The sequence below is a fragment of the Thermobia domestica genome, chromosome 10, assembly GCF_964235325.1.
Source record: "Thermobia domestica chromosome 10, izTheDome1.hap1.1, whole genome shotgun sequence".
NCBI lineage: Eukaryota > Metazoa > Arthropoda > Insecta > Zygentoma > Lepismatidae > Thermobia > Thermobia domestica.
In genome coordinates this window covers 88053136-88125224 of record NC_137463.1, presented here as the reverse complement: position 1 = coordinate 88125224, position 72089 = coordinate 88053136, and the positions used below count along the sequence as shown (strand labels likewise).

General features: G+C 35.7%; 1 protein-coding gene across 1 annotated transcript; it reads left to right on the top strand.

Annotated features, from left to right (window-relative positions):
• Window positions 1-16252: 16252 nt before the first annotated feature.
• ND-49 (NADH dehydrogenase (ubiquinone) 49 kDa subunit) lies at window positions 16253-64864 on the top strand. The gene is made up of 10 exons (XM_081728202.1): window positions 16253-16400; window positions 20517-20742; window positions 21958-22159; window positions 25241-25428; window positions 34683-34846; window positions 36176-36295; window positions 48196-48325; window positions 58534-58630; window positions 61931-62071; window positions 64701-64864. Exons 1-10 carry the CDS (start codon window positions 16303-16305, stop codon window positions 64736-64738), a joined length of 1404 nt encoding a protein of 467 aa, XP_081584328.1. The 5' UTR covers window positions 16253-16302; the 3' UTR covers window positions 64739-64864.
• The last annotated feature ends 7225 nt before the right edge of the window (window positions 64865-72089 follow it).

Sequence of the window (72089 nt, the reverse complement as noted above, 5' to 3'; positions counted from 1 at the left end):
TGTGCCCAAACAGATAATTTCACGAACATTCAGATCCTAACTGTTATACCATTTTTATTCCACCAAGGAAAGTCACCGAAGTAAATTAATTAGGAAATCAGTACCACCAAGGGTCTTTCCTCCGTTATATACAATGGTGAAGAAGTAAGTGGCTTAGTATGAACGTGGTGATTTCTCAACAAATTATGTTTTACATCCAGGATGATTAAAAGCAACGACTCTTCCCGAAATCATGGATGCAATATGTGACATTGTTCTTGAAAATTACAGCATTTCAGTCAGTGGTGGATATAGCCCGGGGCCGGAGGGCCTAGGCCACCCCAATTTTTGAGTGACAAAAATAATTTAAGCTATTGTTTATATACTTTTTAAAGTGTATAGTAAACTCACGATATACATATTATAGTCTGAGGTCTGGCTGCACCCCGCTTTCTCAGTTTTTACCTTCTCAGCAAAACTTGTGTCAGAGATTCTGGGCATTTCTTTGGAACTCGTCGGTAGCATAATTCAGAATGGCTTGGGTATGCTCAAGTTCTCGACATAATGGGTTCCCAAAATATTTGTCAGGAGAATAAAAGAGTGACGGCATTAAGAGAAATCTTCTTTCAATTTGACCGTAATGCTGATCAATTTCGCTCACGAATAGTAACCATAGATGAAATATGGTTGTACCACTATGATCCTGAATCGAAACAACAGTCAATGGAGTAGTAGCGCTCATTTCTCCAATGCCCCAAGAAGTTCAAGACACAGAAGTAGGTTGAGAAACTGTTTGCAACATTCTTCTGGGGTAAGTATGGAGTCGTACTCATAGACTACCTCCGCAACGGTCAAATAATTAATCCAGAATCTCTACATTACTTACAAAACTGAAAGAAAAATTCAAATTTCAACGCACTGGAAAATGAAAAGAAAGGAATTCTGTTTTTTTTTTTCTTTTTTTCAGGAGAATACATCTGTCCATCAAGCCCCTGCGAACACAACTGACATTGCATAATCTAGGATTTCAATGTCTAGATCATCATTATTATTCCGCAGATTTAGCTCCGTCTAACTATTACGTGTACTTATTTCCCAAACTTAAATAACACTTGAAAGAACGCAATTTTAGATCTGATAGGGATAGTGCTACGAACAGTGGTGTGAGGAAATCTTCAGATTTTTTAACTTTTCTGCAAAAACTAGAGCAGTGTACAAGGTAGTATATTGACTTTCGGGGAAAGTGTAGAAGAAGTAAAACTTCACCATTCCACGTGCATTCCTTCTGGGTTAGGCTACGAATTTTTCAGCAGCTCCTACTCAATATGGTAGACGTCACGTCAGTACTTTGAAACAAAATAAGTAAGGGAGCAATAGAGTAAGCCAATTACTAACTAAAGATCAGCACCCTGACAATACGTTTTATTGGGAATCAATTTAATTCCATAAATTTATTATTATCATTTGCAGGAAGGGAAAACACAACTCATTTTATCCCCTTCAAAAAATTAAGCCCTGGTAGTTGCAAACTAAGCTGTTATAAGCACATCCTCTGAATATTGAAAGCTGTGAATAATGTTTCAGAAAAGATAAGTATAGAACCTTTAAATAAAACAAAATATGAAACTGAAAACTTCAAACCTGGATAAATACAAACAAGTTACGTAACTGGTTTTACCTTTCTTTTATTTCCAATCGAAGTTGATCCAATGAGAAGAAAACAAGTCGACCAAATCTACTATTGCTCGCTAGGCACAATAATTAAAAATCATAAGAAGTATAACTAAAATTTACCTCAAAAGGCGCTAAATTAGAAAACAGAAATACTCAGCCGCTCAAAGAAGAAAGCTTGAGGACTTATCTACTACATAGTAAATGCATGGAAAGTACAGTAGACTACAATTTGACAATGAGATTGGTTATGATACTGATATAAAATACTACATGTAGAATGTTTAAAGATTGTAGGAATCTTGGGGGGGGGGGCAGTCTAGGTAGCAGTCAGGGGGGCAGAAGTAGCTACTAGGGGGTGCTCGCCCCCTTGCCCCCCTCTGGCGTCGTCACTGTTTCTCTCCCCCCTTTTCTGACGAATAAAATCTAAGCAGATATCAGTTCTGGTTTTGGTGAGAGGATCCGTCTTGCAGCCATAAATCCATTTATCCTAAATTTATGTTTACGGAAAGAAACAACTGCTTTATTTGACTAAAAAATTTTCCTTCTTAGACAAGCCAATAGGCCCTTTTTCTGCCTTCATAAAACAAGTTACCGTAAGAAAACAATTTGGTGGGCAGGGGGAACAATATATATAATGCATTGAAAATAGGAAGAAGAAAGTCAGAGTGTCAGAGACAGACAGAAACAGAGAGAGAGAGAGAGAGAAGATATGGTATCCTCTGACCGAAGCCTCGAATTTCTGCACTGAAGGAAAAATCAAAGCGAGCCGTATATTTTTGAACTAGGATATTTTTACCGAGGGTGCAATAACAGAAGACCGGAAACCGCGGCCGCGAATATGCAATGTTACCTAAGTTCATTGTTTCGACAAAATTTTCCGAAAAGACAGCTTCCAAATATGTCCTCAATAAAGAAATAAAAAAAAAATGCATTGTACGTGTGTTTGCTATCCTGCTTTTATGATTTGTCAAGATGTTGTCTCATCATCAGGAGGAGGGTGGATACACAAGACAAAACGTGTCGTTTTTTCCCCTATTTTCCTCCCCCTCCTCAAGAACTTTATGATCAAAGATCTTGGCTCACGACCCCAAAGAGAAAATAAAGAAAACAGTGTAGATAATGGAAGAATCTATTTTATTACATTTTGGGAAAGAAATGACAAAGAAAAACTAACACAATCTTTATTTCTTGAATCTTTTGTCATGAGGAAATCTCCTAAAATAACTAGATTTTGACTAACCTTGTTAACTTAAACCTATCATGAAATCAGTAATTGTGACAACCTGACCAAACCATTTCAAGAAACAAGAACAGCTAACTAAGCAACTATCAGTGTTGCCAAAAAGTCACAACACTTACTCCGTTAACTAGATACTTTGAAACTACCAAAATAGCAGTAAAACATAAAAAAAAATCAATACAAATTTCATAATACAAAGGAAAATTGTATTTTTTTTTTTTATTTCCACTAGTCGACATAATTTATAGTAAATGTTCAAATAAATGCTAGCCCAAAAGTTTAGAAATAAACTATTAGTTACTGACTTGCCTTCGTCTGCGATTGTCTCTACGATTTCAGATGATGATGTGTGGAAGGGGTGTTTCGATTAGAACCATGCACTTCTAAGGTATCAATTTTGTAGAACATTAACATCTTTGGGGAGTTCATAATTATGACAGCATTGTTCCTTACTGCAAAGTACAGCACGAACGCACAATATTGATTTACCTTTTCTGGACCCATTCTGTTCGAGGGTTGGGGACGAGCAAGTTCAAAAAAATTTTCTTTAAATTTGGCTTCATTCGAAATAAAAATATTTTATATCCACTCGAGAACTCGGCTCAAAAAATCTCCAATTCGACTCGATATTTGCTCAAGTTTCGAGTAGTGTCGGGTCCAAACAAGTTTAATTCTATAGTATTAGTAGTTTTTATATTAACTAGTGATGCTCACGAGATGCGACAAGAGGAAAAATTAGTCTATCTTGAGACGTCGTTAATGTACTGTCTCGAAACAAATGTGAACTGTTTCTTGAATATCACCAGTCCTGGTCACGAGGCGAGACAGATTTGATTTTGTCTCGCCCAGTCTCTATCTCTCGCCTCAAAAACAAGATTAAACAAAACAAAATACTTAAATTTAGCTGTTTGTTTAGGCAAATAGTAAACATATTCACTTTCGGTATGACCAGGCCTGAATTCAATTCATTTTTGGTGTTTATTTAGCGTGGTAATGGTACAGGAGGAGTTATATAAAGAATAAATACGCGAAATCAGTGGACAATTTACTGAAGATATTTTCATCGAAACAATTGTTGTTGTTCTCCTTTTGCGAAAGCTTCATCCTCAACCATATAATTGTCTACACGTTCAGCCGAATCTTTATCGAATTCATCGTCTGAACCGTCTGAATTCTTGACAGCTTGTCAGAATTTTTCTCGAAACTGTTTTCGTATTGAAAACATGGATGATAAGTTCCAAAGGCTTTTGGCAACAACAGATCCTTTCATTTCTTCTTTGGGCAAATCATTTCATAAGAAAATGAAGAATTTGTCATCTGAAGCTGTAAACCTTTTAATTATTTCCAACACGGAAGCTGACAAAAATTTAGACGACTCAAACGAAGGTGATGAAGGGAATAACTTCCATGGAGATTCGGCTGAACATGTAGACAATACCTATAGAGCTATTCCATGTGGAAACGACAAATTATGCCAAAATCTTCGTGCGGTCGCATTCGAGATTTGAGTGTTTGTCTGAACACTTATCAATATGTGATAGGAAGGAAAATGGAATGGTTTGTAATGCACGCCATTCATGTTGAAGATACGACCATAGTTGAATCTTAAGTGTGTTCATTTTCTTGGAGCTCTATCGAAAATGAATAAATAAATAAATAAATAAATTCAAAATTGCACTATAGGTATGTGGACAGTCCTTTTTTTTTTTTTTTACCACGTAGTAGTGACGACGCAAATACACATTTTGGGTTACGAAATATTTGGATCTTTTTAGTCCAAGTCGATGAATTAAACCAAAATTATATTTTCGGAAGAAATATTGAAAAATTTGTTGTGTCAAAGGGAACGCAATTTTGAGAGAATAATAAGTATAATCTGTACTTTCTATAGAAAAAAAAATCATCTTTTGTGTTTCTAATTCCTATTAGTGCTAATGGTATATAGTGCATAGAGAACGGATGCTGAGCTATGCTCCCTCTAACTTCTTATCGGAAATGACTAAAACACTCAAATTTGTGTTTCTGAGCCTGACTAAATTATCTGTTTTCATGTTGTCACTTTATATTGTTGTTGTTGCTCCAAAATTCAAAAAAAGAAGAAAGAAAGAAAGAAAGAAAGAGAGAAGGAAAGAAAGAAAAGAAACCAATACATATCAATCTGTAAAACAGATGTGACCATTACAGCCTTTTGAAGCTCCAACGCTACATCAAGATTGTTGTGTTGTCTGCATTCCAGGGTCTGAAACCGCTACAAACAAAATCAAATTTTGCAAACAATTACAAACAATCGTGAACTGAGTCTACTAAAAGGAGTGAAAACAGAAAAACACGACTCTCGTTTGTGATTGCATTCCTTTCTACACCCGGACTTTGTTTACAAGAATGTTTTTGTGGAATTTTACAGCTGCTAAGAAACGTGAAGCCACGTAAACACATGCCGGGACAGAAGTAAGTTGAAATACAAATTGAAATTTTCACCACTTGTGGAGGAAGCATATTTCTTGCTGGAATCAAAATATTGTTAGTATTCCACTGTGCGTTTTTGTTCCACACGGTTTAGAACTTTATATATATTTCTGGTTATTATCATTCACATAACCAACCGTCTTGCTCGATTTTTCGCTTTCAGGTGGAATGACTCTATACGGTTGAGGACTAAGCTTTCGAAAAATAAGGGGGAGAAGAACAATTGTTTAACTGAAAAATTAAAATGACTTCATTAAGTTATATTTTAATTAATAAATGACTGGTAGATTGACTCTGTCCTAGCTACTGAAGTAGACAAAGTATCTTTCCCTCTCGAATCTCAAACTTTTTCAGACGCAGTCCGCTATATGGATCCGCAATTTTGAATTTTTAAATTTTAATGTCAAATTAGTAAGTTTATAATCAACAAAGTCAAATGCACCAATGTACCAAGTCCAGTTCGCCAATTTTACTTTTTCCAAATTTGGTCCTCCATTTCTTTTAACTTGATGTCAAATTGATAATTATCAAAATCAAAAGCCTCATTATAGCACTTTTTGTCCATTTTTACTGATTTTGAATTATGACCACGTTTCAAGCATTTGATCCATAGTTTATCGATCTCTGTGCGTCGCCCTTTTGGACCGTCCCTCTCCTTGCTGTCGCTTTCCTTGTGCGTCGCCTTTTGACCCGTCGATCTCTTGGCTAACGCTCTCCTGGTCGTCGCTCTTTTGCCATCACTCTCTTTGCTGGGGTTCTACTGTCTTGCTCGATTTTACTGTCGGTACACCCATGTTTATTACAAAACTCGATCCTGACATTATTAACTATCTTCTTTTCAATATGTATGATGGTACTTGCAAAAGAATACCATATCAATATCACAAATGTAAACTATGCGAGACCGCGAGAAGTCTCGCGAGACTTCTCGCGCGAGACTTACTGAAGTCTCGTCTCGCGTTCTCGTCTCGCAAAAGATATCAGGTCTCGTCTCGCGTTCTCGTCTCGCAAAATATTATAAGTCTCGTCTCGCGTTCTCGTCTCGTTTGCGAGACGAGACGAGACGAGACTTCTCGCGTTCTCGCGTCTCGCGCCCATGCCTAATCGAATCAACTTGTGCTAGACGGCCAGGTGTCTCCTAAATACGGAAAGCACACTCCTGCTTCCGACAGTGATAAACTCAATACACAGCAGTTAACTAAACAATCATGTAGCTAGTGGCGTTCCTATAGCTTACATCCGCATTGATAAGTGCAAACAGACAATCGTCGAAATTACATTCTTAAGACGGACATCAGCAAATCCACATACGGGCGCTATGCAATTACGATTCCAATGAATCAGCAACCGAAAAGATAATTCTGTACAAAGCAGAATTATGGTCAGCCTGCTACGAAGGCGGGCACACACAACACAGGGTACTTACCCTTCTGACAGGTATAAACAAGCAGAGACTACTATACCTTCCCTAAATGCACTTGCACTATTAACGGAACGCATTTCCAACTGGACACAAAAGAAATACACACTAACTGCTATTCAAAACGCATACGATGCACAGAAACTGAGACAGAATAACTGATCACTGTTGTGGAGAACTTCCATTAAGCTATAACGTCTAGAAGATAGGACATGAAGAGAATTCTTCGTCTTGCACACAACCCGATCTGGGCAGGCGAGAGCTGGGGGGCATCGTCGCCAAAAATAAACACACCAATCCTGATGCTGACAATCCATGACGTTCACTGGACAGTTTAACAGACAATGAAGATAAAGCATTTACTATGATTATCAATGGAGATTTGAATGATAAATAGCACTATTATAACGTCGTACTGAGAACATATTAATTGAACGCTTCGTAAGAGACACAAATAGTGTATTGATGAAAGTTAAACGTGTAGATATTAACTCTTATGGATAGACACTTCAAACTGTAAGCCTATGTACAAAGTTCCATTCCAACTTCTTGGGAGAATGCTGAATTCTCGACTTCTTAAATAGTCACTCGGGAGTACTGGATCACAAAAGTCACCAGGTTACGTACAATCACATGGCTAAACAGCACAAGCAAAATTAGCAGGAACGAGTGATAAACCTGTATCCGTATTTGCCACTCGAATAAATGACAATGATGACAATGTTCTGGATTCCATTTCCGGAATGTCATATTTTCACTGGCAAATTTACCATAAACTCCTGATGCTTCCATATTACATAAAGGCACGGATATTTCTAGATGGGACAGATGAGGAAAGTACTTACTTCTAATACGCTTCACGGACATTGCGAATGAGTTGGGGGGCCCCGCTGCTAAGAATTTAGTTGAACATTAGATACATCATTTCTGACTGCAAGTAAAAATATGGTTCACTAAAAAAAACATGATGAGCAGTCCACTCTGAGAATGTTATTCACTAGATATTTGAATATGCAGAAGTAACTGAACAGATCCAACTCAAAACATACACCTACACAAAGATGATTCACGTGGCAGCCTGGGCTAAAAGGTATATCCCAACTACATTCGGAATTTCATACTATGCTAAATAGTGGCACACTTGCCAAAACCTGTGAAACAGTTCCTTGAAGCATAAAATGAAGCACACACACTATTAAATGTGACGATGGCGGCTGTAAATTAGAGATTTGACATGGTTTATCAACGCGCACCAAATTAATCATGCCATGATGTCTTCATGTTCGACTTTCAGTACCCAGAATCCCTTGCGCGAACCCGCGAACATGATGCTTCGGCAGGGTTGCCAAATACAAAAGGATTACAAGAGGTAAGTAATAACTTGTACTAATAATACAATTGTAGAATCATTTACAATGGGGCGTTACAACATATTCTTAATTACTTCCATACATTTCCAGTATCTACAAACATGATTATATACACAAAAAATTGGGAATTAATTAAAAAATTACTACAATTCATCCAAGACAACAATTTAAATTTATATAAAAAAAAGTACATTTTCAAGAACTTTAGATAATAAACCACCTTAAAAATAGAAAAAAAGAATAGCTGGGAAATTACTATTTACACTAAAACAAATTTATTGTAACAATTTAGTGCTAATAACAACTTTATTTAATACAATTTTTCAAATCTACAGAAATTAACCCATTGAATCCTGGCAATTCTAAAGGACAAAGATTCATGTGAAACACAAATTCGAATGTTATCACTTTACAGTAATATTTATTACATAAACAGGAAGAAGGCAACTGAACCTGAACGGTCGTGCCCATGAAGAAGGTGTCCAATTGGAGGCCGAAATGAAATGAAATAAAATGAAGCTTATTAAAAACTATCTACGTTCTTCCATATATGTTGAGTGTCCGGAAAGGGCTCGTCAAAAACAAATCATGTCAATAATGGCTACACAACATATTTCATTCAATGAAGCAAATATGCAAGTTGGTAAATTAAATTCAGATTCAAGGAAATGGAATGCAAGTAACATAACTATCAAAGCATCGGAAAATGTCATCATCCACTCTCAGAACAGAGCTTCAGCTCAAACAATACAAAATAAAGATACAAATGCTGTAAACATCCCAAACTACAGAAAAAAACCTAAACTGACTGAACAAGAAACTCCTCCCTGGAAAAGGAGGAAAAGTACGGAAGAAACTAGTGGTAAATTTACTGTTAATAATGGGAAATACTTTGAACGCAAGGGTTACGATTTTTCATCAGCTAGTACGAGCGGACAATTGGAATCAGTGGCAACTGCTTATAGAAACAGACATACAATGATGGATCAAAATCCTCAACAATTGTGTGAATTGAAATGTATTACTAACGATAATAATCCACGTTGCCAAGAAAAATTCCCTTTGTACGTAACTCAAAATCAATGCAATTCTACGTCCTTTGAGCAATGTTTGAATACAGCAGTGGTTCCAATTCAAAAATCAAGTAAATATAATTCTCAAAAATCTACGGAAAATTCGGAAAAGAAAACCGATATAGATCCGGTAAACTCAAAAACATTATTTGCAATTAAACAGTTACTAGGTAACATACTAATGTCCTTAAATTGTAATGTAACAACTGAACATATGGAACAATTATCGCAGCAATTTTATCTGCTATTCAATTCAATACTTTCAAACTAATTCCCGTGCCGGTAAAAAAAAAAAAGTTTATTTTTTTTTAAATTTAATTATGGAGCATAAACAAAGTTTGAAAATTCTACAGTGGAACTGTCAGAGTATTTACAATAAAAAATATGCAATTCTACATTTAATAAAATATTTTTCTCCGGACATCTTACTTTTACAGGAAACTTGGGCAAAACCAAAATTTTCTTTGAAATTATATAATTACAATATCATTGAACACTTAAGGGATGATGGATATGGTGGTTTAGCTACATGTATCAAGAAAAATATTCCTTTTCGTACTTTCAATATAGCTTTAAGTAATATATATAGTGATATACAAATAACTGGTTTTGAGATAAATAATACTAAATTTGTTAATATTTATATACCGCCTGATATTACTCCGCAACCACAATTCTGGAAAGAACTGTTAATAAATAACAAGATTGATTATTTGATGGGAGATTGTAACACCCAATCCTCAGTATGGGGAGCATCCAAAGGGAATACTGCTGGTAAAATACTTAACCAAACCTTAACTGAATATCCTTATCTTTGTCTAAATGATGGTACTGCAACTCGTATTACTATGGAAGGTAATAGTGTTCCTGACATAACTATCTGTAGAATTCAATATTACATTTTAACACACTGGTCTGTCTATTTTGATCCATTAGGAAGTGACCATCGCCCTATTCTGACGATCACTCACCCCTTTCTAGAAAAAGCATCTTCTAATCAGAATTCAAATAACAATGATTTCACATCCAAAATAAATAAAATTAGTAAAGAAATTAATTGGAATAAGTATCAACATTTTATTTCAGAAAACTTAAATAAATCTAATAATTACAATTACTCGATATCTAAGTTAAACCAAATATTAACGCAAGCTGTAGCGAGATCAAAAAATGAAGAATTGATACAGAGTCACAAACTGAAAAATTCCTTTAAGTCTATACCACAAGCCAAACCTAGTTGGTGGAACCGTGAAGCACAACAAGCAATTAATAAAAGAAAAGCGGCTTTTTTGCAATTTATTAGTACAAAAACTCCTCAAGACTTTAGACTTTATCTCAATAGTAAGGCAGTAACAAAAATCATCTTAAATAAAATTAAAAGAAAGCACTGGAAAGAATTTTGTGACAATCTATCATTTCAAACGCCTAGAATGAAAATTTGGAAATTTTTACATTCTCAACTCATTAAAAACTCTATAAAATCTGTAACAAGTACTTGGAATTCAACAAAAAACGATTGGATACATCAATTTCATGCTATGTTAACTCCTGATTTTGTTAATTCAAATAATTTAATAATAGCTAACTTACAAAATAAGCAAGAACTTAATAATGATGAGCTTTTTAAATTAGAAGAATTGGAAGTGGTGTTTAAAACTACCAAGAAGAACACCTCTCCAGGTATAGATGGATTTCAATACGTCCATTACATAAACCTACCGTTAGAAGCAAAAAGAATATTCCTAAATTCTTTAAATTCAGTTTGGAAAACAGGTAACATACCTGAAATATGGAAAAAATCGATCATCGTGCCAATTCTTAAACCTAATAAACCAAGTCATATTGCTACAAACTATAGACCAATAGCTCTACTCTCTTGCAGCCTTAAAATTTTCGAACAACTAATGTTAAATCGTTTACAATGGTACATAGAGTATAATCACTTGATACCAGACAATATCACAGGATTTCGTAAAAGTAGCTCAACTTTTGACTCTATCGGCCCTCTGATTATTGATATATGGAGAGCTTTCCAACAAAAGAAATATCTTATTTTGATTAGCGTGGATTTTCAAAAAGCTTATGACTCTATAAATCTAAATTTATTAATTTCCAAATTATATAAACTACATATTCCGCAACAGTTCATATTACTTATTTACAATTTATTATATGATAGACATGTACATATTAAGTTGAACAATTCTTATTCAAAATCTAGACGTACCTCTACTGGTCTGTTACAAGGTAGTAAACTAAGCCAAACTCTTTTTAATCTCTTCATGTTTGATCTTATTAATGTGTTGAATAAAACTACAAATACCTTCTTGTATGCTGATGACCTGGTTACATACGAAATAGTGGAAAATCTAAAAATTGGAGTGGAAAAAATACAACACAATATGCAAAATATACACCAATGGAGTTTTAAAAATGGATTGGATATAAATTGGGAAAAATCATCTTTTACAATTTTCACAAAGAAACGTATAAAAATTTTACCACAAATAAGAATTAATGGCAAACAACTAAAATTTATCAAACATTGGAAATATTTAGGACTTAATCTTGATACTACCTTATCCTGGAAGTCGCATCTTCAATATTTAACCAAAGAAGCAACTAAATATCATAATATATTGAAAAGTTTGAGTGCCAAAAAATGGGGTATACAACCTCATGTGTTGAATATGATTAATCAACAAACATTAACAGCTAGAATTTTATATGGTTCCATGTTTTATAACACTAATTATACAATGTTTTACACAAAAATTCAACAAATTCATTATGATGTGATTAAGACAATATTATCTCAACCAGCTTTTTGTCCAAGGAATGCTATCTTAGAAGCTACAATGAATATACCGATAGAAATAAAAATATTCCAACAGACGGCAAATTTTTTACTTTCTCGGATGGCAAAAACTTCTTCAATTATAATTAAAAAACTAGGAAACATGGAAATTATAAATCAAAGTAAAAAACTTCCTTATCAAAAATCATTGCCATGGATCTATACTGTTTTTAAGAACATAAAAGAATTGCAAAATAGTATAGCAAAAGCTCCAAGTATACCAGCATACTTATTCAGCTACAATATAAACTTAATAAAAATTCCAGCTGTAATTCCACAATATATACAATATCATAAATTTGAAAATTTACATAATATATATAAAAATATTTGGCAATTTTATATAGATTCTCTTCCTAAAGAATATATACTTATATTTACTGATGCATCAAAACAAAAAAATAATCAAGTCGGCGCAGCCTTATTGATTCCGCAACTATGTATACAGAAACTATACAAACTACCTTGTAACATGTCTGTATTTGAAGGCGAAGCCTTCGCCATAAGACAAGCATTTTTACTTATCAAAAAACTCAATCTTAAACATGCATGTATATGTACGGATGCTTTGAGTGTTATTACTGCACTGAATAATACAAGATGGAATATTCAAACTTCTTGGAATATTTTATTAATTAAAAAATTATTTCAATCATTACAATCCAATGAATTCAATACTATCTTAATGTACACCAAAGCTCATGTAAACATAGAATTTAATGAATCAGTAGACCAATTAAGTAAAGCTGCAGCTAATTCAGGCATCAAAACTAACATACAAATTCCTTACTATAATTTCAAAAATATTATCAAAAACAAAATAGAAACATTAACTACCCAATGGAAAAAGAAAAATAGAGAAGGTCCTGGCAAGTACTACTGGAGATTAGCGGATAATTTGGAATTTAACAATTGGAAAGTATTAAGTATGTGGTCCAGATCGAAAATTGTGCTATTTTACCGAATAATATTCAACACAGCTTTAACTCCAAAAAAACTGTTCTGTATAAGGAAAAAAGATACAAATATTTGTTGGTGCGGAAAAGAAATTGGCAATCTAAATCATTTAATATTCTACTGTGAACTATTACAGAACAAAAGAAAAGAGTTTATAATACATGTATTGAATAGCTTCTACACGTTCCCAATCACAGTTGAAATGATAATCACCTCAAGAAATTGGATACTTATTAAAAGACTCTTACAGTTTATACAGGACAATAACTTAAATCTATAAATATAAATAAATAAATAAAATGAAATGACGTATAAGGTGTTACATAGATATATCTAAATCACTTCAAATACTTGGAAAGTCTGGGAAATAACTATTGCCACTATAATCAATTTGTAACAGCATGATCATGAGAAATTGAAGAACTAACTTGAACGTTTTAACAAAAAAAAAAAAAAAAAAAAAAACCGTTTAAACTCCCAGTTTTTTCCTCTAACATTCAAATGTGATACAATTCCATTAATTCAATCTTATTTTGGACATTTATAGGGAACAGGCCATTTGAATCTATGTTTGGGCCAAACTACACGGCATTTTACAGATGCCGAATGGAATGGAATGGAATGTTCTTCCATATCTCAAACACGTTTGAGTGGTCTAGTGATGATATAAATGGAACATTAATTGGCTGAAACATTGGACTACGCAAATGTGATAAAGGAATTTGCTCGTATAAAAGCAAGAAAAGTTTTTTTTCAATTAAAGTATGTTAAATTTGTGTATTTCTATTGTGTTTTAGTACATTATAAGTCTTAAGCTAATTACTTACTTTTGCCGTAATATTTGATTCACTATATTATCTTTTTGCTCCATACTCTATTGGAAACACCTTTTGATATAAAATAACCTTAAAAATTAAAATTCTTAGTCCGACTTAAGCATATATTTAAAAAAAAACTGTATGCCCTGCTGTATATCACGTACAGCGAAAACGAGCATACTGAATATTGTGTCATGTAGGGAGTCGTTTAAATATTAAAGCATTCGAGAGAGGTAATTCAATTTTTTGTTTACTTTTCCTTTTCATACATGTTTTTAAATATGGTATCTTACTTTTTCGTAATACCTGAACGTCTTCTGTCTTAATAAGGTTTGTGGATTAAAGGGGGCGACATTTGAAAGTACCGCCCAGGGGGGCAAAAGTGCTAGCGCTGGCCCTGATCTGAGCTAGTGTATATATAAAGAACGGAGGGAAAATGCAATTCCCTGTGTATAGATTAGCGGGAATTGTGACGGATCTAGGCTCACTTTTTCGGACTTAGTTGCTGAACGAGTTTCTAGCTTTTTGTAAACAGGTGTGTACAAACGAATTTTTAAATGGCACAATCCAGCACAAACTATTAAGAATCGCAAAAGCATAGTTTAAAATTAATTTTGGAATATTTTGAGTGGTGGCGATTTTCACTTGATTATCAAGTCAGTGTCGCCTCTCTTTTTCTGTTATTACTTATTCCGGTTCATAGCACAAAGAAATGGTATAATGCAGAACAAACGTAGCACAAGCGCTTTGAAACAGTTTTGGAACTTTTGAGAGATATATGACGTAATAGCAATTTTCAACTGTCATCCAGCATCACCATCTAATTTTTGATAGCATTCTGATTATTGGTTGAAAGATATGGAATCTTAAGAGCACAATTGTGAACAATCGTTTTGAAACAATTTTGAAACTTTTAAGATATATTTTACGTGATTATGATTTCCATTTAACGTCAAGCCAACAACGCCACCTATTTTCAGATTATCATTCTGACTGTTGGTAAGAAAAAAAAGTAATGATATAATCCAGCACAAACGTACGCACAACTGATTAAACGTAATTTGAAATTAGTTTGGAAATATTTTGAGTGGTGGCGATTTTCACTTGATTATCAAGTCTGTTTCGCCACTTTATTTCGCTTGTTATTAATTCCAGTTGATAGCATAAATGAAAATTTAAAGGGCACAATCCAGCACAAACGTAGTGCAAACAACTGAAACTATATTCGATAATAATTGTTAGAGTGGCTATATTGTCTTGATATGTATAAAGAGGAAGAGTTTTCAGTACACACGGGACGTGCGCACAAATAACACAAACGAAAATTTGAATGACACAATCCAGAGGAAACGGAGCACAATTGATTGATATTATTTTCGATTTGTTACACTGGCTATTTTGTTTTGACATATATCAGATAATCCATGGATAACAAAAAGACATTGCTTCTACATAGGGTTGCAAGACGTTCCGGTCTTCTATGAAAAAATTACTGTCTCGTAAAAGGCTTTTGGGACGTCTGTTTGTCCCGGGTTTCGTTCTAGATTGATAAAACATCAACCCGCAGGGACTAGTATGTCTCACCTAAAAAGGGAAGGTAATATTTCTGATTCTAATGATGACGCAAGAAAGGAAGAATTTCTCTTCAATCATAAATGGGAGAATGTGTCGTAATTTGGGCAATGTTTAAGGCCTGTTAGCAGTAGCATCATTTCAGATTTAGCTTGGAGGGGGCAAGACTCCTTGATATAAGTAAAATTTCGCGTTTTTCACTGACTTACTACTATTCTATTGATAAAATCTATACAAATCTCAAACTCAGGGGGGGGGGCAAATGCCCCTTCCTGTCACTCTAAATGACGCCCCTGCCTGTTACACACACACACAAATCGGAATTCGGAATAAAGGACACAGGCAGCTTTCTTTGTTACCTTTTCACATTCTTAATACATCCTTTGTCGGGTTTCATTTGTGTCAGTGGCGTAGCACACTTTTGCGGGCCCCCCCGCAAAGTATAGAGAAGGGGCCCCACTTGTAAAGCCGACACAAGTAAGGTGGAAGTTCTACTTCTTTAAAACTTTATTCATCGCAAGACTTCGGGGCCCCTATACATCGGGGCCCCCCTGCACTGCGGGGGTTGCGGGGGCAGCTGCTACGCCACTGTGTTAACTATATATAGAATGAACTGGAAAATTGTGAGTACTAACCTGGAAAAGACAGGTAATTAATTGGTTCAGATCAAATGAGTAGGAACCATGATCTTATATAGCCTGAGATTGGTGTCCCGGTTTTTCGCTTACAAAATCTGGCAACCCTATCTCTGCAAAATCGGTATCGTAAAGTTTGCGTTGCGATGATGCAAATCGCATATTGTTCTGATTCATGTCTTGCATCGATATGCAAGCAATCTTGCTTCGATTTTGATTCGATAAATCGTCTGTGATAAAGATGGCGGCTCTGGTGGGAGCCGTGTTGCGTAGTTCTACGCCTGTAATTTTTGGCAGCAAATTGTTTTTACAAGTTGGTGGATCTTTGTACGTTGCTAAGTAAGTGTATAATTATCTTGTACTGATTGCTTTGAAATATATGTAATATGTAACGGTAGATAAACAGGAAGTTAGTTATTTTTGTCCCCTCAGCTGTTCTTGATTCCTTAAGTATACCAGGAGAATTGCTGCATGCTTGGTTGTTTATATGTTTAGGATTAAGTGCCGGATAAAAAAAAAAAAAAAAAAAAAGGCATTTATTCCGAAGTTGGGCGTCCGCTTTCGCCGCGATTTTTCGCTGTTATCTCCTTTCCACACTTTCTGCAATTTGTTATTAGGTTCATTAATCCTTGTTCTTCACAAACTTTTAAAAGATTTTGCTCGTTATCAACGTATTGCTTCACAAATGTTAAAACTGTTAGTTTATTGCTCTTGTACATTCGCCATTTTGATAACATATATGCTCGTTTCTTTCCCACAATGCAACTGTTCGGTTACCTTGCGCCAAGTAGTTCCCTCCGCTCGCCGTATAGTCCCATGTTTATAACCGCTTATATATAACAAATAAGCAGATTTTTCAGAAAAATATCCACACAAGAAAACATTAAAATGGGTCATGATGGCTCAGTAGTAGAGCGCTTACCTCTAGTTCGTGGGTTCCTGATTCGATCCCGGGCTAAGTAAGTTTGTGGTGGACAACACCGTGCTTGTGGGTTTTCTCGGTACTCCCGTTTATTCCGACTTTCTCATTCCACCAATTCCATCGTCATTCACTTGCTTTAATCATTGTCTCCCTTAACCTAACAGGCATAATTGTGGGACGTTAAAGATTTCATTTCAAGAAAACGTTAAATATAATAATTATTATAATAAGAAAAGTAATTACAGCTACAATTTAGAGATGTCGAAAAACAACAAACAAATCACAACTCTTTCAAAGAATTTCACTGGGAAATTTATTCTGAAGTTGGTCGTCCGCTTGATTTTCGACCAAAACCTACGAAAATTGTTACAATTTCGCTAATTTCTGTTATGTATAGACTCACTTTAGGGGGCTTTAGTGTACAAATACGATAACAAGTATTGTGCCAAAGACACTAAACAACTTATACTAGGTGGTCATTAAAAAGCAAGAATTCTATCTAAAAGAAATAGAACAGCGGCTGCATCCGTAAGGGGCAGTCGCGTCAGCGAAGGTGGGTATACACATAAACGAGTATATCGCAATATACTGTATATGGCGTAATATTACGTATTGAATTATGTGTATGTAAGTTACTAAAGACGTTTTAGATATTATCCCGATATGTTTTCATTGCGTGTATATTTGTGTTCCAAAGTAACATAACACATTACGGGTTAACTGCAGAAGATGGCGGCCCCAAAATACAAAATTTACGGAGAAATGAACAAAATCAGACAAAATGTCAACATGAGAGTAACAAAAAAGGTAATAAAGGTCATCAGTGTAGGTTGGATAATAAGGGAGAAAACCAAAGTTGAATTCCGGACTATATGAGTTTGCGGATTGATGCGATGTAAAGTGAACAGACAGTAGAGCATAATATGACAGTGTTTTGAACTCACTAGCGTAGGATGTGTATGATGCTGTAATTGATTGATTTCCATTTATTCGGGTTTAATGAGGACGTCAGCAACGGGGTTATTTGTCCCCATGACGATATAAACACATGCTGAAAATAAAAGTTAAAAAATCAACATATCAAAATACTGCTGAAAAAGAGAAGTAAAAAATGAAATGAAAATTGAGCCGTGGAAGTTCGATTTTGTTAAGACACACATGGTCGAACTCGAAGTGATAGCATTACAACAAGGTGTGTGATAGATTTGTCATTAGAAACATCAGCTCTTATCGGGCATTCAACCTAATTTTCACAGTTGTTTTTTTTTTTTTTTTTTTTTTTTTTTTAATAATTGAACGTGGTCCTTATTTCCTTAGTTGGTAGGTACATATAGAATTTTACAGTTACAAGCTTGATTAGGAAGTCAAACAGAAAGTAGTAATAACAGGATTGTATAAAGAACCTTACAGAGTAATAAATATAGAACATGGTTGTTACTTCTTGAGGAAGAGTAAAATTAGGGTAGGTTAGTTTCACATTATTTATGGCACAATTCATTAATCAAATTGTATTATCACATAAGATAGTTTATTTTTTCTGCTTTATATCATCATAAGTATTTTGACGTTACTGATAATTCACTCAGTGCATTTTGAGAAACAGCAATTCAATATGGGGCTAATGTTTAGCAGAAGGGGTCCAGCATTTGTTTCTGAAAAATGTTACAATTTCGGTCATTTCCGTTCACATTAGGTTAGTTTAGGTGAGTTTAGATTACCTTAAGTTAGGTTAGATTAGTTTGTTACATTATGTTAGTGTAGGGGTCCAGCATAATTTTCCAAAAAATGATAGGATTTCGCTTATTTCTACTAATATTAGGTTAGTTTAGGTTAGATTTGGATGTTATGTTATCTCCCGTAAATGTTGTCTTTTTGGATCCCTTCTGCTAAATATAACCCCAATATGGTTCTCAGATAACCGTCTTGTCTTCATTCAGGTGTTATTGTCTATCTGTTATGTTTCTTCCCAATTAGAGCCTAGTTTTCCTTTCCCTTACTTCTTAACGTTCTATCATGATCCCATAAGAGAGATACTTTTTATTTCCATATATCCGATGTTTTATATGTGGTTCTAATAGATGCTAAAAATAAGGCACAATCTATGTGTAACTACTTACAAATTTCGGGTGAACTTTACAATAAACGCTTCAGCTGCGCATCGATAAGTAGGGCCGATTTAAAAGGTACAGTAGAGTAGAGTAGGGTGGAGTAGAGCAGAGCAAAGTAAGATAGCCATAAGTAAGGTAGGGGTACGAACGGGTTAACTTAAGGTTAACGAAGTTTTGATCCATTGTCATAAAATTAATAGAGTGTAATTTCTCGTTTGTGAGTGAGTATACTAATGGAGCTGGCATGTGAAGTTAACCTCAAATTTCTTTTCAAACAAAGCGTCTTTGGGTTTCTTCGGGAGACCGGGGTCAAATTACAGGGTGGCCCAAAAGTAGGTATACAGTCCCGTACTAAACAGCTCATTGCTTTTTATATCATTTATTATTGTTATGCATTAGGTAGGCTTAGTTTCTTTATTATTTGTTCTTAATGTTTTTATACGTATATCTTATGCTCGGAACAGCCGAAGCAAATAAACCTATAAGCTAGAATGTTATACTTGATCAATGTATAATGTGGATGTCCCTGTATAATAGCTTTCGTACTCGCATAAATGAATGTTTTTAAATATCAGCGTAGAAAAAAAAAACTCAAATCTACTGCATGAGGAGCAGAACTGCACTGCATAAACGACTCTGCATTGTTACTAGTTGAATCTAAAGAAAGACAGCCTTTTCCTTTATTCTAATTTTCAGAATTATGCTCCTCCTGCGTTAAAGGAAACAATCGTTCTAAAATTATTGACAAGTTATGTACTTTGTAGATATGTATTTCTGCTGGCAACTGTGGAAAACCTTGGGAACTAGCAAACATGTAGCTGCAGAAATATCCGATAAGAATTGTACGTCTTTGGGATGTAATTGATTTCCTAATTATCTTATGCATCGTATATTTGAAATGTCCTATTGCATTCTGAGTTTTATAAAGAACTCTTAAAAGTTTATTTTTCTTTTTTTAAAGTTTAACGTTTCATGATTATGCGTCGAAAAATAAGGGAGACGGTGATGATGAAATGAAATCTTTAAGTTTTACGTCCCACGGTTATGCCGGTGAGGCTAAAGGAGACGGTGATGATGAGAAATGAATGAAATGGTGGAATGAAGAAAGTGGGAGGAAACGGGAGAACCCCGAGAAAACCCACGCACACGGTGTTTGTCCACCATAAAGTTCAATTGGCGGGGGCTGGGATTGAACCCGGGACCGACGCACCAGAGGTGAGCACTCTAGCACTGAGCTACTACAGCCCCTGACTGTCTATAAATATACTAAAATGTGTTTTTGGTGTGAGCCTTTTACTGTGTTTGGTGTTACATTAAGATGGTTTTATTTTCTTCTTTAAAATTGTAATGGTTTTTTTATATTGAATTTAAAAAAATAATTGTTCAAGAAATAATAATAATAATGTTCCTATCTTGTTATTTTAGTCCACAACGTGGGGCTCACAGATGGTTTCCCGATCCCGAGTTTATCCAGCAATTTTCGGGACCAGTTATGTATCCAGATGAGGTTACATCGAAATGGAAATTGCCGCCTTGGAATAATAAAATAGCTCCTGTCGAAAAGAAAGTGAAGAACATCAGTTTGAACTTTGGTCCTCAACATCCTGCTGCTCACGGTGTGTTGCGGCTTGTGTTAGAACTGGATGGAGAGGTGAGTTGGCTTGTGAATGAACTTGATGTAACATGCGTACATGTCTAATTTGATATGTTTCTTCATTGTTATTGTTTAAAACACCATGTTTTTTACTAGAATTTAATATGGGATTAATAATTCAGCCTGTTGTGTAATACAACGTAATATTGACAATGTACTTCTTTGATTTTACAATTGTAGTCATAGAAAATCGTATATTTCATGAAAACCAGTGACTTTGTGGAAAAAAAAATCGACAAAATCATAGAGGCGAGTCAAGAAAATATGAGATGGTGCAGGAGTATCTTAGTAAAACAAGTTGTAAGCTGAAAACAAATTGTCAGTGTGCTTCCGAATTCGTATGTGATCTGAGATGGGAGAACATTTAATTGCCGTTATTTCTAAATTTCCCTGTACAATACGCGATTAGAAAAATTAGTTATAACAACATAACAGAATGACAACTGTAGGACTGTCAGAACAGCAACTAAGAAAGTAAGGTTTTACTGCTCCTTGAGTTTAGCTCTGTTTATTAGAAGTACTGCTTTCTATCAATTTGTATATGTAGAGTATCTTACTGCATCCACTTATGCCTAATTTGAAACGTATTAAACTTCAGTCTCTTCATTGCCCAGACATATCTTTTACGTTATACATTTTCAGTTGTATTTCCCCTATAGAAATCCCCGACTTTAGTGTCTGCGTCAAATCTACGCTTAACACATTTTAAAAGGTCTACTTCATAATACTGCAATACAGTAAAACATGGAAAAGGACTTCAGTCTGGCCACGCAGCCAGATTAATGTTCATAATTAAAACATCCTTCTAAGAATATCTGGAGGATTTTTGTCCTTTCCGCAATTCACAGTCTTCTTAAGTTCGACAGGTCGGAACTAGTCGAGGCACTCCAGTTTTTTATTTACACGTGCTGGGAAATTCGGAAGCAATGGAGGCGCTGCCTAATGATGAATTTACGATTGTTTTTCAACAAGATTAGTCATAACATTGTCCGTTTTAAGTTTTTGAAGATTTAATTACATAAATGAACGTTTCTTCCAAATTCATTTTATTTATTAAAAAAAGAAAGGAAAAAATATGATTTACAGGTATCTTTTTTTCCTTGTTATCATTTTCTCTGGATATAAAATCAGTTGTTCACGGTATTTGCGAAATATATAACACAGAATACACCTGTCTTCATTCATTTTGTTAATTACTTCCGTTATTTTCAGACTGTTGTCCGAGCTGATCCTCATATTGGGCTGTTGCATCGAGGAACAGAAAAACTTATTGAATACAAGACGTATACTCAAGCATTGCCCTATTTTGACCGTCTGGATTATGTGAGCATGATGTGTAACGAGCAGTGCTTTTCACTTGCTGTGGAAAAGTTACTAAACATTGACATACCACGACGAGCGAAATACATAAGAAGTAAGTTACGTACATGAAATTATACCTACCTAAAATGTTGAAGTTCTCGTGGTAAGTATTTTGTTTTTTCGTGGACTACTTCCGAAAGAATGAGAACTCGATATGTATCGTAATTAGCTGTAAATGAAGTAATAATATTAAGTGATCATGACATATTATTATGTACACTCATGTCCAAAATTATTGTCGCATATCTATAACTCTCTTCTCGTAAGAATATAATTTGATAATGATTTTGCAAGGTGCTTTTAATACTGATACTTAGTGTATAATCGGGAAATGTTAATTTGTGGTAAATTTCATAGGAAAAGAATTATAAATACGAAAATTAAAATGAGTGAAATAAAATGTTGGTAAATAGACAAGAAAATTTTATTTTCGTTTTATTGTTCTTATTTACTGTTCTTTTGACATGAAATTTGCCACATACACGTCTTTGCCGATTGTACACATACTAACATTATAAGAAATACCGGGCGAATTCGCTATCAAACTATATTCCTACAACAACATGTTTATAGATATGGCGACAATAATTTTGGACATGAGTGTACATATAAATATATGTATGACATTATAAATGAGCATTATATGTATAAGCTGAAATGAACATTTCCACTCAAATCCGTGGCTCTAACTATGTTCTTGTGAAAACAAGTGTACAATTGAACAATATAAAATTGGTATCATTGAATATGGTAGATACCGTACAAATATGATACACAAATTTATACTTCGTAGGTTGCCTATACAGTGTACAAAGCAAGAAACAAAATTTTTTAGGGTTTTAAGATAGATTGTGTTCCTAAATTTTTACAGGAATTTTTAACTAATAATATTTTCTAAATTCGTTCCATATTCATTTCGAAATGATTGGGAAGGACAGGATATGGTCAAACTGTCAGAGTATTTGGCCATAATTTCTGACGGTTTGTCCATATCCTGTCCTCCTCAATTCTTCTCCTGTGTTGATATGAATAATTTCGAAACAATATCTTCTCTTGAATTATAACACATTCAATCCTATAGTAAACCGAATTAATATTTGGTTTAATAGTCTAGAATCTATCATAACTTGAATAATAAACTAAACAACAAACACCACTCATTCTAACCAAACTAAGGCTAATATTTGGAAGAATTATTTAATTATTTTAGAAAAAATCTTTTCCAACTATGCTCAAAAATGACAAAGTAGGAGTAGAAACATGTAAGGATATGTCTTTTTATGTTTAAATAATCTTTTTAAGTAAGTAGCACGACACAAGTTTCTTCCTGCTCCTAAGAAATTAGAACACGTTTTTCGTATATACAATTATAGCACAGAATATTTCACACGAAAAATAGTGAAATATGCGACAAGATTAAAAAGAAAAGAAAAGAAAAGTGATTTGGTTTTAATCATGAGATTGCGTATTAATGCTGTGGAATACACACAGCTTATTCAATAAATCATATAAAAAAAGTATTTAAAAAATCAAAAAGGTACGACCGTGGTTGTTATATGTTTATTATTTTGTGGGGGAATCCTAGAGTCATTCATGGCTAGAATTATTACGCATACGTCGCACGTGGGACGATGGGAAACAGTTACAGAAGATGGCAGTGACCTTATCAGATTGCTCCAAACTGGTGCAGCAAATTCACGTTAGATTTCTGTTAGATAAAGGCTGGAAACCGATTGATATTCATCGCCTTGTGACAACACGAGGTAATCAATGTTGAAGATTCTCCATATTTAGCCATTGCTGTTTCACTACAGTCACAGAAAGCAAATATTAACTTTGTTTTGTGACCACAAGGGACCAGGTCTTAAACATTACGTGCCCAGAGATCATAATGTAAACAGTACAATATATTCCATCCCTTTGCGTGAAAAAATGAACCAGCCAGTCTGCAGAGACAATGTGGTCAGGTGTCGAATTATGTGTTTTTACTCTGTGACAATGCGAGATCACATACTGCCAGTGCTACATTGTTTTCCGTCGAGAACATAACGATTTAAGTGCTAACTCTATCCTACATATTCACCTGATATTGAATCTTAAAATTTCCAACCTTTGGCCCTTTTAAAGATGTGTTAAGTGGGTGAAATTTCCCGAGTCACGAGTTAGTCCAGTCAGCTGTGCGTAAGTGATTACATAAGCGTCTGAAACATTTGTCCCCTTTAGAATCAGCCCCTTGCCTAGCGCTGGCGAGCTGCATTGAACTACGGGGAGGGAGAACAGCTGAAAAATAAGAATGTAGTTTATTTTGCTGCTTATAATAAGTATTTTTTTTAAAAAAATTCTAGTTACATATTTCTGCTTATTTATTGAACTAGCCTTGCATAATATATAGACACAATGTAGAGAAGCATAGACTTAAGATGTGTAGAGTATTTTGAATATAAAAATATTCAGATTTCAGGATTTTTAAAAGATTTAAAATAAACTGCACAATGTGAACGAGGAACTTCATTAAAAACTCATCTTTGAAAATTGAAATGTGGGTTCATGAATAATTTTTATTAGGTATAAAAACAATATCTTTTACTCAAGCTGATTCCTTTACCATTTTCCCTAAAAGAAAAAGAAATACTTAACTAAATAACAGCGTCTATTTAACATGCCATTCTTCAGCATTGCATCTAAACACACTGAAGTGGGTGAATATTACATATATTCATCATGCTTTAGAGCGTTCACCTCTGGTGCATGGGGTCCCTGGTTCGATCCCAGCTTGGGCCAAGTAAACTTTGTGGTGGACAGACACCGTGTATGTGAGTTCTCCCGTTTCCTCCCACTTTCTTCATTCCACTCTTTCATACATTTGTTATCATCACCGTCTCCTTTAGCCTACCCGGCATAACCATGGGACGTAAAACTCAAAGATTTCATTTCATCATACTTTATTCGAAATAAAACCAGTACCTTGTACTTCATATACCGTCTTTTCTGTTTTTTCCTTTGGATGTCATATTTTATCATCATGATAATGCAAATCATATTGGTGACACAATTGAAAGTATAAAATGTATTTTGAAAAATATGATTAAGTGAAATGATTTTAAATAACATATATATTTTGTGTGCTTCATAGCATTGTTTGCTGAAATTACACGAATCTTGAACCACATCATGGGTATAGGCACCCATGCATTAGATGTTGGTGCTTTAACGCCGTTCTTCTGGCTTTTTGAGGAGAGAGAGAAGATGATGGAATTCTACGAAAGAGTATCTGGAGCTCGTATGCATGCTGCATATGTTCGCCCTGGAGGAGTCAATCAGGTTAGTGTCCTATAATGTATAAAATTCAGTGTATAAACATACATACTGAACGCCGACCTCAAGACTGAAAGAAGTGTAGCAGTTCAGGGAACAAACTGGGTAGCGTAATTGTTAGCGCACCGGGGCGGTAAATAAACCGGAGGCCCGAGTTTGATTTCCGGTTCAGTCCCGCACTTCATTCTTTGACGTTTTATCTGCACTAACAATTCATGTTCGTACTTACGTAATATATACCACCGTAAAACATCTTATTTTACTGCCTTAGCTTTTAAAAATTGTAGAAAGTAAATTATTAAATTAGTAAAACAACCAATACCAATTTTGAGACAACAAATCACATGTGTTTTATTTCTTTATTACAAATATGTTCCTAGGCTAAGAGGGGCGGTGGCGATTATAATGAACAAAATGGTGAAACGAAAAACTAGGGGAGGGGATGGAAGCGAGAGAGCCCCGAAGAAACTCACATACCAGAGGTGAGCGCTGCACACCATTGAGACACTGGCTTAAGTAGTGTCTGGTTTCCCTAACATTACAGACTATAAGATATTAATTTATCGACAACTCCTTTCACTTGTGGAATAATTGATACAGGGTTCCTACTGGTCAGGGAAAAAGACTGGAAAAGTAAGAGAAATTTTATAAAATATATTTTTTCTAACATTAATTGTACACCAATTTCAGCTTAGCCAACCATTAATGATCGCAGTTATGGAACGTTGCTCCGATTTTTATGGGTGGTAAGTGGATTGTACTTATGAGCAATTGACTATTATTTGTCCCTATGGAATAAATATTCTCATATATAAATATTCACCGTTATTTATTCCTTATTTATATGTCAACGTCATCCGACACCTGTCATGAAAGTCAGGGAAATAGATTTGTTTAGATCAGTAGGAACCCTGTGATAGCAGAATCAACTAAGATGAATATGCAATATACACAGGAAACAGAGAAGCAAAAGTTTTATTTAGAGAGTAGAAAGGAAAAAGGTCATGATCTTTTTTTAAGTAGCGTTTCCATTAGGCTTTCAAGTAATTTCTTTTGATTTGTCAATCTTCGGTAGCAGGAATCTAATTCATAATGCAGTTTTGTATAACGTATTCATAAATCATTTCGTCCATGAGTTGGTAATATTTTGTGTATTGTAGTCCTAGAAATGTAAAATTATACGGCAGTGCATTTGTCAGATATACATACACCCAAATACAACAAAAGATAACCATTAGATTTTCTTTCACCAAGTCTCAGGTTTCTACCATGACAATTAGAGACAGCTGAGGTCCAGAGTATTGACACTTAGAAAGATGGGTGTATCAGGTTGAAACATCGCTCAAAGTGGACAGTATCAAAACAGGATGAAATGGATAGACGTATCTTTGATTCGGTCTTAAACAAATCATAAAAAGTTATCAGAAAATGTAATTTTAACATACGTTAGTGCTCCCTGAAGACCGTACAGGAAACTTGACTGAGCATACGAAGGTCGTCCAGAGAATAAAAAATAATTGGGTATATCTCAACAAAAAATATATGAAAAAAATTTCATTTATAACAATACTAAGCATAACATTACTTTCCTACATAATCGTCATTATTATTGAGGTGCTTACGAGACACTTACCTTAAGTAGTTCAATGCCGATATTATACTCATCTGCTGATAACAACTGAAACCATGGAATTACTACCTCTTTAAGCGCGTCATACTTTGGAAGTGTGTTCCCCCGAGAAACCTGTTCATTTTTGCGAAAAAGTGAAAGTCACCATGTGCCAAGGCGAGACTGTAAGGGGGATTGACATGTCTCCTCTAACATTGCAACAGAAATGCGTCACTATCTCTCTCGTATCAGATAAGAAAATTCAAAGTGTTGGTATTCATTTTGTCTTCTGCATTTCTGTCAACTATTTGGGAACCCAGCGAGCAGTTTCTTTTAGATGCACTATGACCATTTCATGTAGGAGAGATCTCGAGATTTCTGGAAAAATCTTTGTGTAAAGAGCTAAACGTAAAGCGCTTATTCTCTTGCTCTTTTTTGTTTTAACTTTTTCTTTCAAGTCGTTCGTAACGAGTGATGGCCGGCCGCTGCTCTCTTTATCCTGTATGTTTGTTCTTCCTTCGTTGAGCATTATACACATTATTTTCTAACAGAAGAAAACTCATTTATTACATTTTCATTACACACTTGTTTGATTTGCCTATACATCTGTATAGGCCGAATATTTTACACATTCAAAAAACGAACAACGCTGTGAATTTCACACTTACCAAGATGCTCTATTGTAGCCGCCATTTGGAACAACTGCAGTGAAACGAACATGAGCGCACAAGAACAAGACTCAGTTCAGAGTGAAACAGCGAGGGGAGCTAATCGACAAGTACATAGTCTCTATAGTTACGTGTTTCCGCCCGGCGTAGTCCGCAATCGTTCTTTACTTTCTGGCTGTAACTTCATGGCTTCAGTCATTGGTGACGTATGAATATAACATCGACATTGAAAAATTTCTCTCGTAGTGTTAAATGCCTCAATAACAATGGTGATTATGTGGAAAAGTAGTGTTAGTATAGTTGTATGTGAAGTTTTGTTGTGATTTCTTTTTTTGGCTGGTTTTGTTGGGATATATATATATATATATATATATATATATATATATATATATATATATTTTTTTTTTTTATTTTTTTTTTGTGGACGACCCTCGTAAAAGCTTCTTTACTAATTCGCTGAATTTCGCAAATCTCAGAATCAATTCTCCAAACAGATGCAGGGAGTAGCAATGGGGAGGTCCTTCTCACCGCTGCTAGCACAAGTTAGATTTAAATCTACACCTATTCAGATGTTTCAAATACTACAGAATTGCAGATAATTCTCTTTTTATCTTCTTCAGAACCTTCTCTCAGTTAAGTACCATATGTCCTAAAATTAAATGTATCGTTGAGTTAGAAGAGCAATAATAAAATTAGGTTCTTTGATTTAGTTAGGAAACAGGACAAATTTTTAAACCGACTTACATAAATAATAAGTCGCCTCATTCACGGCAAAATCAAATGTATGGATCTACATATATATATAAAGTTTACTTTTTTTTTTTTTTTTTTTTTAAAGGTAAGGTACGCACTGAAATTGATTACAAGAAATGAATGTTAGATAAATGGAAACAATAAGAGTTAAACGTATACAGTAAGAGAGACAATAATGAGGCCAGGTTTATCGTTTAGACTGCAATAAATAGCAGAAAAATATGGATTCAAGATTATATTTAAATCTTCAATAAAGCTTAAGAAATGATTACCTGGCTAGAAGAAATATTATCAGGTAAATTTAGGCGTATAAGAGATCGGATGCGATTTTAACCCCACACATATCCATATGATAGAAAAGAACAGAAACTAGAATAAAGGAATGTCAAGAATTCCAAAGATATCAATCCAGAAGTTTCAAGGTTATCAAAACATTTAAATAAGACCCAGTGGCTTATACTAGTTTGATGGCTTGGGCTACTGCTATCCTTTGTAACACGTGTACATTAATAATAATAATAATAATAATAATAATAATAATACGAGCTCTCCCTCTTTGGAGTCATTAGTTATTACTTGGGGCCTAGTTACGCCTACGTCCTCCCTACTGGTCTAGTTGCTAGCACGCACGTCCTTGCTGCACATGGTCCCGGATTGAATTCTCGGTGGGAAAGTGTTGAATACATTACGATTTACCAGATTCTATCTTAGCCTGTCGGTCCATGTCTCATGTAGCCTCGCTGCTGCAAAGGGACATTTCTATCAAACAAACAAGAATAACAATAATGCATAAAAATACGTAGTAATTTGCAAATAATATTGCTATAACTCAACTAATTGCCTATTTACATTGCTGAATAACAAATACAACCAACAAAATATTTTAGGCAACTTAGAGCTACACAGCCAATTAAACTTGTCATACGAACATAATATGAAATGACTGTGTTCTTCTCTTACATCCTTAGATAAATTTGAGTCAGGAGTTAGTCTTGCCATTTTCACAATTTCTAGTTTTTCGTTATAACTATGAACGTCTGTATATTTAATAAACTTTCTCTAATACAGTAATTGTCAATACAAACCCCTCCTGAAACTTGCTCTGCCATTCTTCCCCCACAATGTCACAACAGAAGTGAACAATTTACTAACTTGGTTTCAGTTTTTACACTTAAACAGAATGCTACTTCAAAACACAAAGACAAATTTAATCACCTCCTTTGACGCTATTTTGCACCACTTTTTATTTAGTTTATCTTTTATTTATTTTACACACTGTTTGCTACACTCAAAATATATATATATATTTCAGATTTTGTTATTTGAAAATTACCTTCACAGTCTTTCATTCACTTTTAAGCTTCCTTCTGTAACCATTCTATTGCACGACAAAAATAAAAAACGAACACTTTGTTTCTTTAACACTTTCATTTTCCTACAAGAGGTATCATAACTCGTACATCACTCTCCACTGTTCTGATTTTGTCGAGACGATCCCGACTTCGGAGAAAATGATCCGGTCCCGAAGTGGCTCTGTCGCGACTTTAAAATATCCCGACTTTCATATTTATTGATGAAGTTGGTGACATTAATAGTATTACTATTATTGGCGTTTAGTTTTTACGTAATTATACAATCTTTAAAACAAGAGAAAACCTTACAACACTTTTTCTTTTATCAAGTAAATAAACATGATTTGCTCTTCACTAGAAAGACTTTTATTATCTTATTAGCTATTATTACGGAAAAACGATCGTACATTTCTATATTCATTTGCTGTATGAAATGACCATACATTTTGCTTTGGGTAGGTTTTACCTCTACTCACTAGAGTAAGTGGAAGCTGTGGTAGTAATAAAGAACATTGAAATAGGTTATTAACCAATGAAGGAGCCTCAGTTTGTAAGAGCCTTCGCAAAGTAACGCAAATAATGAAACAAGTATATATAACAGCTATGCCGACTATCGTAAAATACTGTAAAACCTAGACCTAGGTCTTGGGAAAACACAAAATTTGCATTGCGTTGACGCAAACCGCTACGTAACGAGGCTTAACATGTCGGGCAATTCCCGGAGTCCTCCAAAATGCCCTGTCATTACTCGTATAACTTCCCTTTAACCCTCCGCTCACGCCTAAGAAACCAATTTCTCTAGAGGAAACTGGCAGCCCGTTCGTACGCTGTAGGATTGAGTTGGAGGCGTGGAGCGAGAGGAATGCGCTGATAACTACGATTCTTGCTGGAATAACTAAAGAGAGGTTTCTGCTAGTTTGTCGTGTCGATCTCTTAAAAAGCGAAACAGACTGCGTGCAAAGAAACTAATGGATGTATCTAAATTCATAAAGTTTTCAAACTTGTATCATTGAAAGAAGATATTACAGAATAAGATTAGCAATATAAATTAGTTTATATTATAATAACTTTATTTTGTAATATTCTAGGGCTACCTCCGGTAGGCCCGGTAGCCCACAAAATACGCCACTGATAAGACCAAATGTTTGATCAAAAAATAAATAAGTAATAAACATATAATAAAATCTTATTATTAGTGGGAAGATTTGTATACGAGTCATTTTATCAGAAACAAAGAACCACAATTGAATTTAGGCAAAGACAGCCTTAATAAATAATGTAATTTAATAATAATAATTCATACTCCAATTAACAAAATTCACGCAAATATAATTACACATCGAAATTTCCACAAGTAGAACTGCTAGTAACTAACTCTGCTTCTTTACTAATTTACTAATTAAAGTAAGGCAATATTGCAGCTAGCGGAAGAAAACATAGGTAACTTAATGTAAACATTTACGATGTAAATATGGTATTTTCAAATCCTTTGATTTTTTAAGCCATATTAATACTGTTAGTAATTCACAAAGATCAGCATACATCAATTAAGAAGAAATAAGATAGATGGAGTAAAGGAGATGCTATTTTCTGTTTACTCTTAGGATGCTGAATCGTTTGCAAAAAACAGCTTCTCAATATCTTTTACCGTTCTTGCAGTATGGAAATCATGGCAACCGGAAGCAGTAGTAAATTCTAACCATTTCCGGTTTCGTTAGTGATGCAGTTAGTCATGATATGTTGCCTTGAGACCCTGAACCGTTTGCAAGAAAGTGCCTCTCGCTATCTGTTGCAATCTTCGTTATACGGTGAAAAATGTTGAAACCGAAAATGTTTAATTTCAACCATTTCCCGTTTAGTGTTAACGGAGGAGGTGGAACGTATTCTTAAAATGGTAAATCGATTGCAAAAATCCGCATCTCGGTAGCGTCTACCATTTTTGCTCTATGGTGATAAACATTGAAACTGGAAATGGTTGATTTCTACAACTACCGGTTAGAATACAGCGTTAATTTAGAAGATGGAACCTATTGTTGAAATGCTGAACCGATTGCAGGAAACCGTTTCTCGATATCTCTTACCGCTTTTGCTCTGATACCTGTTGACAGACAGAGTGCGGACGGATGTAGCCACTGTATAAGACTTGCACAGCATTGTTTTTAAGTCAGTCTTGTTACGTTTTTGTTCTACGGAAATCAGTATTGAAACTGGAAGTTCTAGTAAATTTCAATCATTTCTGTTTTAGGTAGAGTATTATGGATGGTAATGGTATGTTCTCTTGAGACGCTGAATTGATTGCAAAATACCACTTCTCACTGCCTCGTACCATTTTCGTTCTGTAGCAACAAACATTGAAATCGGAAAAGATTAATTTGAACCACTTCCAGTTTGAATAGAGGTTTAACGGAGAAGATGGAACCTACGTTTCAGATGCTGAATTGATGGTCTAAAAAAATCAATAGAAATCTTTTACCATTTTTCTATATGGAAATCAGTAGTGAAATCAGAAGTAATAGTAAATTTGAATCACTTTAGGTTTCACTAGTGTGTTGCGGATAGTCATTATGTGCTGTCTTGAAACGCTGAATCGTTTGTAGAAAACCAGTTCTCGCTATGTTATTGTTTTCATTCTATGGCGATAAAGATTAAGACGGAAAATTGTTAATTTGAACACTTCTGATCTAAATGGAGGGTTAATGGAGGAGATAGTACCTACTCTTCAGGCACTGAATTGATGACCAAAATCAGGTTCTCGATATCGTTTACCGCTTTTTCCCTATGGAAATTGTTATTGAATCTACAAATAATAGTAAATTTAAACCACTTCCAGTTTCGGTCCATTGTTGCGAATAGTCATGATACGTTGTCTTTGGACGCTAAATCGTTTGCAAAATACCACTTCTCGCTATCTATTATTATTTTTAGTTCAATTGCGATATATTGAAACGGGAAATGGTTAATTGAAGTACTTTCGGTTTAAATAGAGGGTTAACGGGGAAGATTTAACCTATTCTTGGGACGCCGAATCGGTTGCAAAAAACCGCTATATCTCGTATTGTTTTTGCTTTGATATCTGTCAACGGACACAAAGACGCGCAGATGGACATACATAAGTTGGATGAAAAGTAGTGGCAACACTGTTCTCAATTCAGAGGACTATGTCTCAATACAACAAGAGTTCCGTAGCTGATAAGGGAATGTGGCGAGTGATAACGACTGTGTGTTGTTCAGTCAAAAACAACTGTGCCATTAAATAGAGGAGGAAGGTGGAAACGCCATAACAATATGTTTCGGAAAGACGGACAATATGCGTGGTTGAAGATTGAAGTGGCACGGGGCTCAGTGTAAGGTAACGTTTTCAGGGACGACGTGACGACCTTTTTGCTAAAATGAAGGAACTGCTTCGCGGGAAGCACTACGACACAAAAGAAGCAATCATCCGTGTCGTATGGCGGTCCCTGCGAAACATTCACTAAGATTGACGCACTGATCTTTCCATGCGTGTGGCAGGTAATAGAGATGGGAGGACATTACATTGGAAAAGTATAAGTAAAATTATTCTGTGCATAAAACCGAATTATAACAATGTTGCAATTAATTTTTATCCAGCCCTTGTATAAGCCTTCCGACACTTCTGCATGGCATAGTGTGCCGGTGCTGTGCCATCAGTCGTAGCTGAGAATAATCTCTAAAATATTCATTTAATGAATGTAACAATTGGGGTGAAACTGATGTACAACACGGTACTTAACTGTAAGAGTTATGTTTGAATTTAAATAAAATTCAAATGTTTTAATTTTAAAAATGACTAGTTGGGGGAAAAAGTGAGAGAGAGAGAAAGAAATAGGTTGTGACTAAAAGATAAAGGCTGAGCACTAGCCTAACAAATCCGATTAGACCGGTGTCGTCCTGGTCATCTGGATGATGAATTGTTTTCCCTGGGGGAACCTGGATGTACTGGAGTCAGCCAACAACTGGATTTTAATCCTGCTGGACTGCCAGGGGCGTCGAGTTCTCTCGTCTTGATGTATCTCCAATGGTGTTCACCTACACCTTCATTCCACTAATCAGATGTTGGACTCAATTGAATCTGCGGCGATGAACCAACAGAATGGTACTTCCAAGACATGGAGTTGGTTGTCCTCCAATGGAGCGACGTGCCTCTCACGACGATCCTGCACCTTTCTAAACCTTGTGGCGAATACCCCTTGTCGATGTGTCCTCCGTGGTTTTGCTTAATCGAAAACCGATAAGTCTGACGTTCAGTGAACTAGGCGGATAGGAACGCGGAAAAGCAAGAAGGAAACTAGTCAGGTTTATTGACAATTTCAAAAGTAACAATTAACAAATAATACTTATACAAACTGTCTGGCAATATACAACATTAATAAAAGTTTTGTTCCGTTGGATTTTAAAGTTCATGATACTGCCGTGGATAAACGTAATTTAATAAAATAATTGAATTTGGCGAATTAAGTTGAGTTTATACAATTAGCACATGGTCACTTCACATCTAATACACAGCTACTTCACAATAGTTTGATAGCGTGATAAAGAGTAATTAACGCGATTAAGTTAACAGTAGTTGAAATAAAAAAGGCAGCAATTGCGCTATTCATGTAATATATATATATATATATTCTTTTAAAATTAGTGTAGTATTGAATAACTTTTGAATCAAAATATTCTACATATTACTGAGCTGAAACTTTTTAAATACAGATTTTATTTGATAAGGTCGTTTTATGGAAGTTCCAAAACACAGGTGGGACTCAGGTTTTTAAACATCAAGAAGTTGATAATTTAAATTTGAAGCGTTTATGCTTGCATTTGTAATGTAATTAACTATGAGCTACATAATACATTTACTTTCGACAGGATTTGCCTCTAGGTCTGCTGGATGATATTTATGAATTTACCAGTAAATTTGCTGAGCGGTTAGATGAAGTAGAAGATGTGTTAACAAACAACAGGATATGGAGACAAAGAACAATTGACATAGGCGTTGTATCTGCTGAAGATGCTTTGAATTATGGTTTCAGGTATGCTGAAAAAGTATGGTATAATAGTCATTTTCAGTCCTAGTTTGTTAGTCAGAGAAAATCAATATTTGAAGCAAGAGTGAATATTGTAGATTTCTAATATAAAATGTAAGTACAATGTTTTGAAATTACCCGTTAGTCTGTATAAAATAAAGTCAATGTGAGCAATATCCAAGTAAAATACAAATATTTTAGTTCATTCCTTACAACTAGAAATGAATGAATTTATGCTCTAACAGTATACATATACTCTTTGTTGAAACAGACATATTAATGAATCTTTCACCAAAACACAATTACATTTCCATTTTATTGATTTTTATTATCCACCTGCCACGGACAGAACGATCTTCGTGTACTTATTTAAAGGGAAAATTCACTAGTGAATTATATATATTATTGAATTCATTCGTGTAGATTATTTGATGTGATACAAAACTAGTTATTTTCTCCATTTATCAATGTAGAATATAATTCAACCGCGGGTTCGAGTCCCAGTAGGGACACTCGTTCGAAAAAGTGTAAAGGCTTTTTCAGGCCAGTCATCCTGAGTGAGGTTTTCCTGGGTTTTCCTCATTCACACCAGGCAAATGCTGGGATGGTACCTAACTTATAGGTCCCAGGCCGCTTCTTTCCTTCCTCAATCTTTTATTTATTTTTTTCCCTTTCCTTCCCTCGGATAATGCGATCGCCGAGGGACATCATCCTTCGTACGTGACTGGCTAACATGGCCATAGATGCCGAAAGCCCAGAAATCTAATTCCTAAATTTCCCTATTATTGAACCGTAATAGACGTTCTGTAATGTAGACACTTGGTTGTCCAAGCATAACAGGAGTTGTGGTAAGTTCATGAGGTCTGAGTAGTTGAGCACTGACATCAAGAATGATAGAATGTATGATTGTTCAGGGAGCGGACTAAATAGCGTAGTGTTTACCTTATCGGTACGATAAGCTTGAGACCAAGGTTTTATTTTCGGTCCAGTCCATCATATTTTTCTCGCTGTATATTCTTGTAACACAATTCTTAATGGTATAAGTGTGTAATTTATCATAGAGTTCTCAGTCTACAGAAGACGTGCCACGTTTTGCCAATCTCCACTTTTCGTAATTAAAAGTGAATTGTTCTTTCATCTGTAGAATGTATAATTTGTTCGTCAGTTACAGTTGAAGCAAATTATGTTTTCTAAAAGAGGAGAAACAATGTTAGGGCGTGGATATAATTTGTTTCTTGATTGTGAGACATGCTGTACAAAGTTTCTTTAGTATTGGTTTATTACAAACGCATTAATAGAAAATTCATCCTGACTATTTGGCATCTTTATTTTTAGCGGAGTGATGCTAAGAGGATCTGGAATTAAGTGGGATTTGAGGAAATCGCAACCATATGATGCTTACGATGAATTAGAATTTGACGTTCCTATTGGAAAGAAGGGAGACTGCTACGACAGGTAAGTTTACTTATGTACTTCACAGTGTTCAGAAGTACTCCCTCCTCTGCATACGAAGCTTCTATAATGAACAGACATTTTTATACATAATTTTATAAGCATGATTAAATAGTTGCTACTTTTTCCAGCTTGTATTTATATTGGAAGTGACTTTTCCCTTTATATCTATCGTATCTCTATTATTCTCTCTTACGTACGTAATTGGATACTTTCAAAACGCAGACGAGGATTGGAATCGTTTGCATGTGAGTGTACAGTCTGTTCAAATGGTGCATACCCGTGTGCTTGATAGAAGCAATGTTCTGATACTTAGTGTGATTTTCTTGAGTATAGTGAACATTATTTTTAAATTTACCATATGTTAAGGAAGCCTAATTGGTAGTATAGTCCCAGGTGTGATTCCCGGTAGGAGCCTGTTCCCCACTATTATATATTGAACATATTGTGAAAATAAGCATCATATTTAGAAGACAAACTGGACACGCTTGTGGTTCCTGTTTCGATCTTCAGTCGGAACATATAATGCAGATGTGACATTAAATTGCGTGTGGTTTAATATATCGGCGTGTCATAAACTCATTTATTCATCATTTTGGCAATGTGCAGTTCAAGCAGTTTAATTCTCTTTTTAATTTAAAAGGACTAGCACATCTTAGCAGACGATGTTACTATGTGTGTGTTCTCTCACTCAGCGGATGCATGTGGGCGGTGTGACCTTGATCAGCACTTCTTCAGCCAATCACAGCTCTGTCCGCTCTTACGTCACTCAACGCGTGAAACCCACGCGTACAGCGAGAGCCGAAGAGATTTAGCGGGAGGCAACTACTTGGCGCCGAAGAGACGAATGTGTAACAGCTTCTCCTACCCTGCTGCAACAAGACACTGTGTAATCATGTTCTGTACTTAGTCGAATCGAATTATTTCTCACAATATAAGAAACATCTATATATATATTATTATCTTAATTGTTATCTCCTAGTTTAAAGCTATGTAAGTATCAATATAATTAAAATTTCCGAATCGATTGACGAGTATTTTCTGCGATTGTGCATGTCATCTCCTATGCCTCGTGACTGTCTATTTGAGTACATGGTGCAAAATTTACTTTTTTACTTATTATTCGTGTAATTTGTTAATTTTCGGAAATATGATGCAGATGTACGTAGTCTCTAAAAGTTGTACATAGAATTTTTGCTTATGTGTAGTTGGCGTTGAAAGGAGCTTTCTTCGGATAACTTGTTTCATCGTCAACGCTCGAGCAAATGTCCTATTTACGACTATCAAATATAATGCTTGCTCTATCTGGATCACCATCCTATGGAGTAAACGTTATAAAATGATGCCGGGATAAATGTGTCGAAGCAGAAACCTTTCTTTTTGTATAAATGTTCAGTTTTGTGTGTCTACGAACATAGGCCTAGGTATTCTTGATGTTCAAAACTTGCTGCGTAATTTTTGCCGCCATCTCAGAGAGTCAATAAGTACATGAAATTCGTGTCATTGTATCCTTGTCCAGTGCATTCATCCTTGCATGTTGAAGCCTAAATCCTGTCTAAATTAGAATATTTTTATTATTTGCATTCTTAGATTTTTGCAGAAATTAGTCAATTATTTGTGTTAGCGAGTTTGTTATATTTGCAACATCATGGCTGAGGGTGATCTTAGAACAGTTCTCCTCGCAATGCAAAGAGAACTGAGTGCATCAATTACCGAAATTAAAGAAAATCAGAATAAGTTGAATGAAAGCCAAAATGAATTGAGTGATAATCAAAAGCGTGTGAGTGAAAGCGTCGAGGCGATAAATGTAAACCAACAGAAAATGCAAGACGATATCAAGGAATTACGTAGCGAGTGTCGTGAAAACATATCCCAATGTAAAGATGATTTGTCAGGTGAAATTAACAATGTGAATAAGTGTATTTGTGCAGTGCGGCATGAATTGATAGAACGAATTGAAGCAGTGGAATTAAAGTGTTTTAATACGAGTGAAAACATACGTAGAAGTGTGCGTGAATTAGCAGGGGCCGTGCATGATATTCGAGGCACAGTTGAAGAAAATACGCGCCAAGTAAACGACCAACAACGTCAATTAAATGAATGTCACAATAGAGTGGATGATTATGAAAAAAGGTTGCGTTTGGTCGAAAGTCTCGACAAGTACCGTGAAAGCAGAATTCAGAAGTGCGAGACTAAACATAGTGAATACGGTATAGCAGTGCAAGAGTGTATTCAAGTGTGCCACGAACAGAGTAAATTTAACCAGCAGTGTTTTGAAACGTGTCTCCGCGCCAGTGAATTAAGTGAACAAACTAAGCAAGATGTGGAACGATTATCAGAGCGTGTGCAGCGTATAGAATTAGCAAATGAGCACCATGATACTGGAAGTAATATGTCACAAAGAAACACAGGTTCCGTGCACAGTGTGAAGCGTGAGAGAAAATCGAGCTGTGAGTCTCAAACGGCGTCCGATACAGAGGTGGAAAGTGACGTAATAAAGAGAACCGTGTCAAGAATCAAAACCGAAAGAGAAAGTCCGCGTATTAAGCGTGCAAGAAATAGTGAAGTGAATGCAAGGCGTTGTTCATTGCGATTAGCAGACATTAAGCAACTCTCTACATTTTCAGGTGATATGATGAAGGAAAGTGCAAGTGCATTTTTAGAAAATTTCGGTAGAGAAATGTCGTTCGCCGGAGTGCCTCAAAGCGAATATTTGACGATCATGCCGTTGATTCTTAAGGACAGTGCACTTAAGTGGTACGATTTACACGGTAAGAAGTGTCAAACTTTTCAAGAATTTGTAATAGAGTTTCAGAATGCATTTGAGAGTCCCTTAGTGAAAGCTACGCGTCTGCGTAACTTGCGTTCTATTCCGTTTGACCCAAAACGTTATAGTAGTGTTGTTGATTTTGTAACAGAACGTTTTAGTCAAATTCAAGCTCTGGAAGAATACGAAAATCCAACCATTACGTTGTCACACATCATCACTCTTTTGCCCAAGCGATACCAATTAGCTATGATGGGTTCTATGCCTGATAATATAAATCAGTTCCTTGCGAGTGTGCAGTCCATCGAAGGATTGTCAGGAATTACTAATATGTACGACAATCAGCGTAATAAACAGAAACAGCAAGGTGGTACCGGTGTTAGCGTGAATAATGTGAAAGTGGAACACGGTAGCGAAGTGAACAGTGATAATAGTGCGCGCTCGAATTTCAAACAAGGATGGAAAAAGAAATTTCATAGATGTAGACGGCGAGGTAATTTTAACAGAAATAATAATAATTCGAACGGTGGTAATCAGTCGCAAGGTAATGGCCGACAAAACACGAGTGCAAATGAAAATCGAAATGAAACGCAAGGTGCAAGGGCAAATGAAAACCAAGGTAGTGCGTCGACTTCTCAAGGTAGTCCGAATCAAAATAATAATTGGTTTCCTACGTTTAATAGAGGTCCTAATGTGAACAGTGGGAATAGTCAACAAAGACAGTTCACTAACCAACAAAGTGGTTTTTACCCGCAAAGTTCTGTGCCTTTAAACTAGTAGCGCCCTCCCACTTGGTCGCTGCAAAGGGGAGGGATTTCAGTAGTGTAAACCGGATTACTTTTCCACATATGTGCAACGAGGAAGATTTACAAGCAGATGATGATATAAATAATGATAATGAAGAAGAAGTGGTCAAATGCGAATTAGGTCATAATACAATGAGAGTAAAAATTTTGTTAAACGATCAACCCAAAATCTGTCTGTTAGATAGTGGATCAGAACTGTGCCTATTACGGTACAATATTTTTCGAGAAGTAACAAAGTGTGTAGCAAATGTGCATTTGCAGAAAGGAGAGCATATCGTTTTGTGCGATTTTCTAGGGAGAAAGAAAAAGAACGTGAAAGGAAGGGTTATTTTACCGGTACGAATTGAAAACGTGGAAGTGCCAGTTGAGTTTCTTGTGTTACCAGAACTGCACGAAGACGTAATACTCGGTGCAAACTTTCTCGAGAAATTAAACAGTGTCACCGAATTTAAGCGAAGTAACTTGCGTGTTGAATTTCAAGGAATTAGTGGTGAAGTGCCTTTAATACAGAGAAATAGTGGAAATGTCATTGTAGCTAATGTAAGTAAAGTTAAGTGCCAGGTAGCCCCTATTGTTGTGTTGTCCGAGATAAGGGACCTTAATGAGTTTTATGCGAGAATGGTGAATGTGTTCCGCAGTGGGTGCGCCGAGCCTTTAGAGAAAAATGAAGCTAGTGACTTAGTGGAGGACTTCCCACCGGATCTATATTTCACAGTAGATGAAATAAGGGATGCAGTTACACGCGCTACGCTGTTTAGTGAAAACTAGAAAGAATTATTTCAGTTGTTAATGAAACAGAGAAGAGTGTTCGCCCGTTTTCCTGGCCTGTGCAATAAATTTCAGTACCGATTAGAAGTGGATACAAATGAACCCATCGTTGCTCGTCCTTACGATATCCCGCACAAATATAAGGAAGGAGTGCGTGAAGAGATCCGAAAATTGTTAAAGTGGGGTGTAATTAGACCTAGTTCTTCATGTCATCTATTGCCGTTGCACGTAGTATTGAAAAAGAGTGGAGCATTAAGAATAGTAACAGATTGTAGAGCATTGAATGTGCACATTAAGAATCCAGCTCTGCGTGTAGAAAAGTTGTCCGACCTCTTTGCTAAATTTAGTGGAAAACGTGTGCTAGGTACTCTTGATTTTACTAGTTCGTATCAACAATGTGGAATTACAGAAGATTCTATGCCATACTTAGCCTTCTTGTTTGAAGGAACGTTATATGAGTACACACGCATGGTGTTCGGTGTGAAAAATGGATCGTCTGTACTGCAATTGTGCTTGAATAAAGTGTTCCCTTTACCGCTACAAGAGAAATTAATCAGGTATATGGACGATGTAGCTCTTGGTTGTACAAGCGTACCAGAATTCTTACAGCAGTTAGATGAAGTGCTTAGTTTGTTAAGTGATGCGAACATGACGCTAAATTTATCGAAGTGCATTTTTGGTGTAAGTGAAATTAACTATTTAGGCTATTACGTATCTTCAGAAGGCATACGAAAGGATCCGAAATCAGCTGAAGCAATCGAGAAGTTACCAGTGCCCAAAAATTTAAAAAATGTTACGCTCATTTCTTGGTGCTGTTCAGTGGCATTCGCGAACAATCAAAGGTCATGCTGTTATCGCTAAACCCATTTATGAACTTTTAGGGAAGGAAAAGAAATGGAAGTGGGAAGAAGAACACCAAAAGGCATTTGAATCATTAAAGGCTGAATTAGTAAAAGATGTGAAGTTACACCATCCACAGTTCGATAAGCCGTTTTATCTCGAAAGTGACGCGAGCAAACTCTGGTTGGCTTGTGTGTGTTATCAAATTATTGACGGTGAGAAGTGTGTATTAGAATATGCAAGCCGTACTCTTAATAAACACGAACAGAACTATGCCATAATTGAGCTTGAGTGTCTCGCATTTGTGTGGTGTATTCGTAAGTGGCATGTTTGGCTTAAAGGAGCGAAAATATACATACAAACAGATCATAAAGGCTTAGTGCAGTTAAAACGTATGCGTAATTGGAATGCAAGACTTATGAGGTGGTCTTTAGAACTTCAATCTTACGATTATGAAATAGAATTCATCAAAGGCAAGACTAACACACTAAGTGATTGTTTATCTCGTATGTTACCAACACAGGAAGATCTAATGGTGAATGTGAATCCTATACAGGCTGTTCAATCAGAAGTGTTCGATTTAGATCCGTCTACAATTGCGAAATTACAATGGGAATGTGACGAGTACCGTCCTATTATTAGTTACTTACAAGGTAATATAAGCGAAAGTGAAAGCAGTGCAAATAAGAATTCTTTTCGTAGTAGTGCTCGAAATTGGAAACAAAATTACACTTTGGAAAATGGTATTCTGATGGTGAGAGATTTTCACTTCCCAGACAGATTAAAATTGTGTGTACCTCCATGTTTAGTGAAAAATATTTTAATTGGCTACCATGATCATTACGGTCATTTTGGATTTATGAAAGTGTTTAATATTATTTCCCGTATCTTTTATTGGAAAACCATGCGTAGTGACATTAAATCGTACATTCTTGATTGTGAGGTCTGCATGAGAACGAAGGTAGACCATCACCCAGTGAAGTGTTTAATGCAATCAGTGCCAGCGGAAAACATACGTTATTTGGTCTCAGCAGATTTAGTTGGTCCTCTACCTCGAGGTAAATATGGCGAAACTTACCTGTTAACAGTGTGTGATGTATACTCACGTTATTTAGTAGCATATCCACTTCGTCGTGCAACAAGTGCAAGTGTAGCAAAATGTCTTACTGAGTCATACATGCTTCACCTTGGTATTTTCATGAATATCTTAGTAGATAATGGACCACAGTTTATTGGCAGGGAATTCGTACAAGCTATGGAAGCATATAACATCAAAATACATTATACTACGCCTTATCACGCACAAGGAAATATTATCGAAAGATTCCATGCTGATTTAGAGAGAATTTTGCGTGTGTTGTGCCGCGATTCTCATTCCTCATGGCCAGAATATATTGTGCAAGCTTGTTTGTTGTTGAACTATACGATTAGTGCCAGTTTGGGAATAGCGCCTGCAGAATTACATCTTAACATCAAGCCAGAAGAATTTACACTGTCACATTTTGGAATTGTGAAAAACAACGAAACAGTTGATGAGCAATAAGGTATAGATTGGAATGGAAAATTAATAATGGCTGACTTACGGCGAAAGAAAATCATTCAGCAACGAAACGAAAAGTTGAACGTTCATCAGAGAGCTCGAAGAACTTTGTGTGAAGGTGACTTAGTTTTCTTACGTCAGTATAATATTAGTAGCTTGGTAGACAAACGTATAGCCAAACTGTGTGAAGTGTACCGTGGACCTTACTTACTGTGGAAACAAGTTGGTGAAAATGTGTTTGAAGTATTGGATCCGCAAAGTGGCAAATATATCGGATTTCAGAATGTTTCTAGAATGAAGCTGTGGAGACCAACACCAGCTACTAGGAAAAAGTGGCTAGAAATTCTGAAGAAGCATGTGGATGAAGAGCAGTTCAGTGACATTTTAGAGAGAGCCGAAAAGGAAGCCAACGGAGATTACATGAACGAAGAAGAAGAGGAAAGTAAAGAAGATCAATTGTGTACCATCAATAATGAAGATCGAGAAGTGAGAGTACATTCTAGTTTCGTTGACGAAAATGTCTTGTGGTATATACGACATGGTTATTTAGATGAGCGAAAGTTGTTGAGTTTATTAGAGAAATATTACCATTAGCACTTCGAAGAAGTCAGTTTGAATTTAGAGATATGTTAGGAGACAATAGAGTAATATACACGTTTATTAGAGTATTCCTTTTGTTGTTATTGGAACAACATTGAAGTTTTACCTTAAGACCTACGACCACATTTCGCCATGAATTTCATGTGCATCGTTTTCTTTTTGTCTTCTATAAAACTCTATGGGGTTTCCTTAGTATAACTTGTTTGTAACCACATCTCTGTGTGTCTTCGTGGTCGTACTTACAGTGGGTAGGTTTATATGGTTTTTGTGGGTTGGCTCTTCTTCATTTAGTCGTCAGACCATCCCTAAGATGGATACAGGTTGGCATCTGTAGACATCTGACATTGCCTCAATATAATTCTCCATCATTCGAGCTTATATTGGTTTATTTCTCTCTTCATTATAGTATTCATGTAACAGTCATCATTAAGGTTATATCTATAGGCTTATTATATATATATATATATATATATATATATATATATATATATATATATTTATTTATTTATTTATTTATTTATTCAGCATCATGTCCTATATAGGTATATTTCAATATTAATTTATTATGTACCATGTACTTATTTGATGAAGTTGCACGAAGGCGTTGAGGATTGGGACGTGCTTGTCGTGGTTTATGCTCGTGAAGTGATTTGAAAAAAAAAAAAAAAGAAAAAAGAAAAAAAAGAATGAAAGAAGAAATACTTACATTTCTTTTTGTTAACCCATCCCAAGTCAACTTCCTTTTAACCATAATTATGTTATTTTAACCTTATTATAGTAATTACATGTAACACGTAGAAACATACACTTGATATCCATACACGAAGAATACAACACAAGGAAGAACACACGTAGGTCCAAACAATAAGAAGAACACACATTCTATTCACCTCCACTTAATACGAATGCAGCGGAAACAAGTGCAGCACATTTTAAGTTTAAAAAAAAAAAAAACAAAAAAAAAAAAGTAGAACGGAAGATGCAAATTATACATTAATAAGTTTATACGCAATAAGTTACAGTATTCCATGCATCTTCATATTGGCGCCGAATTTTGGAAAATAGTCCAGTGTTATAAAAGGACTATAGCATGCAGAGACCTTCTAGAACTTCCACCGATGGACCTAGCCCTATCCAATGGGAAGAGGATAGGAGCAGAAGATTTAATCGCCGAGTGTTCATTCAATGGGAAGAGAATGAACGAAGAGGCTGGCCTATGGACTGGACATTGTTCTGGAACATGGTGTAGATTGTGAATAGTGGACAACATGGACAGTGTGACGTGTGCAGATAGTAAAAGTATAAACAGTGTGTTATAAATGAACAGTAAAGTGTTGTTATTCGAACTGGAAAATATATCTATATTTATTTCAATATTCATTTTTCTTTTTATGTTCAATTAATTGCAAAGGTGAAAGTGTTTCTAAAAGTTGAAATTAATTCATTGTTTGAAGTGTTTTCTCATTTTATTCACATTATTTGCAATATTTTAGTGTATGTGTTAAATATCCAATTTCTTTAAGTATTGAGTGAATTTACATTTGAACTAATAGGACTATAATAAATATATTTCTATGCATTTATTGATATATTACATATTTATGGACTGAATAAACATTTTATTTTAGTGAGTGCAGTGTTAACCAAGCGTTAATGTGAACTATGACCCAAGTGAAGAGTGCTTCAAAAACTTACAGTGTGTCCTCGTCATACGCGGACACAAACTATAAGTGTTGCCAGGGTTCTTAGGATAAACGTATCTCACCAGAACTTTACCTATCAGCTGTTCGGGTGCCATTTGTCATAAACTCATTTATTCATCATTTTGGCAATGTGCAGTTCAAGCAGTTTAATTCTCTTTTTAATTTAAAAGGACTAGCACATCTTAGCAGACGATGTTACTATGTGTGTGTTCTCTCACTCAGCGGATGCATGTGGGCGGTGTGACCTTGATCAGCACTTCTTCAGCCAATCACAGCTCTGTCCGCTCTTACGTCACTCAACGCGTGAAACCCACGCGTACAGCGAGAGCCGAAGAGATTTAGCGGGAGGCAACTACTTGGCGCCGAAGAGACGAATGTGTAACAGCTTCTCCTACCCTGCTGCAACAAGACACTGTGTAATCATGTTCTGTACTTAGTCGAATCGAATTATTTCTCACAATATAAGAAACATCTATATATATATTATTATCTTAATTGTTATCTCCTAGTTTAAAGCTATGTAAGTATCAATATAATTAAAATTTCCGAATCGATTGACGAGTATTTTCTGCGATTGTGCATGTCATCTCCTATGCCTCGTGACTGTCTATTTGAGTACATGGTGCAAAATTTACTTTTTTACTTATTATTCGTGTAATTTGTTAATTTTCGGAAATATGATGCAGATGTACGTAGTCTCTAAAAGTTGTACATAGAATTTTTGCTTATGTGTAGTTGGCGTTGAAAGGAGCTTTCTTCGGATAACTTGTTTCATCGTCAACGCTCGAGCAAACGTCCTATTTACGACTATCAAATATAATGCTTGCTCTATCTGGATCACCATCCTATGGAGTAAACGTTATAGGCGGAGCTGAAAGAAATGTTGAAACCCAAATAGATAAATAAAAATTACATGATGGGTTACATTGTCACAAAAAAATGTTATTTTGCTGATCATGATGAACTGATTGGTCATCATTTGTAGTAGATAATGATAACTCATTTTTGAAAATTATTCATATTCAGCTACTCCAAAGAAGTGAGAAGAAATGGACTTAAAACGAAAGCCACCGGAGATAAAGACACGAAATCGGTATGTAGGGTTCAGGAAACACATACATTCCATTCATTTGCCAAACTCAATATAGGTGACTACGAGGCAGAGTGAAAAGCACTTTTAACAGAAGACGAAATTTTGTTCGTGATTGTGTTTTGCATCAGGAAATACCAGGCTTTCCAATGCTCCTATATTTCCTATTTTTCCTATATATTTGCGTATCCTCCTATAAACTACATTTCCTACATTTTAACGAAAACCTCCTATATTTTTGTGGCATTGCTACTTCCACTTGTGAAAGTAACATAAGGAGATAAGCTGTGGTTGATTGGCACGCCTTTTGTCTCCACAGTAAGTGTAATTGAATGGGAGACTCTTCTGTGTTTCGTCCTTTGCTGCTGCTTATCTAAAGATAATTTCACCAAACAATATTCAGTTAGCGCAAAAAGTATCCATACACCTACAAAATGGAACAAAAAATAAACTATAGTTTCGTCATATTCATTAAAAAGTTCTATGGAGTAGTGATTGTAAAGACTTATAAATAATTTATTTAGGTGTATCAATACTTTTTGCACACTAACTACACTAACTTAGTTGTAGAATATGTTACACATAGTCAAACCATACCTACTGGTGAGCTACGTACGAAAACACTAAAAAACTCGTATAAGATTTTGCAACGAGACCCATTTAGTTATATTTAGAGTAGAATATATGTTCATATAACAATTGGTGTAATTTCCATGTTTTTTTGTTATTTCTACCTATTGGGTAATTGAGATGTTCTTTCCAATAGGTAGAAATATTTATGAGTTTCTTTATTCCTTGTTCTTTCAAAATGTTCCTTTTTCACAGCTTCACGTAACCAGCTCTATTTTATTCGTCGTGGTTTCCTATATTTTTTTCATTAGCATTGGAAAGCCTGGAATACGAATCAGTCGTTTCATTGCATGAATTCAATATAGTTGATGTAAAGCTATAAATTACAGTGACATTCGAGTGTAATAAGTATGGTCACATTTTCATTTAATTATTTTTTTCCTATTAGATGATAGAAATTTGGTTTAAAATATCGGACATGGTGATCACAAGTGAAAATTAATTTTATTATACATAAAAATACATATTGTCAGAATAAATGTTTTTGTAATTTATTTATAAATTCAAATTTGATACATGTATATTTAAATTGTAATACCTAAAATGTAGTAACTAGTTGTGATTAAGTTTCGAATATTTGTGGATCAAAAATAATGCACAACGTAGACAATAAAAACTTCAAGATAAAGGGCAAATGCGTCCAATCTGTGTAGAAGTTTTACTTGCAAGATTCGTAAAAGCGGTAAACTTTTTTGCCATCTATCCGTCTCTATCTCTATTCAAAGAAATAATTACCTTAATTTCCGAAAAGGTTTTCAAGGGGAGGAAAGTATGGAAAAGTTGACTAAAATAATATGAAGAAGTAGAATCTTTCTACTTTCTTCAGAAATGATCATTCACTTGCATCTGTCATCCGTCTTCTGTAATGGGTAGGGCATACCGTAATATTTCTATGACGGATTTCAGTTTATTTATTTATTTTTTTTAAATAATTCGCTGGAAAAAAATGAATTACTGAAAAAGAGACGAAAAGTGGTATTTAAATAAGGATTTTGTAGAGGAAAACTCTTCTGGAAATCATCACATTTACATTTTTTGTGAATTTGAACATAAATCTGTAAATGGTCTATTCGTTTTTAGTATGCAACTTAAGTATAAATCAGCTATATATTGGATGTAAATAACTCGAATACTCATGGTGTATATTCTGTTGAACTAGGTATTTGTGTCGTGTCGAAGAAATGCGTCAATCACTACGCATCATTGAACAGTGTTTGAACAAAATGCCACCTGGTGAAATAAAAACGGATGATGCCAAAATAACACCACCATCTCGTGCAGAAATGAAGGTAAGTTCAGAATACTCTTTGTATATACTAGTGAAAACGCATTTAAAACACCTCTAACTGCGCACCATTATATGTATATGTAGGGGGCTGGCTAATCTTAGTCTGTAGAGGTTACGCTCTAGTACTTTGAAGGTCATTTTAGATGAGTTAATCGGACACGAAGACGCAATACCAAAATGACACCAGGGAATCTATTGTGCAGTAAAGTGCCATGAGAATGAGCATAGGAGCCAGGGTTTGAAAAAACCCGTTTTTTTTTTAAAAAAAAAAGCTCAAGCCACCTGGGCCCATATGGGTTTTTTCGGGTTTTATTGGGTTTTTTCGGGTTTAATTGGGTTTTATTAAAATATTTCAATGTCTTTGGGGTTAAAGTGTTAAAATGTGATTTATATTTCAAGATTATCATTGTCACAACTTGGAACAATTTTCTATTCACTGCTGTTTTGAAAAAATGGCCGCCATTTTGAAATTTTACGTTGGATCATCGCCAAAATATATATAGCTAATTTAGAGTATCTCGTGCTTCTACTCTAAAAATTTCGACTTAAAAGACCGAAAATTGCGCTTTGTACAGTGCATACCCGCTATTTTGGAAAAAAAAATAAATTGTCACCATTTTGAAATTTTACGTTGGTATGCCGCCAAAATCTATACAGGAAATTTAATGTGTTTCGTGCTTCTACCCTGAAAATTTACACTTAAAAAACCGGAAGTTATTCCCTGTAGTATGTGTGGTACAAGCAGACGAACGAACAAATGCAGATTGAATCATCCCAGAAGCCTCAGTGACGTTTGCCAAATATGAACACCAAATATATTAATTTAACAGCGTAAAATAAATGGTTTTTATTGTGGAAGTTCACTTTTGATACCTTGTGTGTTCAATTACGGGAATTTCCCGAGAACTTGTTGCAAGAGGGATCTTTCCAGAAAATTAATTTAAGACCATTAAGAAAGATATAATTCATATTTTATAAAATAAACTAGCTTTTGGCTAGCTGGGGGCTCTGCCCCCAGACCCCCGAGTTTGCTCGGCCTACGGCCTCGCATTTCTTATCTATCACCCTTTGCATCAACAGTGAATTTCGTGAACTTGCTCTTCATTTTTCCTGAATCTGCCCACCCGGGGGCATCGTCCCCATACGCCGTCTTTGCTCGGCCTACGGCCTCGCATCTCTTGAACCCACAATTCCATCATTTCTTTTCCTAATTCAACTATTTAAAAGATAAGACATTGTATCCCAAGAAAACGGCTATTTAAATAACAAGGGAATTTCTTCATCACCCTTTAGACCCCTAAAAATATTTAAAATATTCACTTTTGGCTATTTTCCTGTCGGTTAGTCCTGGAATGCTATAATCATGCCAAATTTCATCATTCTAATCATGCCGGAAGGGCCTAAACATTTTGGCGTATAGAAGACGTCCCATATAAATAACGTGAAAGATTTTTCAGTTCCCCATAAAACCACTCTACGGTTGTAAATTTTTATTTCTGGTGTTTCACTTAGTTAACGCTTACGAAAACGTACAAGCATACCGAATTTCAAGATTTTATTCCAATTCTAAGTACCTAAAACATGAGATTATAAGTTAAAAAAAAAAGGACCATTTAAATAACATGGGGAAATTCTTCATCCAATCTTTAGACCTCCTCAAAATTAAAAATATTCACTTTTGGCAATTTTCCTGTGGGTTTGTTCCGAAAAGCTACAACGATGTCAAATTTAACCATTGTAGACCTACAGGAAGTGCTTAATAATTTGGGGGTATAAAAGGTGTTCCATATAAATAACATGGGAAAGATTTTTCAGTTCCCTATAAAATCACTCTAAAGTTGGATTTTTAATTTTTTACTGATTTACTTAGATACTGCTAAGAAAACGTACAAGCCGGGGGCGGATCCAGGACCGACTTCTGGGGGGGGGCGGTGGGTTGTCATACTGCTACTTTTAAGGGCTCCAAACTTTGGGATGGGTTTTATTTATATATATAAAATAAGAAAGTTTCCTCTCTTCTGGGGGGGGGGGCGATTGCCCCGATCTCCCCCACCTCCTGGATCCGCCCCTGGTACAAGCATACGGAATTTCAAGTTTTTATTCCAATTCTAAGTACCTAAAACATGAGATCATAGGTCCAAAAAAGGTCCGTTTAAATAACATGGGGAAATTTTTCATCCCCTCTTTAGACCCCCTAAAAATTAAAAAATAAAAAAAAAAAAAATAAAAATTAAAATTTTTCTGTCGGTTAGTCACGGAAAGCTACCATCATTCCCAATTTAATCATTGCAACCCTACAGGAAGTGCTCAATAATTTATGTCAGCTCATGTAGTTTTATATATAATTAGATGTTTCAGAATGTCTTAAATGAAATTAAATATCTTCCAGCATAAAATAAATAGTTTTATTGTTGAAGTATTCAGTTCCGATGCTTTGCGCGTTCAATTGGGGGAATTTCCCGAGAACTTCTTTCGGGACTTTTTTTTCCTCCTCCCTCGAAAATGCAGCTTCCTTTACTTTACAACGAAACTTCGACTAGTATGAAAGTTCGAATTCAGCACTTGAAATAGTAAGCGGTACGTAGTTTGGAACTCTGAGCATCGAGTTTCTTAAATTTGACGAATTTTTACGCTTTTGTTGGTGTTGATTCTACAGAATGCTTATTTGAAGAGTGCCTACAAATAACTGCACTAAACTGTTATTGTTGGAAAACTAAATTTTACTGTAGAATACTTGGGTCACCATCAAAGGTAAGAAATAATAGTAATAGTTTTACTAATGCGCTACATGTTTACTGGTAGTACCGGCATCTATGGCTTTAAACGCGTCAAACGTATGAGGGACAACGTCCCTCGGCGTCGCCGAGTTGGCGAGCATAATATTCACGGAAAGTATTTTCTAAAATATAAAATTGCACATTTTTCCTTCAAATAGCTATAAGCATAATCCATAAATTAATTTGTTACTTAATTATCTCAAGCTAAGGTAAGGTTTTTTTATTCATTCAGTGCATTCAGAACTTTATAAAGGTCTTATATTGAATTGTATACCTTAACGGGAAAGCATTCAATTCACCCAAGGAAAGTCCAAAATCTCATAAAAATCACTTTCAATGTGATCACCTTGGTTGTATCAATAATATATTAACAAAAAGCTCAAAAACCCAGGTGGGTCCAACCCGAAAAAACCCGGTGCTGGGCCCACTTGGGCAAACCCTGATAGGAGCACTTAACAATTGGCTGTTGAAAGTGGATTTGATGTTCCTTTCTTGAAGATTATCCATAATGCTTGCTCATCGCCGAACTGCTCGCTCTTTGGTGCTATCGGAAAAGACTGCAGTCGCGAAGAAAATGGAGAACGGTTGTATTAGTCGGTAATAGTCGTATCTGTCTCAGGCACATTGACGGCTGTCAGCGTGTGATCGGGAAAATACTGCATATATTTGCACTCACCATACGAACCCTCATTTGGCATTCTGGTTTGGGGATAATAAGCTAAACATTTTGCTTGCTTCTGGCTTTCAGTCAAAGGAGTATGGCTAGTGTATCATACATTCTTGACGTCGTCAACTATGTCCTCTGGCCTTATCTGTGGATACTTTGCGGACTTTATCCTCCGTACTGGTCTAGTGGCTAAGGCGCAGCATGCCTTTGGTGCACTAGGGTGATCCTTATTTTCTACTTCCGAGTTGTTTGAATCTCACTCCCCTGAAATGGTTCCATATCAGACCAAAGTAATCCATATTAGCTCAGTTGAATAATATTAAATGGCAACGCAACAATATGAGGGAAAAATACCTTGTAAGTTTGAAACACCTAGAGGGAGTGACACCTTATCTTGGATAAGGATAATGGAGATACAACAGCATCTACTACTGTGCCATCATGGTGGCCATCTTGAATTCAAGACCAAAATTTTTAATAAAAATGGGGTGACATGACATCGTTTTAGGATAGCTTTTCATCAGATAGACAGATATTCTGACGCTCTTTCCAGCTTATCTGTAATCATGTGATAGTTAATACCTTCATAATATCTGCTCATTAACTTGCAATTGTCTTTCCAAACTTACAACATAGCTTTGTGTGATATTGTATACTGTAAGTGCATTGAAAATTTGAGGTCGCTTGCGGCACTATTTAATATTATTCAATTGAGCTAATCTTTGTCGTGGGTTACTTTGGTCTGATATGGATCCATTTTAGGGAGTGAGACGCAAAAAACTCGGAAATCGAAAAATAAGGATACCCTATTGGTGCATGGAGTCCCAAGTTCGATTTGCGGTAGAATATGGAAATTTGAACGCGTTATGGTGGTTCGGATACCACCTTAAACTGTAAGTCCACGCCATATGCTGAAAAACGGACGCTAAACTTCGACAAACAACTTCACAGGACCCCATCTTTCAACGGGATAACATGCCTCACGGTACTGCCAGGGCATCCCAGTGTACTCTGTTCGTTGTACATATTTTACCCTGATCTACTTGTATCCGGCTCTGACCCCTAGCGAGCACAGGTGGGACAGCTCTCCTGACTCAGCTAGTGTTAGGCGGCAATTATCACCCATCTACGCGAAGATATACAGCAAGCGTAGGATATCATATCCCAGACGTTCAACATCTGTACTACCGACTACCTTCTGCATGTCTAGCTTCTCGGGATGGTTGTACATCCTATTAATGTGAGTCTTTTGTTTTTGAACTCCCTAAGGCACTTGGAATGAGATGACACACAGGCAGCATTAACACGAGTCATCAATGTGGCACAAAGTATCGATCGAGGTAGTGGAAACAGTTTATCGACACAGGGGATGTTAGTCGTAGACCTGTGTAGGTCGTTCATGTGTGATAACTCCACAGCAAGACCGATATCTGACTCGAACTGCGCGTCATAACCAAGCCATGCGTGCAAGACAACTGTCAACGAAGCTTGCTAGTGTCTCAGGAGTGGTGGTGTTGCGTCAAAGTGTGTACCGAGACAGGGTGCCAGTGGTCTTCATGTCTAACAACCAGTAACATGTACTCCACTAATTCCAGTGTACAAAAGAGCCCGTTACAGTGGTATTGAGAACACCGCCAGTGAACCCACAATGAATGGAGCTACGTACTGTTTATAGCTGAATCGCGATATGGGTCTCAGAGCGATTCCCATCGCTTACTGAACTGGTGCGAACAAGGAACCCGCTTTCATCTCATTAACATTGTGGTAAGAGATCGGTATGGTGGTAATGGCGTACTGATCTGGGTAGGTATTGTAAATGGTTGTATGGCCCTGTATATCTGCGAAGCAAAATCCATCACTGCCCAAAGTTACAAAAGACGAGATTCTGCATGCCTATGAGGGGTATTGCAGGAAAGCAGTCGGCCGAAAGTTTCTGGATGACAATGTCCGTCCCATCCAGCCAACCTGGTGGAGAACTATCTAGTAACGGGAAACATTCAGTGCATCGAGTGTAGCTGTTACTCGCCATACAAATCTTGTTTATTATCATTGTGACGCGCTTGTTTGTAAAAGTAGTCTGCCACGACTAGGTCTACATGAAATTGACTAGCTGCGTTAGTTTTAGAGATACAGCAGTGATTTTGGGCTCGTTGATAAGCTCTTCGAAAGGCAAATAATTATTACTTTAGGATATTTTCCCGTACGTAGATTTGTTTCAAAGTCGTGCACATTTAAATTTCAAAACACGAAATGAGGCGACATATTTGAAGATGTAGTAGTATATGACATGTGGTCGTTATAAATAACAATTTTTAATGTTGTTTGTGAATTGAAGCGAGATCAAAGTTTCCATCTTGAAGTATCGAAAAGATACTGCGTTTTAAAATTAGAGAGAGGAATTCTGTCGGCGGTGATCTTGATGACATCACATCTCGGTTTCCCTAAATGGGATTTCTTGGGACTTTGAGTACGTTGTTCAGGGGAGTTGTTGTTCTGAACATCTATATAGGTGTGCCAAATTTCAGCTTGTTATAAAATTCCGAGTTAAAATCTAAATGCATCAGACTATCAAGAAGATGACGGTCTATAGAACTCTTGGCAAAACATCGGAAGTAAAGCATAGAAGAGAAGCCTCAATAATAGACATCACCGAACATTGAAGGGAATTACGACGGAGAACCATAGAGCCAATGCGACTGAAGTAACTGCGTATCTCAATCGGTACCTTCAACACCTATTGCGATAATCACAGTTAAAGGCGAATTGCCTAACCTCAATATCCGCGGCTGATCACCGCCAACAAGGCTTTAGTGCGCATAGAATGATACCGGTACCATGCAAAGTGAATCACCAATGATTTGAAACCTGTAATATAGTTTGTGACCTGTTTCGCCTTATTTCTAACAACAAGCTGTGGTTGTGTATGGCTAAGTGCCAAGGAAGCTTATGCCTACCTTGGAATATGGAAGAGGAAATCAGTGTGCGAGATATCTGTCTAACATGGTGTAAGACAGAGTTTCGTATCGCAATCCATACTACGTCTATAGGATCATTTGTGCACATTGTTATGCAACATGATTGGATATTTCCTATTGACAAATAACTTATATAAACGCTTTAGTTTTGGTACATTCTTGCAACTTCCTGACAGAACTTCTCAGCCGTGATGTTTGCATGGATTGAGAAAACTGCGTGAATCACTGTGAATGTGGACAATCTCACAGTTACCGTGAACTTCTAAGTGAACTGTAGGCGTCAGAGAGGTTTTAGGAGTGGAAATGCAATCCAGTCATTTCATAGAACGTCGATGATTGTCGTACAAAAACAATTCTTATTACATGTCTCAATGTGGTAAAGAAAAATACAGGGTGACCCATTTTAATCTTTCCACGGAAATATCTCGAAAACGATTGAACATACGGTATATGAACTGAACAAAAGTCCAAATAGGAAATACCATGGGGCAAATCGAATGGTGATATCGCAGTGCCCCCCAGAACCGCTCGTCAAGGGGTATCGGGGCCAAGCTTTAAAATTTTAAATGGAAACATAGGGCGAGTGACACCTCGTTCGATAGATCTTTAAAAACTAAAAAGCAGTGTCGCAAAAGATTTTTCATATCGGTCACCGTATTCAACATGGCTGCCAAGATGTGTTACCTGTATCAGATAAATGTCCAGTATCACTAATATGAAAACGGTTGAACATAAATGAACCAAACAAAAACTCATATAGGAAAGCCATGGGGCAAATCGAATGATGTTGTCGCGGTGCCCCCAAGGGCCAGCTTTCATGGGGGCCCAGGCCCAACTTAGAAATTTTAAACGAAATTATGGGTCAAGTGATACCTCGTTCGATAGATCTGCGTACACTAAACAGCGTTGTTGCAAAATATTGTTCATAAGCGTCACCGTTTTCAAAATGGCCCCCAAGACATGATGGTGCCTGTATCAGATAAAACGTACAGTATCACTAATATGAAAACAATTGAAGATAATAACGGATGAACAGAATTAAACTCTTATAGGAAATTACAGAGGGTATTTATCATTCCACGGCTCGAAAATGTTGAACAGAGGGGATGATTAGAGTAAAAGTGCCATAATGCAAAGGAGGGAATCTAATTCCTAGAAAGTTATCGTTGCAACGTAAGTGGGTGAAGCGGGACGGAAAGGAACGGTGAAATTGCAAATGAGAACCTTACTTTTTGCAAATTGTAACTACACAACAAAATTACCTGAAATGTATTTTTATAAGAGATAGATGTCGGTAATAGAAAAAGTAGGTTAAATTCTTTGTTAAGAAGTGGTACCTTCCATTTTGATTGCAGGCAATGATTTGTGCAAAAATGAATCAACTGAAATGCAAAACCAATTTGTCGAACAATGTCTACAAACGTTGGTTTTGCTCAAAAGTTGTCTGCACAATATTGGTTCATTACAGTACCAATCACTTGTACACGCAAGTGTTTCAGACAAACCTTACTTATTGCAAGTAAAAGTGGGGTTCTCACTTCAGATTTTACCATTCATTCTCGCTTCACCCACTTACGGAGGGAGATCGGAAAGATAATTTTCTAAGAATTACATTTCCTCTTTAGCATTATATCACTTATGCTTTAATAATTCTTTTTCTCCGTTGGATTATTCTCGAGGGGTGATATGATAAATACCCTCTGTGATTTTCTCTACAAGTTTTATCCTGTTCATTTATCTCCAACCGTTTTCATAGTGGTACTGGACGTTTTATCTGATACAGGCACTATGCCTTGGCGGCCATTTTGAAAACGGTGACCGATATGAAAAATCTTTTGCCACATCGCTTTTTAGTTTTTAAATATCTATCGAACGAGGTGTCACTCGCCCCATGTTTCCATTTAAAATTTTAAAGTTGGGCCCCGGGCCCCCTTGAGTGGCTCTGGGGGTACCGCGACATCACCATTCAATTTGCCCCATGCATTTCCTATTTGATGTTTTGTTTGGTTCATTTATGTTCAACCGTTTTCGAGATATTTCCGTGGAAAGATTAAAATGGACCCCCCTGTATAGTTTTTGTTGCGTAGGAGCAGCGTAGAACAGAACTCCAAATTCAGATTTTTAAAAAGTCAGTCACTTCGTGCGGCATTTATTTATTTATTTATTTACCTTTACTAGTTTCTTCAAATATCATGCGACGATCCAATAATCAATGTTGAGTTCCTTCGCAGATGTTTTCAACAATATTTGCAGTGTAAGAATGTAACCCTATGTCGTGCATAAGTTTTCAGTCAGTTTTGAGAAAAGATTTTATTGTTGTGCTTAAAGTCTTTTGTTCCAGTTTGAGCGAGGAACAATTTTGGTAGATATAACGGCGACTTAATTTGATATATTTAAATGGAAATATGTCATGTTTACTGTTGAAATATTCCTAGCCCCAAAAATAGCTAAACATACACTCCTTCATAAGGAGACGATTAAGATCCTGTAAGAAATACCAAAACAAATGTACATGTCATAAATTTCTGAACTGAAGATATGCAAATTAAACCTTCTTATTGTATCTTAAGCTAATTACCAGGCGCGTTCGGAAAGTAACCTCCGATTGTTCATTGTGCTTGAAGTACTGGGGGCAGCGCTACCATCTTTGTACAGACGTGTAGATCAGTCTGCATGCAGCCGTGGTAGAGTGAAGGTTGTCTGATCACTAGTTCCACTTTTGTAGCGTCTCAAAATGTGTGCTGCAATAGAAAACCCCGTCAAGTGTGAGGTGTGAGATGTTATACATTTTCTTACGGCAGAACAATATTCGGCAGCAGCTATTCATCGGGAATTTTGTGCCGTGTTTGAGTGAAGGAGTTGTTCGTGAATGAGTTCGTTCATTTAAAATAGGACGAACAAATATTTATAACGAACAGAGGAGTGGCAGGACATCAGTGGTCATTGATGAACTCGTTCAGAAAATTGATGGAAAAGTTCGTGAAAATCGACGTTTCACAATCTCGGAGCTGTCCGAACTAAAGAACAGTCAATGGTGTGGGTCCATAAAAATTCCATGATGAGGAGCTGAAAGATGCGGTCACATGCTTGCTCAAGGCACAGGAGGAAGATTTGTATGTTGATGAAATTTCTAAGCTAGTACAGAGATGTGGTAAGTGATTGAATGTTTATGGAAACTATGTTGAAAAATAGAGCAAAGCAGTAGTTTTCATATATATATATATATATATATATATATATATATATATATATATATATATATATATATATATATATATATATATATATATATATATATATATATATATAATTCTTATTTACTTTGATATTTCTTTTTTAACCAATCAGAGGTTACTTTCCAAACGGCCCACGTATAACTAAGGTCATCATGGCTGGGAGAGTGCAAGAATGAACTGACAGTGGTTAGAGTAGAATGAAACAGTTAAAATCCTATATCCTATTATCTTAATGACAATTAAATAGTATGGTAATGTACAGTGTATTAAATCTCCATTAGACGTACTGACTGTTACTCCTTTCTTCATAGGCGGGGGCACAGTGGTTGAGCGTTCACCTCCGGTGCTTGGGGTCCCTGGTTCGATTTCAGCTCGCGCCGTGTGGACTTTGTGGTGGACAAACACTGTGCTCTTGGGGTTCTCCCGTTTCCTCCCACTTTCTTCATTCCACTATTTCATTCATTTCTCATAATCACCGTCTCCTTTAGCCTAACCGGCATAATCGTGGGACGTAAAACTCAAAGATTTCATTTTTCATTTTTTTCTCTCTTCAGACTTCGATGGAAGCACTTATTCATCATTTTAAACTTTTCACGGAAGGATACCATGTACCTGCAGGTGCCACGTACACAGCTATAGAGGCTCCTAAAGGTATGTAATAGAAATGTAACTTCGGATAGTTAGATGTGCTTTAATAATGTGTATCCAGGATTAGCCTAAAAGAAATAGACAACTTTAGTGGTCCCCCAAATGAAGAGTTTTAATGACATGGTGACATAACTTACATAAGTTGTAAGGTACATCAGGAAGTTTTTGTGGTACAACTACATATATTCTATGTGTGATCCTTTGGTTACACGGAAAACATCTAGTCTGTAGTCCAATTCTTCCCAAACACGCATCAAAGTCTGACTGTCCACCAATGCAACAGCATCTCTGATTCGTTCTTTCAGTTGCGTCAGATTCTGAGGGAGAGGGGGAACATACACTTTATCTTTTATGAAACCCCACAGAAAGTAATCACACGGTGTAAGGTCTGGACTTCGTGGTGGCCATTGAGTCATAGTCATGTTCTCATCAGTTGAACGGCCAATCCACCCAAGGTAACCCCTTACATCGAGTGGTGGGGCTTCATCTGCACAAATATGAAATTGTCACTATCTTCTTCAAATTGTGACATCAACCAAAGTTGCAACATGTCCAGGTATGTTCTTCCAGTAACGGTTTCTTCTTGTAAAAAGAACGGTCCGTACACCTTTTTGGACGATACAGCACAAAAGACGTTAACCTTTGGGGAGTCCCTAATCTGCTCCACAATCTCGTGAGAGTTTTCACTTCCCCATATACGCACGTGATGATTGCTTACGACACCACTAATGTGGGTGAAAGGTTGATTCGTCCCCAAATGTAAGCAGCTGAAGAAAGTCACCTTTTTTTTTCACAAAGATTTTGTATGAACACACAAAACTCTAAACATTGCTGTTTGTCATTTTCACTGAGACTTTGCAGTAATTGCAATCGACGTCACTTTCACTTGAGACGTTTGCGTAGAATGTTCCAGACAGTCTTTTGAGGGATATCAAGTTCCTTTCCTGCGCGTGTCGTTGATTTCCTCGGGCGCACGAACGCACTCAGCTGTTTCATTTAACACTGGAGGTCTTCTCGTGGATTTCTTACACAGACAGCCTATTTCTTCAAATTTATGCACCCAGTCATAAATGTACTGCCGTGTGGGTGGTTGTTTCCCATACTTTGTCCTAAAATGACGTTGCACTACAGTAACTGAATTTGCCTTGGCATATTCCAGAACACAGAACGCCTTCTCAACTTGACTTGCTATATTCTTCCAAGCCACGTCAAGGTCAAGTTCGAGGGCAAGGTCGCTTACGTCACACACCCGTCACTGAAACAAACAAACAAAAAAAAAAAAAACTGTCAGCCGCAAAACTTCAAGTATGTACGTGTGTACCACAGGTAATTTTCTCAAAAAAATACATAACATTTTATACATAGTACAACATTTCTTTTAGGCTAACCCTATATATATATATATATATATATATTTATTTCTGCGTGGTCTTTTATTTATATTGATACGTTTGTAGTTTGTATAGCGAAATCCATATTTATAGGGTAGAAGAGTCTCAGTTTTTATCAAACTTGAATAATGTTCTGCATAATCGAATTGTATATGGAAATGAGGTTAGGTAACTTCGACTTAGCACACAAATATCATCACACTATATGTGCATATATTATATTGACTTATATGTATTATTTTGTCCTTGCATATAATAGGTATTTACTTGTATTTTTAGTTTAAATTAGTGATTTTTTTAATTCAGTAAAATAAAAGAAAAACGCGTTGAAACTTCTGTTTTGCTCTCTTCTCACCTTTTTTTTTTTTTTTTTTTTTTTTCACTAGATGGTACAGAATACTTTCCATTGCCACTTACTCATTATGCTGCTCAAAGATGGTAAACAAAAGTACTTGTAAGCAAAACAAACAATACTGTTAAATGAACATTTGAAGAGCAAAAGTCATAACATACACAAAATAATTGTAAGAAATAAACAGTGTGTACAGAACAGAATTAAAAAAAGTAAAAAAGAAAGAAACAGATTTGAGCTCGTCACAAACATACATATATAATTTTCTGTTTTTCTTTTTGTTACTGTCATTTAACATATTTTTGTACTTAAAATGCATTTTCATCTAACAAGTTGTTAGAGGGCAATATTTCAATAATAAAATGTCATTTGCTGAGAAATCGGGAAATTCTGGATTCATTGTTCTTGGAAGCACTTGAATTACATCTGAAGCAAATTTATTGTCGGATTTTCTGCTATAATTGACTTTGTCATTTGCATAAATCCTTTTCCAATGATATATTCGTTTCAGTGTGCTGAATTAATTGGAACTTTCTTTCACATGATACCTTAAATTACAAAGAAATCCATGAAGTTCGAGTTCTATTTATAAACAGCGAAAACTTGACACTTGACTATAGTTTACGAGACACTATATCTTGAATTCAGGGGTAGAGCGCTTACCTCTGGTGCGTTGAGCCCCTTGTTTGATCCCTAGCCACGTAAGTTTATGGTGGACAACATTGTGTCCGTGGATATTCTCGGGGTACCTTTGTTTCCTCCCATATTCTTCTATCATCATTAACTTGCCTTAATCATCCGTCTTGCTTAGCCTAAAGGTCATAATAGTAGGACGTTAGACTGAAATATTTCATTTTCCAGCTGTAGGGTAAAAACTATCACCATACTTCGGAATCCGTAACAAAGTTGTGTCTTGTCTCCAATAACAACTGTGTAAACAGGTAAGGCTATTGAACAGGCAGGCTATTTTCAATGAAGAAAAGTTTTTCAATCCATTTTCTTGGGGGTTGGTTTTAATGTTTGGTGGAGAGAAACATGACCATACTGTATTTGACCCATAGTTGTACGCAACATTTATAGAATTTGGTAAAGTTTCCATATTTGGTATTGTTTAGCAGAGGCTTTAAATAATACACTTTTCAGAGCAATTGATAAGTTTTATCAGCAGCAATTCACCAGTCCTCTAAAGCAGGTAATCATGCACCTATGAATTATATCTTCCAGGAATAATTTTAGCGAGTGAAGTTTTACAAAAAGTGGCAAACTTAATATTCTGTTTGTTGTGCATTCATTGTCGAGAGATAATATATAACATTCATCAGATGCTGCTTTTTTCGCCTAATACGGTGTTGCAAGGTTTTAAGTACATCAGTACGTTATTGTCTGGCTACAATTGTATATACAGAGCTCCCTGTGGCCAAATGGTTAGCACACGTGGCTACGTCATGGGAAAATTGAGTTTAACTTCCAGTGGAGTTCGGATCGCATATTAAAGTCACGTCTTAGGGTTTCGTTCCTGAAAAGAATGTAGGTAAAATTAATCTTTGTGTTACATTTCAGGTGAGTTTGGTGTTTACCTTGTGTCTGATGGAGGAAGCAAACCATACAGATGCAAAATCAAAGCTCCAGGATTTGCTCACTTAGCAGCCTTAGATAAAATAGGCAAAAATCATATGCTGGCGGACATAGTAGCTATAATAGGTAGGTAATTTGCATCTTTAAGTAATTTCCAATGAATATTAGTGATTCTCGGTATTTACTAAGTTACACACAGAGGCACGAATTCTTTAGAATTGAAAAGTCACTTCAAAAAAAAAAATATATATATATATATATATATATATATATATATATATATATATTAAAAATCTGTTTTGTGTCCTGCAGTCTGTGGATCCCAGCACTGCACACATCGAAAGTAGGCGTTCTACTGTTAAATATTCATGAGTTTGCAAAGTCATGTTCAGTATTGTAAGATAATAATGATTACTTTATTACCTAATTGGCAATTAGAAAACAATTTATCGAAGTATTGACTAATAGAACTATACAACATATATTACAAGAAAATAGTACAAACTTTTTTGTATACCTAGTAGCTGAAATAATTTCCGATATTTCGGACACCTTAACAAGTATATGGATAATATTATTATCGAAGCTATGACAAGCAAAGCAAGATAGGATTTTTTTTTCTCTGCGTTAAAACAACATATTAGTCCATGGAAATGAATCATCAACACCAAATAAGATCAAAACTTAAACTGCTATTTACTTTTTCAGTTGACTAATATGAGGGTACGTCTAAAGTTTTGAGAACGCCTGCTCATCATTATTAAACTTGACTTAGTCTCTCTATGTTCTTTTAAGTCAAACTTTGCTTAGGCCTCTTAAGTCTTGGAAACATACATGAGTATACGAGTGTGTGTTTTTTGAACCTACAAAAGTAAAATACTAGCTACAAATTTGTAGAATATTGTTAAGAGTATGTGACTTCCTTCATCATGATTTTGCTCCACAAAACACTTGTATGGGGAAACGAGCTTGTAATTCACCAGTAAATACTAACGAGAGATTGGAAACTTGTACGACGTCTGTAAATTCACAAGTATAAATAGCTCGATGTTGTCCTGTTTATATAATTAATAAAAAGTCTGAAATCGAGTGCAACCTGTGACCAAGCGGCTGTACAGAAAAAGAAGTCCATTGATTTATCTAAAGCTGCCAGTGAAGGAAATAAAAGTTCAGGCAATTTTAAGCAAAAATTAAAAGTATACATCTTAAAGAAAGTGTTCAACCAATTTAATACTTTTATTTTAAAACATTTAATTTGCATTTGGACTTTTTTCTGTCGCGCCTATCTGTGTGTTTTAGTACGTTTTACTACATGCCTTTTGATGCGGCGAAGTAATTGAAATTCAGTCTAAAGAAGATTAGTTAAAAATATATATTATTCGTTATTTGTGTGCTGTGAGAAACTACTTGTAATAGCATGTGCAAGATAACAGTATTAATTTTTAATAATATAGGTTTACTTATGTTAGGCTAATACATGTTCTGAACATATGAATAATCTTTGTGTGCTCCAACGAGTTCATGTGCCTGGCACGTCTGCAATATTTTTGTCCATTTTCTTTATTTTCAGTGTCAAATTACTATCAAACTAAATATCTTCTGATTTCTTACAACATTCAAAATATTTAATTTCAGTTCTGTTACAAAAAATGCACAAGCCGACAGAAATTCACACAGTAATTGTTTTCCTACGTATGTGTCAGCTAACTTGTAAATTTGATACCTGAAAGAACTCTTTCCTGTTCACAAGTTCTTGTAAAACTTTGAGAAACAGAAATTAAGAACTTGTCAAACTTTAGACTCGTAGCTTGTAAAATATTAGACTAGCAATTTTGAGAAATAGGCCCTAGGGCTTTCAAGTGTCATTGGGAACCATCTACAGGAACGAGTGTACAGTTTCTTCCGGAGATTGGATAGCGTAGTAGTAACGCAACGATGCGTTAAGTTAGAATCGTGAGTTCGATATCCAGCGCATCGCAGTTTTATTTATTTATTATAAGCAGTCAGCTTTTAAAACGTGAAGCAGTGGAGTGTGGGGTGATGATTTTTAACTGCCGTGAAGTTACAGAGATGTTTGATTTTAGCGTTTCTACATTCAGATTTTAAATGATAATCCCTATTTATTTTTTCTTTTAAATCGTAAAGAAGTATGCACAAATATTTTAAACAGCATCTTTTGTTGGTCTCGTGAAGAAAAGATGAGTAGCAGTAATAGAGTTAGTGAAACCTGCAGATTAAGATAGTGTCATGTTAAGAGTTATGTGAAGTCATTTCGAAATTAGTATTTATTCCAGCTATATTTGAACAGAGCGAGAATGTAAAATAAGTATTTGATATCTTACAATGTAATTTTCTATATCCACTGTACCTCGGCACTTTCCTGTTGTAAAGCCAATAATTACTGTTTTCTCAAAGGGTTACCCTTTGGTTTTGCAGATTTAAATTCGATTAAGGAAGTTTTTTCTAAATTCATCTTGGATTGTCCCCGATATTCCTGACTGTTATCAGCCCTGATTCATACCTTAGATTGTACTTAGTATGATTTTGATTTTAATGAACTCATTTTTGGGATTTAACTTCGCATTCTTATGTAAATTTTGAACATGGCACATTCGATTGAAATTCTTTTTTTTTTTTCTCCAATACAAAAAGAAAATTAGTTTTATTTAATCAGTATAGATGATAAAAGATAATCACTATAGAATTTGTTCTGACTATGAAAAATATTTTATTTTATTTATTTATTTATTTTCAGGTACATTAGATGTCGTATTTGGAGAGATCGATCGCTAATGAGCGAATCTTCCTAAGTAATTTTTTTTTTATATGGTTTCAGTATTGGTGAAATATTGTAATTTATCTGTAAAAAATATTTTGTTGTGTAAATAATTTAGAAATAAATATTTCCTAAAACTTAAATGAATTCATTTTACTACTTTAAATACTACTAACGGGTGAAGTTGCAAAGTTTTTTTTTTTTTTTTAATTTCATTTTATTTTTTAAATTTTATTTTGTAAAGTCAAATTGTGTTTATGAATAGTGTTATTTGTCCGTACTTTTATGCTGTAGTCTATAACCTTTGCCTCGCGGGCATATTCTTGTAAGGAACCCGTCCTATGAGTCTTTGCTTAGACATGATTTATAACTTACTGAAAAGGGAATGAAACGTAGTTCCAAATCTCCCAATATCGCTGACACAATCAGTATGTATTGGCCAAGATTTAATAATCATAATAAATAAAGGGCAGAGGGAAGCAAAGAAATGAGTGAGCCATGTTCACAAACACCGCATGTGTTAGGAGAACAAAAAAAAAAAAGTGTCTTCCATTTTTTTTTTTTCCTTTAGCGGACTACTGTCACATTCCATAAGGGACAGGTGAGCTGCACGGGTCTGGTCAAGTCCATACTGGCAGGTGCAGTATAACAATAATTCCAACACGATTCAGTACACACACATTTACTACTTGCTTTCAGATTAATAAGAAGAGAGTTAAAATATTTTGCACAATATTGGACACTGATACCTTTATTTATGTTACTCAATAGATTTAAACACAAATTGTAAATGTATTCATAACCGTTGAAAAGAAAAATATCAAATTCTGAATTAGTGTTAATTTTGTTATACCACTTATGTAAGAAGTGTAACATAAGCAATAAACATAATAAAACTTTTTTTTTCAGGTTACTACTCCGTTAAAAATTGTCATTTGTATTTTTATGAGAACATTGTAACCACATACTCTTCATTAGCATGTTCACTTCCAATATTTTCTTAGAATTGGAAGATGCTACTACTTGCAGATGTTTTTTACGATGTGAGTCAGTTGATTCCTTAATTTTGATTTTACTTTCTTTTTACATTCTTCACATGCATATTCGCAAGTCGCACCGAATAGTGATACAATAAAAAGGGCATGGTTGTATAGGGAGTTTCGTTTCGTTCCATATTTAGGGTAAATCTTTACCAGGTCCACACTGTTATTTATTTATTTTTAGTTCAGTATTATACTGCAATTCAAAAAGTTTCATTCTCATGTTGCCTGGGACATCTATAATAAAAGAGCTGGAGAATATTTGAAACATATTGGTGACAGCAGATCTAGAAATTTTTGTGACGAATTCAAACATTAACGTTGGGACAGCTTAAGCATACTTACTGTCTTGAACAATCTATGACAACGCTGGAAAATGTGAGATATCAGTATTTCTAAGCTGATTTTCCACAAGCGTAATTTGGATTTGAAAACTTTCACATGATCATAGAGGTGGGTTATCAAATTGCTCTTTCTTTGAAGTTTGATATTCAGATCTTAGAGCTGCATTGTGATATCCACGAGATAAGCGAAATCAACCATCCACCCCGGATCATTGAACTGTTGGGTTACGTCAGCTTTACTAGCCATGAATTCACTTCTTTCATCTTCCCGGTCGAAACTCTTAAACACATTACCTACAATACGCCAATGAATTTCTGTAAGATAGAGTACGTCACCGTGTATTGCCTCCATACCACTAAGAAGGGCTTGAAACTGTATGATACAGTCCTCGGGATATTACGGAGTTAACGATTCTAACATCTTTCATAATAATCTTGAAACCTGTGCCTTTGGCGCACAAATTTTGCAGGTGCAAAGTACAGTAGTAGGATACTTCTGTTTCCAGTTGAGTCACGTTCCGAATTATCCTTTCTTCAAATCTGCAAATTTATCCAGACAAAATGTCACATTTTTCTGCAAATTAGGAGGTATTTCGACTTAAATGTCTCTTCAGATTGAATCCCTTCATAGAAAACAACCATTTATTACAAATTCAACATACAAACTTATCTTTCACGTTCACAAAAATACTTTGTTAGTCCATTTCTCTTAAATCGACACGTGCTACTGTGCAATGTGAACACATCAGTTTCTTTCAGTGATTCACGTTTTTCTAATTAATTCATAGTTTCATTATATATTACACCAGACTGCGAAATTTACGTTGGCGAGCCGCACGCTGGGGACCGTGGGTTGAAGACCTCTGAATTACATTTACAAGAATGTGTCAAGAATTGTGGCCATAATACGTACTATTATTCGGGTTGGACGAAAAAATTCGTAGCTTCACCATAGAGTATTACAATGCCAACAGGCTATTTCATGCAGTGCTGTTGCATTTTTTTTTCTCTCTCTCTCTCTCTCTGAGTAGAAACTCCGAGGTCTGCAAATAAGCTTCCACAATACTAATGTCACCATCATCGGAGGTGACTAGAGTTCCAGTAATATAGTTTTAGAACTGAGAGGAACAGGCAATAATCTGAAGGTACCAGATCTGGTAACTATGACAAGTGGGAAATGAGTTGGAAGCCGAAATCATGGATTTTGGCCTTGGTCATAGGTATGAGGAGCCGGTGGCGAAGTCTTGTAATTCAGGTATCTTGGAAACACGATAATGTAGTAAGTACGACCTTATACTGTGAGGGTTGATCTTGCAAGATAGTCTGTGCATCCTCCAACTGTACTAAATTCAAGCCCTAGTGGTGGTTCGGAGCCATTCCGTCTTTCATAACTTTGGTGTTGCGTAAGGACGCAAAACACGAAAAACTCTACTGTGAGGTGACTTTCATCGGCGTAGAGCAAAACTATTTTCTGTAGCACTCCCGCCTTTTTCTTTGGTGACATCATTCAGTTTGTCTTAAAGAGAAGACATAGTAGTTCCCTGTAATGCGCTTTCTTTCTAAGAAACTCAACAAGACATCTGTTGTACCCCAGAAAATGAACGCCATGTTCTTACTGGCAGATATAACCTTTGCCGGTTTGGGATGGGAAAGGAGGGTTGAGGTGAGTTCATTTTGAGTTTAACGTCCTTTTCAGCAGCGAGGCTATTAGAGACGGGACCTACTGATTAACGTTGAATCTGAACATGAGCTCCCTCCGGGAATCGAATTCGGGTCTCCCACGCCAAAGGCGCGTACACTAACCGCTTAGCCACGAAGGAGCTCTGGGGAAGGAGGAGTCCAATTGCATAGGTTGTCGCTTTTCCTCAGACTAAAAGTTTTTTTACTCAAATGTCATCCATAGTTGCGAATCGCATTTTAAAGTTACTAGGATCTTGGGACTCACCACACCACCACCTTGAGCATGCCCAGAATTGTGTTGTTGGGATCTGTTGAAAGCGCTTATGGGATATCTTCGTGGCATCTACTAAGTTCTGGGGTTAAATCTTCGATTGTTCATAACCATGTGAATTTTCTTCACCCTGAAGGGTGTAATGCTCCACCATTTGGTGTACGTATTACAATCCTGCACCGTCATAAATATGTTAAGCCTGTCTCAGACGGGACTGAAGTAAGGCTGCGATTCACGATCTAAAATTCACGACCTTACTTAACGATCGTGTGAGAGCTAACTTGCCCCTAGTTCAGGCTGAAATTTTCTGCTGTCCTTATTTGGATCCTAACTTGGAAGAAATTGAAACAGTTTCTATTTTCATCTGGACTTTGCAAGTCTTGCATACAACTACCAATCAGAAAAGAGTAGCGCCTGACGACATTCAACTTTATTTATCGCTGTAATTTCAAAACAATGCTGCCTGGACAAGGGAAACATTAGAATCATACGAAAAATATAATCTTTTGTAGCACGATTTATATTATTTATAAAAGTATTTATAAAAGACCTTAGAGGAGGTATGCAGTGAAGGTATCCGCTCGAACGCTGCTGGTGTGAACAAATGTAATTACTGTACATCCTTTAAAAGAATAAAAATAGGTGATTTAAGTATACTGTGTAATTTGTATTCTAAAAAAATGTGACATGTTAAAAAAAGCGTGCAGGTTTACTTTTGGCGCACCACTCGAAATAATTGTTCAAAAATTAGAATCCTTTCACTAATTACCTTCTTATTGTTTTCTAAATGATTTAAGCTGGGCGACATGAAAATATCCACATGGCATAGTTAAAATTCAAGGGGGTATCATAAGCAATTGTTGTAAAATTATAATTCTTTTACGATTTGCGTAAATACAGCGTCCGGATGCATGCATAAAAACTACAGCCCCAAAAAACAAAACAACCTGCGCTAGGTCGCCACTAAAAAGCACGAATGCTATCTAACCGAGTCGTAGCAGAGCAAAGCTATGAGGGGGTGCGTCTGAAGGGAACAGGCGCGTCAGCAAAGTTGGGTATCCGCATAAGCGAGGGTAGTGAAAACGAGTGGGTTTTAACAATGATACGAGTTTCAATAGCATTTGTCATGGATTTATACTAGTAGCGTTTCACTTGTAAACAAAATACAACTTCTGTAAACTGTGCAGAAATTCACCGCCGGTGGAAAATAGTTTCTATACAGGCATCTTTCATATCAACTCGCTTATTTTATCCGTCGTAAAGCACTTGTAATAAGTTTAGAGTAGTAATCCTACACTTCTAAACATAAAATTCAGATGTGATGCACCAAAAGTAAACCAGCGCCAAAAACAGAAACAATGAGCGTTAATTGTCATCACTGTTATGTGGCTTTCTTGAAATTTTAGGGAACAGTTCCACAATGCTGGCACAATACAAGAATTCCGGGTGTAGTGCATGAGATAGGTTCCCGGCGCGGTATAAGTTTACTGTAGGGGCTATTTGGGCATTTTTTGTGGGTACTGAGCTGAGCGGATGCACTCAGTACCTATACTAGAAAATTGCTTTTTCTTCTTTATTTTAGCTTTTCGCGTCTGATAACTGCCCTCATTTACATATTTGGACAAGTCATTTGATTTTCAGTTCTACAATCTGGTGAATCCAAGGATCTACAGACCATTTTTCAGCTGATACAAACTCCCCCATGTTCGTATCTTGCTGATAAATTTTCGGAGTTACTAATTTCAATATCGTATGGAATTCTGAATAATCCATTCTGTAGATTTTTTTTTTTTTTTTTTTTTGTACGAGGATCTGCTGTAAGTAGTTAATTATTCACCATTGAAAATACGATGCTTTCCTGTGCATTATTGCGGCGAAGAATTCACTCCCTGGTCCACCAGCCCCTCTTTACTCTTTCTCTCTCTCACGTTTCTTTTGGGGCAGGGGAGGGCGGATTTTGTGTCAGCAACAGAGCAGATATCGCTGCTATGGCTATTTCATCCTCATCGGATGAACTCATATCGTGAAATAGAAAAACAATAATATTTACGATTAGGACAGTTGATTTTTTTGTGCGTAACGCGTTTTTCGTCTGTTTTAATGAAGAGACCACGAGAGGCTCTGCTGATAAAACCTACCTAGTTTTAAGGATCGTCTGAGACCCCTACAACACCTCAGGATAAAAGAAATTGCATAGAAGTTTGAGTTAGGCAACACTGTTAAGTTGTAGCCTGGGTTGAGGTCTTAGTTCAGTTCCGTGTGAGACGGGCTTTAATGTTTTGTTCATTGTTCGTATAATTTTAAAAGTATTTGTTTTGTTATTAGTTATAATAAGTGAGATTAATGTCAATCCATACTATGTGACATTATAACGAGAACTTGGAATTTGGTCCGTATCAATTTTAATCAAATGAAGATAAAAAAGAAGAAAATTGTTTGTGACTTCGATATAAGAAAAAGTATGGAATTACTATAAAGTTTAAGTTTTAAAACAAATTATTTGACAACTCACCAAGTGGAACAATAATCTCAGTGATTTCTAAGTATTTTATTTAAAAGGGGAAGCTAAGTATAAATTTTATTTATTGCAGAAATGTTTTCAAAAACCATGAATTTGTAAACGGTAAGCTTAGGGGCTCTGCCCCTTTTCTTCAAAACCCAGGAACAATGCTAATTCATCAAAATTCATAGTAATATTGTAAACTTCATATTATAATCAAAATTAACAGTTAACAAAACAGATTCTGGAAATAATTCGATCATCTAATTTGGTAAATTTGCATCTTATTGGCCTGCCGAATCAAAAGTCAATTTATCATGCGTAGAATCATTGAGAGTGCCAACATAGAAATAACAAAGAATACATGCACGTTATTATGAACGTTTTACTAATAGCTTGATTCATCATTGCCACTAGGAATTCAGCATTGAAATACCAGCTTACGACATTTTGCACCTAAAAGGAAAATAATACTTTATTAATACAATAATATAGGTAATAAGCCATTGTATTTCTACGTAATTGAATAGTATAAGATAATTATTGATATAAAGAAGTTAATACTAATAATATAAAGAAATAAAGCATAATTAAAGTTAATACAATGTGTAATAATAAGTACGAATTTCGAAACTGGCGATGCGACTTATTTCCTAAGTGTACGAAAAGTACAATTGATTCTTAATGCAAATACGATATCTGGTACACTAATGTGATACGTGCTGTGGTAAAGCAAACATAGTGGCTTCTGAAGTTTGATAATATTGCATGTATAAATATTATTGAAATGGATACTTACCTTCTGTGATTCCTACGTTCTGTTAATACAGTTGGAAAAAGGGAACATGTTCATTATAATCTAGTATTTTATTCCTGAAAGAAACGTCATTTGCTTAATGAAATTTCGCATTTTCATTGATATTCCAGGTGTTACTACTGTTGATGTATTTGAACTGTAAATAGAACATTATATTTAAAGGGTCTCAATTATTAAAATTGAAATAGCATTATACTCTAGTTAATATATTCAATGTTGAAGTATCAGATGATATGTTCATTCCCTCGTATACACGTACAGTGCATTTATGTATTGGAATAATTCCATCTATTACGTCACGGTAATACTTAATTAACCGACCGGGCGTTGTGATTATGTGGTTTCCATCATGCCAGCCTATTATTCAACGAACTTGGAATGCGTTATCTGTTTTGAGGAAATACCTCAATGGCGACCATGGGCCTACAGTTCCACGACGCCTGCCATGTCACCCGTCGCGGGACTGTATCAAGAATAAATTTGTTGAGCAATAGGAAGAAATAAAGAAACCCGTAAGAATGGGCCATTACAAGGGAAACCACCAGCTTCTCGTAGCCACATTTGAATTCAGTTACCACTTTTCTACAGCAGCATGTCTGTCCACTGTAATCACCATGTTTTCGTGTTTGTTTTTTATTTTATTTTATTCTATTTTATTATGGGGATAACTTGGTGACACCTCGGTTGCAATATTTTTTACTTTGGTGGATGGATTC

What these genes read in the sequence shown, in the direction of transcription:
- ND-49 (XM_081728202.1), top strand. Translation starts at nt 16,303, where the DNA reads ATGGCGGCTCTGGTGGGAGCCGTGTTGCGTAGTTCTACGCCTGTAATT. An exon ending in AAGGGAGACTGCTACGACAG is followed by an intron (nt 36,296 to 48,195) that starts GTAAGTTTACTT and finishes CTGTTGAACTAG; the next exon opens with GTATTTGTGTCGTGTCGAAG. An exon ending in GGACATAGTAGCTATAATAG is followed by an intron (nt 62,072 to 64,700) that starts GTAGGTAATTTG and finishes ATTTATTTTCAG; the next exon opens with GTACATTAGATGTCGTATTT.